Source organism: Alnus glutinosa, chromosome 8 (genome assembly GCF_958979055.1).
Source record: "Alnus glutinosa chromosome 8, dhAlnGlut1.1, whole genome shotgun sequence".
Lineage (NCBI taxonomy): Eukaryota > Viridiplantae > Streptophyta > Magnoliopsida > Fagales > Betulaceae > Alnus > Alnus glutinosa.
The window spans coordinates 28,605,764-28,675,392 of NC_084893.1; the positions used below are offsets into that span (position 1 = coordinate 28,605,764).

The following is a 69,629-nucleotide window of genomic DNA, read 5'->3' on the forward strand; positions in this document are numbered from 1 at the left end:
TATCCTAAAAAATAATTTAGAATAAGAACACATTAACCCAGGAAAAAAAAAAAAAAAAAAAAAAAAAGAAGAAAAAGAAGAAGAGGCTACAGAAATTGAAAAAGATTACCGCAGCATAGTAAAGTAGTGTAATAGTAAACAGAAGGCACATTAATTTTTTTTCTCTCTTTCTTTGATGGGTAGAAGGCACATCAATATGAGATTGCAGAAAGCCAAAAAATGTGGGATAGCATGTGTATTTCAAGCACAATACTTTTCTAAATGAGGCTCATGTATAGACATGAAATAGGGTAATGTGCTACATGGTCAACTTCAGTTCATGGAAAATTCGCCTATTCGAATTCATCTTAATTAAGCAAGCCTGCATCTGCCTCTTTTAGGATGCCAAAACATAAATCTTATTATGGGGGTAACACGGTCACATGGGTGTAACATTGTTTCCCACGCCTCTCCCAGCAGTTTGGGCAAGGGAAACCTCCCAAATTGTGTTCCTAAACACCTTCAAGATAGATTCCATCTATCTACACAAATTATAATGGAAGAATAAAATACTTGGTGATAGATGCATTACATGATCAATTTTCTTCACTCTTATCATTCAGAAACTGCAGCGCATACTGCATAGTCATTGAATTAAAAGAAAGAACATTAAAAGTAACAAATACACTCAACATAATCCTGCTCTATTACCTGTTCTTCCTCCTCTATTGCCCCACTCAATTCTGCCCCTCGCAACATCAGTTTCAACTCCTCTTCAGTTACAAATGGTTCACTAATACAATAAAATTTGACATACATCAAGTGATGACAAAAACTTTGTCAGAAAACATTCAATAAGAAACCCATTAATAACAATTTCAATAAAAATTGATTCACAACAAATGTGTCATTTCCTTTAAATTGAGCATCCATTGATATGCTACCGTCCCATACCTAACTTTGGTTTTGGGGGAGCAGAATAACAATGGAGCTATCCAAGAGATAAACCTTTCTAATAAACAAGCTACATGAACTGAGGTTCCTTTTGCTAACCATACATGGTCGGAATATGGCAGTAATGATTATTTTACTTGTTTACACTGATACTACTTGGGGAAAAAAAAAAGAAAAGAAGAAGCTGTAAAACTTGGTCCTGTTGCACCGTTGACCCTCTTAAAACATAGGCCTATTGTGCCAATTTATACCCAAACAACCACTATTTTAGATGAAAAATAAACATGCATTCAACCTACCCTAGAACCGCATTATGCACATTCTTATCCTACATTCTTTTATATCGTTAATATAAAGTATCTTGTATGAATTGTGATGCGAATTATCACAGGCATGTACAAATTCTACAGAAAAACGCTCCAAAAGTAGAAGGGAGCTTATGAACTTAGAATGCTCCGTTAACTAGGACAACACATCCTCTAGGCCTGGGAAAGGCAAAACCCACGTTTTTTAGCGTTGAGGCGTGGGTTTCAGGTTTGAGGGTTTTTGGGGTTTTATGGGTTCTTGGTGTTTTGTGAGTTTTTGTTGCTTTGTGGGTTTTTCTTTTTCTCGTTCAACTTAGGTGCTTTCCTTTGTATACTGCCGGTGTACTTAGGGGCACCTTACGCTTTTTATAAAAGTTTTCTATTACTTAAAAAAAAAAAACAAAAACAAAAACAAAAAACAAATTCAACAGAAAAATAACGACCATCAAAATAAAAAGTTATCATTGTCAAGCCACACCAGCAAAACACCAAATGAGTATTTGTCCTTATCTGATATTTATGATGTTCTTTTTTTTTCTTTTTCTTTTTGTAAACTTGGTTGGTTAACCTCATGGAAAAGAAAACCCAAAACATATATTTCTGCATATAAAGCATCACCACTAAAATAGAAAACCTAATAAACTTTTTGAAAGATGCATGAGGTAAAAGTACAATATGACAGGGAAGTTGCTGAGAGATCAAAATGTGGTTAATAAAGCACACCTTCTTCCTTTTAAACCAAGGATTTTTAGCATCCCCATAGATAAATATGTAACAACTCTTCCAACTGGGTATAATACCAAGGAAAGCCATGCCACTGGTCTGACCTAGAAGCATTGCAAATAAAACCTTGTCAAATAAAGCAGAAGTTGGCGGTATCCGCTAAGCACAAATAAGTGAACAGCTAAAACAAAAGTGAACATATTTAACTAGGCATTCACATGTGAATTTGGTTATTTTGAAAAAATTAAACTCCCAAACTTACCACAAACCTAGCAACCTCGGTGGCATTGTGAACAGCTATACTTTTCGGAGTGATCTCTGTGAGGAGCAAAATGGCTACCTAGTATCATTAAAAGGGGAAGGGGAGAAGATATTCAGTATCCAGTCTATGAGGAACATATAATGAAGCAAAATATAAATTTCCCTGCCTCTATGTATGCTTTGACCTGCTAGAATATTGTTAGGGTTAGGAAAACATAAACCATGTTAGCATTTTAACATCCCATTTTTGTACCTAAACAGTTCTTTTTTTCTTTTTTTATAAGAGTACCTAAACAATATTCAACATGTGAAAAAGCAACCGTTTGAATTAAGCTTGAAAAGACCAACATTCTTGCTTCATATGATACCGAAATAAAAGTTCCCAATTAATTTTTTTTTTTTTTAATAAGAGACCCCAAAATCATTACTAAGCATCTTTATGAATAGAGTACAAACTCCAATGCAAAGACTTGAGCTATCTGTTAATGTCGGGTAATAATGTTTAAACAGAGTCACAGTTGAACACAAGAAAATGCTAAGAATGTGATGAGTGCCAAATATTGCATATGTGGACCCCTTAATTTGCATTTACTAAACCTTTAGCTTTGTTATTTTCTAATGTTTTTTGTTAGTTTTGGTATTTTAGTATTTTGCAGGTCATTGAGAGAAAACAATAGCTTTATGGTGAAAGAAAGCACACTTTGAGAAGACCTAGATAATGTGGTTATGTTCAACCAAATCAAGGAGAGGACTAAATCGAAATTTCTCTAATTGGAGTCAAAATCGGATTAGAATTCAGATTCTGCACAGGTTATAGTATTTTGATCATAACTTTCAGCTCAATTATCCGATTAAGGTGAATCAAGTGGCGTTGGAAAGCTAACTCAATTTTCTACAAATCCTTGTGAAATAAGATTTTCCTAATTCGGACGTTTGCTATGCCAAAAGTGCCTCGCAATAAAATATCGCAAATTTGGACGGATTTGGAGTCCTTTTCCTTCTTGGATTGTGTTTTGAGTCTCCTACTCAAACTAGGAGATTAACCTCCGATTTTTCTAGGAATTCTAGGGCTTCTAGGATTTGTTTTCTCCCTATAAATAGACCTCTAAGGCTCAAGAAAGAGGGGAGAGAAGCTAGAGACCAAAATATTCTTTTCTTTTTAGTTTAGTTTTTCTTTAGGATAGGTTTTATTTTCAATAGTTATGTGTAGCTAATTTTTCAACTAAGGTTGAGGATGAAGCCTCATCATTGAAGAGCAACAATATTTTCATGTAAGTTTATACTATCCGATTTTATTTGGTTTAATTTTTCCTATGTTTTACTTCTTTTCAATTTGTGGAATGATTCTTGGATATCTTTTGTGATTCAAGGATACATTTGATGATTTGAGATAATTTCACATAATTGATTGCTTGGATTTTTATTTATCAAAATATTGGATATTCATTGTGTTTCGTTCTACGGATACATTTGATGATTTGGTTTAAACCGGATATCTTTTGTGATTTGTGTAAAGAACGGATTCATTGAATGATTTAATGATTTTTTGAAGCATAGTAGAACATACCTAAGATTTATGGTGAGAACTTCGGGTGTGTATTGATGAACATGAGAATATATTGCTATGATTTGGTAGGTGTGGATTCCAAAACCTTAGTATCTTTTCTTTTGTTTTATTTTACTTTATTTAGTTTATGTTGTCTTTCTTTTTATAAAAAATCAAACATTGTTTTGGAACTAGGTTAAGATTTAATTAGTTTAGAAACTAAATTGTTTTCCAAGAACACAATTCCCTGTGGGATCGACCTCGCACTTGCAAAACCCTTTATTGCAAACGATTCGTGCACTTGCGAGTACAATTAAAATTCACATCAGAATGGATAAAGGGGAAAACTTGAAAAAGGGTAGAAGACAAAATTTAAACAAAAATAATTCCTATCATCTAATAAATAAATATTACGGACTATCAACTAAATTCTTCTCTCCCTCTCTTCAAAATTTAGCTCCTGCCTTTTACCATTGCTAAGTTAGCAAGTCTACAGAATTGCAGGTACTGATACAATCAGGAAAAAAAAAAAACAATTGTCAACAACCTAATGGATTCGGATTTGTATGATATTGTATTATACAGTCTTACACACTCATTCTATGTTATAAGTTTAAGTCCTCTTTTTTTATAAGTAAACACAATTTATTAGAAAGCGCAAAACGTGCAGCCTAAGTGTTATAAGTTTAGGTCTTCTAGCCATTTACTCTAATCAAACCCCTAACCTTCATAATAAACTTCTATTTATCAGACAAGGATAACAGGACATACCGTCATTACTCCCGTCGCTGCACTCACACCAGCTTCACCAAATATTGCTGTCGCGGCTTCAGTGACTAAGGCAGTTGCTCCAATATTGACGACACTGAGTACATAAATGGGACCCAGAATGGTAAGAATTGTTCAAATTCAAGCTAAGAAAATCAAATCTTAATGCTGAGAATCACAAAAAGGTCAGTACGTTGTGCCAATAAGTATAGTAGTTAGGAACCGCGTGACATCACTATGAAGCTTTCTGAAGACGCCATTTTCAGGTTCCTTTTCAGCCAACTCACGAACCTGAAACAGACTGATGACCAATTACACTTCAAGATCATAATAGGCTATATTACTCACTGGAAAATCAAAAGAGAACATCCAATATATATACACATATAAGAACCCAGAATTAATTTTCATACAAAAATATCTGCCATATGGTTAATTAAACTTTAACTGGGTATCACATTCTAAAAGATTAGGTAGCTTGGAATCAAAGAATTTGTGTTTCATACACAGAAAAGAAGGCAACCATTAACTAGGTTAAGTCTCATGTGCAAAGTTGAGTTTCTTACTAAATGAAATAAGTAGTTTTAAGCAATGAAGTAGAAGGGCCACAATGCAGAATAAGTCTTAGAGTCGATATGCATACGTAACCATAGCAACCAGCATAATACAAAATAAAATGAATACTACAGTTTTTGCCTTACTAATGAGACAATATTCCTACTATAAATACCATGCTCGTTAACATCATAAGGAGGGCAATCTGAAACTTACATCAACTCAACATGTTGCTTATTTATTTATCTTAATTCTAAATCTAGGGGGAAATGCCTTGATTGTGACAATAGTCGTTATTAGAAGTCAGAACACATAGGACTACTCAGTACCAGGCAATAAAGTACGTACCTTCCAAGGCCAAAGCGTAGTAATTGAAGTCTCCGCCATGGAGAAAAACGCTGAAAGTCCCAAAAGCGCTGCCAAAATCAGACCCTGCTCCTTAAAAACCTGAAGAACCTGTAACGTCTTTGGCCATGCATTCCTCAACATCAACATGCTCCGCTCAATAACCCCATGACCAACATTCACCACACCTTCCATTGCAAAGACTCTCTTACACCCAAACACCAAAACCCCACAAACAATTGCCGCCAAAACAATCCCACGCTTCACCAACTCCCTAACAAAGTCTAAATTCACACAGTAAACCGCATTTTCATCACTCGAACTCTCACTATCTTCACCTACAAAATTCAAACCAGCTCTACCTGCAAAAGACGAGTCGTTTACTCGACATCTAGCACCGAAATAGCTCCTAAAACCACGAGGACCTTTGCAATTTAACACTAACTGAGACGGGTACCGATTACTTTTCTCCAAAATCTTCATCGGCATTCTCATTTGCCGATTGTAAGGCACTAAATACGATGATTTTGTGCCAGAAACTAACCTGGGTGCATTGAAAATCGACGATTCAAGTGCCATATCCATAAATTACACCCCAAAAACCAAAATTTGAATACGACCCAAAACCCAAAATTCAACACCTAAACGCTAATGCGTATCAAGGATAAACCTCAATACGACCCAAAAACCGAAATTCAGCGCCAAAAAAGTAATGGGTATCTTAGGATCATAAATTAACAAAGAATATTCCTGGTACTTTATAGCTGACAAATATAAAGTAAAGTAATAACACACAAAAAGAAAAAAAAAAAAAAGGAACGAAATTTTTATGCTTTATGTACAAGGACTATGATTTTCCATTTTTATTCTTTGGGTTGAGTTCGAATTTGAGGTTTGGTGTGAGTAAGGTTGGGAGGCTAGGGTTTTAGTCGGAATTTTGAATGGGTGAGATAGAGGAGAGGTGGGAGTGGAAGGGTCATGGTTGTAGAGAAATCCTAGAGGGGGATGTGGTGAGGTTGAGATTTGTTCAGCAACGTTATTATTCTTTTTTCTTTTTGGCAAGAAGAAAGGACGGCTTTGGTTGGCTTGAAAAGTGAAGCAGAGCTTTGGAAAAATTTGGCCGTTCTGCAAGTGGGGGAGAAACAAATTTGACTCGGATTGTTTTTGGAATTGTAATTGGGAGCTTGTTTGGCAGAACTTAACATAGTATTGGGTTGTTAGTTTTAAAAATAGTAAAAAGTGATAATGTGATATAAAATAAAATAAAAATTTATATAAAAAAGTGAAAAAATTTTGTATTTTAGTGAATTTTTTTATTTAAATAGTAATAAAAAATTATTGATGTGATATAAAAAGTGAAAAAAGTAGAAATATTTTGATGTGAATTGTTGTTGGAAAAAATAAAAAAGTAAAAAAAAAGTACAGTAAATAGTGCCAAGCACTATCCTGTTCTGTAACCATGCTTATCAAACAAGGCCTGTAATTGTATCATCCGGCTCTCGGCCCAACACAAACAAATCCAATGAGCCCAGCCCAGATAACACTTTCGTATTTTTTAAGAGTAATATTAAACACACCCTCACTTCTTTACGCTCTTAAGTGGGCCGGTGGCTTTGATATAAATCTTTGTTGAATTTTAATCCAATGATGATTTTAAAAAACACTTAAAGATGTGAAAAAATGAATGTAAAGAGCTGGGAGTGTGTATAGCATTACTCATTTTTAAAACTTTAATATTGGAGTTTTTGGGAGGGTCTCTTTGATGGGGTTCAGGTCCCTTGCAAATTTCAAGAAATTCTACGAGTCCACATTTTCAAACATTTAGACCCTTCATTCTTAATTTAACCATTTAAGTAATAAAATAATTTAGCCATTTAGCAGAAAAAGACTTTAAACAGACCAAGAGTTAAAGTCAAACTCTTGTATCTTTTTTGCATCTTGGAAAACTTTTTATTTTTCCCCTTTTATTTGTTAAGTAAAGACTTGATCAAAATCATCATCAAAAGGTGCGCAAACAAGTAAGTAGGAAACATACAAGAGAAATACCAAAGAGAAAATTTGAAGTCTAGATGGTGACAAAATCCAGAAAGCAATGTCTACATAACTAGCACATTTTGGTGTTTCATGTCAGGAACTTCATATTGGTTCAGAAACTAGCATCGACCTCTGTCTCTACTAGCTACTCATTTGCCATTTAGTTCCATGGGTTAATGTCAAACAGCAAGATTTGGTACCAATTTGTTGGATTCAGAGATGAAGGTGTGTACATACTCCCACAGTTCCACCATATTCGTTAAGAACAACAGCCATGTGAACCTTACTTTTTGTCTTCGTAAATTTTCTAGTAGTGCTGGATAAATTCTCCAGTTCAACCCAAGCATTGCATTGAGTAAATAATATGCATTATTGTTTTCATTAAAGGCCATTAGATGTAAAACAACAACTTGTGAGTGCACTTTGAAGTGCAAAAATGCCATCAATATAATTTTTGTCCATGGTCAATAAAAGTATATCAAATCAGATTCAGTTCTTTTCTGTCAACATCAAAAAGATCACTTTAAACTGACACCAAAGAGAAGAGGCATTCCAGTAGAATCAACTATTCCACACTTGTTTTAATCCCAACCTTTCAATTGCTCAACCGTTACATATAACCTACCATTCGACAACATTTTGTTAAACATGAGACATTCATGCACACTGAGAGAAAATTGAGAAGAGGAATAAGATGCCATTAATCAAGTCCAGATCACAAACATGCTTTCATTTCAAGCATAAGAGTTACGACTTAGTTACTCTAATCAAGATCTATTATTTATCTAAACATAACAAGGGTACACCGCCTGAAGGTAGAATATGCCTAAAACACTGAACAACCACTAACTAGATACCAAAATCCCAATAATTCTGATTCAGCATAGTTCCAACAAGATCATAAAGCCACTGAATTTTCGTCATTGTCAAGAAACCTGCCAGAATGTCAGCTGCTGAAGTTTTAAACTCTGGAATTTGACCTCACAGTATACTCTGCCACAAGTTGAGCAAAAGACGATGACTTGTTTTCTAGCAATCTTGTTGGAGAATCACATTCCTCAATAAGCCCTGCACCAAGAAGTGAAAGAAATCTGCTAAACTAAAACGATTATGATGAAATCATTCTAACCATGAAAACACTACGGGAGGACGAACTACAGGATTAAGATGAAATCGGATGGTCATACTAACCATTTCTTTTTCCTAAGAAAGTACAAGGGGAAAGGAGATTGAGACATACTAACCATTACTTAGAAGTAGAACCATATCACTACCAAGAACGGAAGTTATCCGATGTGCAATGGTGATGACCGTACAGTTGAAAAAATGTTGCCTCAACGTTTGCTGAATCAGATTATCCGTAGCTGTATCAACGGATGCAGTGGCTTCATCAAGCACCAATACCTTACTACTTCTCTTGAGTAGCACACGGCCAAGGCAGACCAGCTGCCTCTGACCCACACTCCAATTCTCTCCATTCTCACTAACTGCAGCACCCATATAAATATAAGCAATAAATTTCCACAAGATTTTGAGATATTCTACTTATCCCCTACACTAGAGAAGCTGAAAAGGCAAACCTGCAGAATCAAGTTTTCCTTCTTTCTTCCTAACTTCATCTCCAAGTTGACACTTATCCAGAGCCTAATCAATTAGAAGGGAAAAATTAAAACCAAAAATAAATAAAATAAAATAAGCAGGTGCCACCAATTGACTACAAATCCTAAAACCAGCATGTTTGATTTATGAGGAAAATATAGCAAAGAGAAAGTTCTTTCAATCACCATAGAAAAAACCCAACCCACCTCCCAAATTTGTTCATCTGTATACTCTTCAAGTGGATCCAGGTTGCTTCGTATGGTCCCTTCAAACATGGTTGGATCCTGAGGGATAATGCTTAGTCTAGACCGCAAATCATGCAGTCCAATCAAGGAGATGTTAATGCCATCTATCATTATTTGACCAGCAGCAGGTTCAACAATTCGGAAAAGTGCTTGTATAAGAGTTGTTTTACCACTTCCTGTTCTCCCTACAATGCCAGTTTTCATTCCTCCAGGGAAAGTGCACGTGAGACCTCGCAATACAAGTGGCATTTGTGGGGCATAGCGAACCTACATTGCATCCATTATCATTAATTACTATACACAGCATAAAAATTAGTCATCAACAACCCCATATGGTACAATGCCTATTTTTGGCAGTAGTTAACAACTAAGAACTAAAAGTACCTGCAGATCACAAATATCAACTTCTCCATGTGATGGCCAAGAAAGATCCGGCTGATTTTGTTCTATCACAAGAGGTGGCTCACTCGAGATACAAGTGTATTGAAATATTCTCTCTACTGATATAATTTTGTTCTCCAATTGGCAAATATTCCATATTACCCACATTTGTAACATGTTCAGATTAAGTCCATACGTCACAGCTAAGCCCGCAATCCCTTCAGAGAAAAAGGAAACCAAAAATAAATAAAAAAGAAAAAAAGGAAATTAGAAAGATATCAATCAAGTTCCTTTAACAATTTAAATCAAGCAAGAAAAATTGTTAGTATGATACGAGATGGGAAATATTTACCTGGTTCAATGACTCCCTCTGGAATAGAGATCACGAAAAGTAAAGAGACAGCAAATGTGATTGAAGACAACATATCCAAGCGGAAGCATAACCATTCCATTGCACCGGCAATATGAAACTTTGGCCTACAATACGCATCTGTCAGTTTCAAATTTGTGCCACTAAATCTCGACTGTTCATCAAAGCTCCGGATAGTTGTTGAGCCAGAAATTGTTTCAGAGAAATGTTGTAATACTGGAGCTTTGCACACTCCAACTAGTCTCGCTAGTTCTCGTGCTGAAGGTATGTAATATTGCTGCAGAATTATAAATTTGTGAGAACACCTCCCTCCACATGAGAAAATGATAATAATAGATTTTAATAATAGGAGTTAGGAGTTAGGAGTTAGGTTTGCGGGATGCTTATCATTCATTAGCAGGTCTTTACATAGTTCTAACCCAAAAAATTTATGAGGCAAAAGGCCACGGGAAAATACACTATATCATCTAGCAACTTCGCAAAAATCTATCATAAGAAAACACATTGTTAAACAAGTATTTATTTATCCAGCAATTTGGTGGGATTTTTGTATTAATAAGGTCTCAAAACTCTGCCTACAGGTTTCACATTTTCTCAATGATAGCTTGTAGCATGTGGACATCATAAAATGTAAAAGAATGTAGCATAAAGAATACATGGTGATATCATTTATGTCATTTGAGATGTCATCTGATTAAGCCATGTTTCAGCATAATATGAAAGAGAACATTCTGAAGAAGTCAAATGATATACCTGATACCAGATACAGGTTCCAATTACTGGGATAAAAATGATGAAAACCTGCCATGCAACCTGAGACATCACTGCTATAATTCCAAGGAGCTGGATCACCGAGGAGGCGACTCCCCCAACTTGAAATGGAATGTTCAAATCCACTGCACTTTGGTCCGTAGAAGCCTGCAAGGAAACACAGATAATTTAGCAAAAAAATTTGTACCCATTATGTTTATCTGAAAGGAAGAGTGTGTGTGTGTGTGGGCAAGGGCATGTCTGTACGTGTGAGAGAGACAGAGGAATTGCTTAATCTAAAGAAGAGAGCTATACAAAAATTGCAAACTACACATTTCTGAAGAACCCAATAAAGCAGCATCATACACATTTTTCCACTTACTCTATTTAGGATTCGTCCACTTGGAGTGGAATCAAAAAATGACATGGGAGCTCGGAAAATGCAAAAGTGCATTTTATTGAAGAGTAGTGTGGCTGTCTTGTACCCAGCTGTTACAAGAAGCGAGGACCTCACAAGGACGCAAAAAGAACTACCAATGGCCAAAGCGACATAGACAATTATCAGCATAGAGCTACCAACTGCAGGTTTCATGTCCTGCGAGACAGGACTTGCCCAGGCCATCCAATAATTGCTTCCAATCTGAAGGAGTTGAAAGAGAACCATTGCCAGCAATATAAAGGGCACAAGAGCTCCTCCGTATGCCATAGTGATATATTTCCAGTAGACTGAAAAACTAACTTTTCCTTTCTCTCTCTCTTCTTCTTGGATAATCTGTCCTTTTGACCCCACTATGTCATCTGCTTTACCATCTTTATTTTCTTGTTTTTGCACAACCCCATTAGCACTGGCCATACTCCCATCTTCCATGCTCATACTTGTACTTTCAGAAGCTGACCCGGCTTCTGCAGAATCAAGAGCTGACAAAGCATTCTTATGCGCTCCCACAAGTTCCATAAAATCAGTTCCTGAATTAAGGATATCATCGTACTTTCCAGCTTGAGTAATCCTTCCATCTTTCATGACCTAACAACAATTATAGCTTCAGTTCACAGATACAAAAGAGGGGAACAATCTCCATAAGTTGAGTAAACAAAGAAAAAAAAAAGGCTGGAAAGGAAGCAAAAACAAATGGCTTACCAAGATAAGATCAGCAGCAGGTAAGAACTCCACTTGATGAGTAATATAAACCACTGTTTTTGAACTCAAACGGCCCAGCAAACATTCCTGCCATATAGAAGTAAATACAGTTCAAAACCAGCTATGCAACAACCCCAGAAAACAAAACAGAACAAAGTGCAAAGGATTAGCAAGGATTTTTCAAGTACCTCAACTTAACCCATCTTCAAATATGTTCGTCAACAACTTTAGGTACATAATATACTATGAAAAAGAAAAGACCAATCATTCTATACTTATATAATGACATTAGAAAAGGGAAATAAATTACCTTAAAGAGGTGGGATCCTGTATGAGCATCCACAGCGCTAAAAGGATCATCAAATAGATAGATATCAGCATCTTGATACAGAGCACGTGCTATTTGGACTCTTTGCTTCTGCCCACCACTCAAATTGATTCCCCTCTCACCTATGACTGTCTGATCCCCAAATGAGAGAATTTCCAGGTCCTTCTTCAAGGAACATGCTTCAAGAATGCTCTCATACTTTTCTCTATCCATCTCCTTACCAAACAATATGTTCTCTTCTATCTTGCCACTTTGTATCCATGGTGTCTGTGCAACATAGGCCTTTGTCCCACACAACTTAATGGTCCCAGATATCTTGGGCATTTCTCCCAGTATACAGGAAAGCAAACTTGACTTGCCTGAGCCAACAGTCCCACAAACTGCCACCCTTATGCCATGTTGCACTTTCAAATTTATATCTTTCAATGTCGGATTAGGGGAAGATAATTCCCAAGAGAAATTCCCATCAATAATCTCTATTGCTGTATCAGAACTACCTCTTGGAAGCTTCTCTATAACATCAGATTGCAAGTCATCAAGACGAAGGAACGATGCAATTCGATCAAGAGACACTTTAGTTTGAACTATCATTGAGATTGTGTCTGGAAGATTATAGATGGGCTCCTGAAGAATCCTAAACGTTGCAAGTGCAGATAAAATCTTCCCCGATTCAAGTGGGATCCCCATTAGTATACAGGCACCAAAAGTGACCACAGACACAAACGTGGGAGCACCCCAGAAGACAAATGAGGTCATTGCAGAAGTGTAAACAAACTTTTTCAACCATCCTTCCTCGGTCTTCCTAAGCTCGTTAATCTTAGATAGAAACTTCATCTCCCATCCTTGGAGCTTGAGAATTCTCATGTTCCTTAAAATCTCAGATGTTGCCTTCATCCTTTTGTCTTTTGACTCCATTATCTTTTCCTGAAACTTCTCTTGTAATTTTCCCAAAGGAACATTTGCCAACATAACAACTATAGTTGCAATAAGAGTCGCTATCGAAGCAAGCCCAAGATTTTTATACAAAATTAACAATGCAATAGCAACTTGCAAGAGGACCATCCAGGGATCATGCATATACCAAGCAAAGTCACCTATCCTCTCAGCATCAACACTCATGAAATTGATGATCTCCCCACTAGTGTTGCCCTGCTTTGACTGGCATGAAAGGGTTAGACCTTTGTTGTAGATCATTGCGATCAATACTGATCGGACTTTAATTCCGGCATGTTGCACCCTAAAGAACCAGTGCCTCTGCGAGAGGCATTCCACAAGTTTTGCGGCAAAAAACACTGAAACGAGAGTATAGCCCTCATTCTTGAACTCCCGTCTTCCATTGAGGTATTGAACAAAAGTGTCAATAAGATATGGTCCAACATAGGAAGCCAATGCGTAAATAACCACGAGAAGGGCGGTGAAAAGAATCTCTTTCCATACCGAGGAGATTAATGCCTTCACCAGCTTGAGTGTGGTAATTCTGTTAATTGTACCAGACTCAACCTCAAGCTTATTTTTAAAGGTTGGAAAGCTCCCAACCACGCTATCACAGGGGTCGAGTTGAGGAACATCCTCAAGGTCTATTGTCTTCTTATTGCCAACAGCAATTAGAGGACCCATCCAGGAGAAAGTAAGAATGCTAAAAATTCCAGCATTAGAGAAAGGGGTTACGGTTTCACCCCCTTTACACTTATTTGACACTGCTTCATTACTTTCACTAGAATCACCATTCAAAAGAGGTTCTTCGAGAAAGGTATCTTCAGTACCCTCATTCTTACCGAAATACCCCACATAACAGAAGAACAAACCAGTGACAACAGAGACGATATCCGAAACAAAATACTGAACGGATACATTAACATGTTTTCTATAAAGAGCTATGTCTATAACAAGACAGTAACAAGACATCAAGAGGTAGAAACCCCACCAAACTCTCAATAAAAAGGGGTACTTTGGTTCACCCGAATTAAACAATTGGGTGCGGAAGTAAACACAAAGTGAACCCCAAGTGAGTGCTCTAAGCGCCAAATCCAAAAGGGTCACTAGCCTTTCATCAGACCATGCATTTCTATACCAATAAAAGTAATTCAGTAAACATAAGGCCAGACTAAACACAGAAACACCCAAACAACAAATTAGAGTCTGCTTATGGTACAAACCCCTGGTGTTTTTAAACCTTCCCTTTGGACCTTCACCACGACCCACCTTGAATTTCTTGCACACACACGAGATAAACAAGACAAATAACAAAACCAGGTGTAATGAACCAGAAACCCCACGTAGGAAAACGGGTTTGAGGAGAAAATCAGTAGCTGAGTGCATGGGTGAGGAGTAGTAGCGGGAAAACAAGATTGACATACCGTGCTTTGAGGATGCAAGAAGCTCCATTTCTCCTGTAGCTATTGTGAGGTTTCTTTCAAATGGGTGTGAAAGACTTGGGTGGTTGATTCTACGCTGGACTGATATTTTTATCCTTTATATAAGCCGAGCGAGCGAGAGAGACGATTTTTAGTCGAAGCTTTGCTTGGGCGTGGGATAACGTGGTGACCAAGATTCCAAGGTCGGAGATGCTCCCAATGGGCGTCAACACAAAAGGTTTGTATCTTTCCGAGAAACGCGTGTACTTGTGACAACGACACACAAACTTTACTTTTTACTTCCTTGTTTTGCTGAAATTTTGGAATCCTTCTTGGGAGTATGCATTTTTTAATAGAGGTTGTACTTGCAGATCAAATTGCTTATTATTAGATCAAATTGCTTGTATTGCGCGAGCATCAATTGATGACCTATGTAGGCATGCTGGTGTCATTATCGAAGATAGACGCTATAGTTTAATCTGGAAGGTTGCGTGTCAAAGAATCTAATCACACCGAGTTATATATTCCGGAATGTACGAATCAACCTTTAAGAACAATGCTCTTACATGATTCTATAGCGTTGTGAGATTTTTCCTTACTCTAATTTTATTCTATTTATTTTATTATTATTGTTTCGGATTGATATTATTTTATTTCAACAAGAATTTTGTGCACCATCCAATATTATTTCCAACATAGGCTAGATTAAAATGTATTGATGCTATGTATGAGCATAATGTTAAGTCATTGAATACTGATATGTGAATAGAGCCTCCAAAAGAGAAATTTTTACATCAGGTTAGTGTCAATATAGTGGGCCATCGTGAATGTCGACTGGGAGCGACTTATAAACTGAATTAAAATGTCTTGATACTATGTGTGTGCATAATGTTAAGTCATTGAATACTGATAGGTGAGTGGAGCCTCCCAAAAGAGAAATGGCTACCATCATATTAGTGTCAATAGAGTGAGTCGCCATAAACGTTAGTTGTGAAGCGTGGGTGTATATTAAGATATTTAAGGGTCCGTTTGGGTTTGCGATTTCAAAAAGTGCGATTTAAAATAACGATTTTAAAATGTGCGATTTGAAAAAAGTGATTTTTAAAAACGCAGTTAAGCGTTTGGCAAAATTGCAGTTTGGTCTTTAAAATCGCGAATTTACCTTTAAAATTCTGCGTTTTCAAAAAAGCACCATCTTATCTGCGATTTAAAAAAGCAGATTTTCTGCATTTTCAAATCGCAATTTTTAAAAACGCAGTTCCCAAACGATCTATGTTCTGCGATTTGGTTTAAAATCGCACTTATTGTTTACGAAATCACAATCTCAAATGCACCCTAAATGTATATATATAAGCTCTCTGACATCCTTATCTTGTAAGCGAGTTTTCAATAGTGTATGAGTTTTACCTGAAATTTGTATTAGAGGTAAATTATAGAGTTTGAGTTCGAATTTAAGACTTTCGCTCTAATACTAAATCATCAATTATTTTAAAAACTTAAATGAATTAAAAATAATTAATAATTTAATTAATATCTAACCTCCTATAAACCTTTACAGGTCTCATTTCGTAAGGGTCACTGGTCCACGTTAAACTTGTCCCTTTAGGATCAACAATCAACTTTAATTTGTTTGTCTCCATGTGTTTGACTAAGTTAGTGAATGTGGATCGATCAATTATTTATCAACTTCAAGTTGTTTAGGCATTCAATTGATAGCTCTCCTCTTCCGAAGCTTTGGTCATGAAATGGGTGTTAGGCCAGACTATAGGGTATGTTTGGCAAATGGGTAGAAGTTAAATTTTTTTGAGGTAATAGTAAGAAGTGATAAATATGATATAAAGTAAAAAAAAAATAATATTAATAATAAATAAATAAATTGTATAGAAAAGTGAAAAAAAAATTATATTTTAGTGAATTTTTTATTTAAACAATAATAATAATAAAAAATATTAATGTGATATAAAATTATAATATTTTAAAATTGATTATTTTTTTTAAAAAAAAAAAAAATAATAAAGTAGAAAAATTTTCTTTCACAGTTTCACTTGTCAAACAAGTCCTATTCAGGGAGTTGGGGTGCCTGAATGGAGAGCAAGCTGACAACAATAATTCAATCAATTTCTAAAGCACGTGTTTGACTAAAAGTTCGTGAATCCGGCGCCTTCATAGTTTTTGCCACGTATAGTTTTGGCTTGTGTGCTCAGCAAGCTAATGGATAGTCCAAGGGATTGGAACGTCAAGGTTTGAGACTAGAGAAAGAACGAGACAGATTAAAATCATTTCTAGGAGAATAAGAGGGATATATTAAAATTTGAAAATGTTAACTTAAGATCGAGAAATATTTAAAATAGAAATTATGAAGAACTGCAAATATATTTTTATAAATATCAATTATCAATATATGACTTCATCATGATCATGTGAGTCCATAATGATGGCGCTGATTGAAAACCATTTTTCTCTACCCCAATTTTCTCTCCACCCGATAGGGCTCACTCAGTAGGCTTTTTCATATTTCTTCTCAATTGTTACCCTTTCGGTTGACATTTTCCTGTTTCATGATTTGAAGGAGCATAGTGATAAAAGCCAACAAAAGAAAGGGTAAAAATAAAAAAGAAATATGGAAAAGCCTGCTGAGTGAGCCCTATCGGGTGGGGGAGAAATTAGAGGGTGGGAAAAAATAGTTTTCAAACAGGGCCGATAATTGGAGTATGTTAAATTGTCAAATGTGGTCAGATCACCCGTTAAGATGGCTGATCATTCCCCTCCCCGTTAAGATGGCTGATCATTCCCGACAATGGTAGTTGAAGTGTTCAACTACCATTTCACCCTTTAAATGGTTGGCTAACCACCCTTTAGAGGGTGCTGGGGTGGTCGGGTCACAACAACAATACCCATAGGGTGACCAACCATCCCCTTAAAGAGTGAGGTTGCTAAAATATGGCTGAAAATTTTTGACACTATCCGCAGACCCAACATGAACCAAACACAAAATTAGTGCGTGTAGGATTGAGTGGTCTAACCCGTTTAATTAAATGAGATCGGGTTAAAATTGACATGTATAGTCTTATACTTATACATTAACACGACCCAAACTTGACACTCGACATTTAAGGCGGTCAATTTTTAACACGACTCGCGAATCCAACATGAAATTAGTGTGTTAAAATTGAGGGGCCTAACCCGTTTTCGGACCACACCAACTACCCCATCAAAGGGTAAAATAGTAGTCGACTACGTCTCATGGGTATGGTTGACCACCTCAAAGGTGGTCTGTGTAACAACCCCGACCTTTTTACAAGGGCAAAATGGTCAATTACTATATATGAGAATGGATAACAAATCTAATATTTTAAATATTTAACACCTAAGTTCATATGATATTTTATTATTCATATTGAATACCCATTTTTCATACAAAATATTTTATATTAATATTTAATATCCATTTGTAGGGACGGAGCCAGAAACTTTTATGGGCAAGAGTCGGTGGCCAAAAAAATTTCTTGGCAAGGGCCAATAGGCTAAATTTTTAGTTTTTTACCTTATATTTTTATTTTTTTAAAAATAAAATATCCAACCTTCTAATTTATTTTTTTAAGAAATTGGAGGGGCATGGCCTGCTAACCCCCTCTCCCTCCATCATTGTCCAATTGTTAGTCTTAAATGTAAAATTCTCATCATCAAAACCCTAGTAGCCACCAAGTAAGAAAATCTGAACTTTTTTATAAATACATCTCTAGCCTTCCCTCTCCCCTCTCATCACAGAAAATTTTTCAAGCCGTCTCTCGTCTCTTTCTTTATTTCTACTTCCTTTAATGGAAAGCATGGTTGGCTCCTTTTGTCTTTTTTTGTTATTTTCTTCAAATGCTGTATCATCAAAGCTTGACAGCCCCTGTTGCTATTTGATTTTTGTTGACTTTTCTCTTCCTTTTGTACCACCTTTTGTTGGCTTCTCATTGTCCTTGTGTCTTTCTAGCCAATATTGCTTTGTCACCAGAATATTGTTTTATTTTCTTATATATATATATATTGCAAACTGTGGTCTTATCACTAACACACACAAAGAGCACAAACACAGCTACGTAAATTCCTTTAAGAAATCATTATTTTCATATGCAAGATGTCACTACAGGGACAAAATTCTTTCCCTAGAATTTTCATACTTTCTGGTTTATATATATATATATCTGAATCTCTTTTCTGCACGCCATGCACTACCTCAATGATTTTAATATGTGATTTCACGATTTCATCCAAATGTTTGAAATAACTAAGTTTCACAGTTTCAATGAATAACACATATTAATACCTTCTTGTAATATGTTTTAACACATGTACACAATTGTAAAAAGATTTATGTAAATATACCGAGTAAGTCCATTCTCACTAGGCTAGCAAGACGAACCATAGCGAGGTCAGAGTGTCGTCTAGTGACTAGTATATTGTACTAATTTATTTAAACATGTACCCGTGATTAGCTAGCTGTCGAGATAGTGCATTAGCTGGATATAGAGAGGTAGGAGAATCCTCTACCCCTTTTAAAATTATTTCGTGGTATATTATTTTATTCATTATTTTTAGCAGATTTGTGTATATATATATATATCCTCTCTATTTATTGCCAATTTTATTACTTGCATGAGTAATTTTTAATAGTTTTTTAAATGAAAATTATTGATGAAAACTGATATTCTTGAAATCAGTATTGTTATGAAAAGTCTTATTCATGAAGTACTTTCCAATTATAGTAAATTAGTGTTTGTTTAAAAGTTCCCAAAATAGGGAAGTCACTATCTTTAGAAATTGAAGAAAATAAGAATTGTATAAATGGAAAACCCTCTTATACTTGCCTTAAGGTGTGCCAAAAGAAGTGAAAAGAATGAGAATTTTTTTTTAATAAAAGAGGTATGTGTGTGGAAAAAGTTATTTTGGCCCAGAGTTATTTACAGAGATAAAGTTCGGTAGCGTTGCTTGGATGGAAGCGCAACTGCTGAAGGACTTGAGAAGGTGGTAATTCATCCCTAATGTCATGTTGAGTGCACTTTGATTAATTAGCTGACGAGACAGGCTACATTTCCTTGCCATGATCACAAGGACCACGCAACTATAGTACATAGGGCATAATAGTGTACATGGGGCCATAAAAGAGAAAATTTATTTATAAGCAAATATTTATGTGATTTATGTAAAATGATGGATTTGTACTTTATATTTCCCTGAGATTTGAATAGTACGAGTTTTACAAGCACAGTTTTAAAGAAAATGAATTTAAGCCAACTGTTTTACGGTTGTGGATTACCTTACTGAGTATTTCTCGCTCACCTTTACTTTGTTTTTGTTTTCAGATTATGAGCAGAGAAACTTAGGCGGCCGGAATGGAGATTTAGGCTAGCAATAGGAGCATTGCATAGTATTTATCCTAATAAGTGCAATAGCACAAGAACTTAAGTTTTACTTTGGATTTTAATTATTCTACCAAACATTAATGTTATTAATTAAAGATACTTGTTTCCGCATTTATTGAAGTTCTGAATTTAAAACTATTTTATAGTATTTTTATAATTTAACACATTGACTACATTATCTGGCAGATCTTATGATTATTTGCGGCTCTATATAAGAAAATTAACGAACTTAGCCCTAACGGTCTAGGGGCGTTATAGTCTGGCTACCCCTTTGCTTATTCTTTTTTTTCTTCGTACGGTTTTGCGGCTCAATCTAAGCCGTTAATTTTGAATGAACGTCTAAATTTTTAGAATTGTAACGGACTTTAATCCCTCTTTAATCCTCCAGGGTGATATATTATTTTGGGTTTGCTTTCTCTAAACTTTATTTCTAAAAATAAAAGAAAGTGCCCAATTATTAACATGTTTTTACCATGGAGTGTCTCAAATTCTAATCTCCTCTTAACTTTATATTTAATATACACTCATCTTTCTCTCTTTCCGGTTTTTTTTTTTTGAGGAATGCTAGGTATCCCAAATTTTTTTTCCAAAAGTTGGTTCCCAAATGATATGTCACAATCTCATATGATTTATCATTTTGGAAAATGTGCCACAATCTCATGGGATTGTGATACATCATTTAGGAACCAACTTTTAGAAAAAAAATTTTGGGATGTCTAGTATTTCTCCTTCTTTTTTTTTTGGTTGTATTTGTCGTATGCGCGCGCTTGTTCGTTTCTTTTTGTCTTTGTAATTTTTTCTGGTAGTGCTTGATAAATTCTCCAGTTCAACCCATGCATTGCATTGAGTAATAATATGCATTATTGTTTTCATTAAAGGCCATTAGAGGTAAAACATGAACATGTGAGTGCACTTAGAAGTGCAAAAATGCCATCAATATAATTTCTGTCCAAGCTCACTAAAGTATATCAAATCAGATTCAATTCTTTTCTGTCATCATCAAAAAGATCACTTTATGCTGACACCAAAGAGAAGAGGCATTCGAGTAGAATCAACTATTCACACTGGTTTTAATCCCAACCTTTCAATTGCTCAACTGTTCCATATAACCTTCCATTCGACAGCATTCTGTTAAACATGAGACATTCATGCACACTGAGAGAAAATTGAGAAGAGGAATAAGATGCCATTAATCAAGTCCAGATCACAAGCATGCTTCATTTCAAGCATAAAAGTTAGGACTTAGTTACTCTAATCAAGATATATTATTTATCTAAACATAACAAGGGTACACTGCCTGTGGGTAGAATATGCCTAAAACACTGAGCAAACACTAACTAGATACCAAAATCCCAGTGATTATGTTTCAGCATAGTTCCAACAAGATCATAAAGCCACTGAATTTTCGTCATTGTCAAGAAACCTGCCACAATGTCAGCTGCTGAAGTTTTAAACACTGGAATTTGACCTCACAGTATACTCTGCCACAAGTTGAGAGAAAGATGATGACTTGTTTTCTAGCAATCTTGTTGGAGAATCAAATTCCTCAATAAGCCCTGCACCAAGAAGTGAAAGAAATCTGCTAAACTAAAAGGATTATGATGAAATCATTCTAATCATGAAAATACGACTGGAGCAAGAACTACAGGATTAAAACGAAATCAAACGGTCATACTAACAATTTTTTTTTTTCTAAGCGAGTACAAGGGGAAAGGGGAATGGGACATACTAACCATTACTTAGAAGTAGAACCATATCACTATCAAGAACGGAAGTTATCCGATGTGCAATGGTGATAACCGTACAGTTGAAAAAATGTTGCCTCAACGTTTGCTGAATCAGATTATCCGTAGCTGTGTCAACGGATGCAGTAGCTTCATCAAGCACCAATACCTTACTACTTCTCTTGAGTAGCACACGGCCAAGGCAGACTAGTTGCCTCTGACCCACACTCCAATTCTCTCCATTCTCACTAACTGCAGCTCCCATATAAATATAAGCAATAAATTTCCACAAGATTTTGAGATATTCTACATAATCCCTACACTAGAGAAGCTGAAAAGACAAACCTGCATAATCAAGTTTTCCTTCTTTCTTCCTAACTTCATCTCCAAGTTGACACTTATCCAAAGCCTAATCAATTAGAAGGGAAAATTAAAACCAACAATAATTAACATAAAATAAGCAGGTGCCACCAATTGACTACAAATCCTTAAACCAGTGCATGTTCGATTTATGAGGAAAATATAGCAAAGAGAAATTTCTTTCAATCACCATAGAAAAAACCCAACCCACCTCCCAAATTTGTTCATCTGTATACTCTTCAAGTGGATCCAGGTTGCTTCGTATGGTCCCTTCAAACATGGTTGGATCCTGAGGGATAATGCTTAGTCTAGACCGCAAATCATGCAGTCCAATTAAGGAGATGTTAATGCCATCTATTATTATTTGACCAGCAGCAGGTTCAACAATTCGGAAAAGTGCTTGTATAAGAGTTGTTTTACCACTGCCTGTTCTCCCTACAATGCCAGTTTTCATTCCACCAGGGAAAGTGCACGTGAGACCTCGCAATACAAGTGGCATCTGTGGGGCATAGCGAACCTACATTGCATCCATTATCATTAATTACTATACGCAGCATAAAAATTACACATCCACAAACCGACATAGTACAATGTTCATTTTTGGCAGTAGTTAACAACTAAGAACTAAAAGTACCTGCAGATCACAAATATCAACTTCTCCATGTGATGGCCAAGAATGATCTGGCTGATTTTGTTCCATCACAAGAGGTGGCTCACTCGAGATACAAGTGTATTGAAATATTCTCTCTACTGATATAATTTTGTTCTCCAAGTGGCAAAAATTCCATATTGCCAAGGTTTGTAACATGTTTAGATTAAGTCCATACGTCACAGCTAAGCCCGCAATCCCTTCAGAGAAAAAGGAAACCAGAAAAAAAAGGAAATTAGAAAGATATAAATCATGTTCCTCTAAAAATTTAAATCGAGCAAGAAAAATTGTTAGTATGACACGAGATGGGAAATATTTACCTGGTTCAATGATTCCCTCTGGAATAGAGATTATGAAAAGTAAAGAGACGGCAAATGTGATTGAAGACAACATATCCAAGCGAAAGCATAACCATTCCATTGCACCGGCAATTTGAAACTTTGGTCTACAATACGCATCTGTCAGTTTCATATTTGTGCCACTAAATCTCGACTGTTCATCAAAGCCCCGGATAGTTGTTGAGCCTGACATTGTTTCAGCAAAATGCTGTATCAATGGAGCTTTGCACACTCCAACTAGTCTTGCTAGTTCTCGTGCTGTAGGTATATAATATCGCTGCAGAATTACAAATTTGTGAGAACACCTCTCTCCACATGAGAAAATGATAATAATAGATTTTAATTATAGGAGTTAGGTTTGAGGGATGCTTATCATTAGCAGCTCTTTACAAAGTTCTAACCCAGAAATTAATGAGGAAAACGGCCATGGAAAAATACACTACATCATCTAGCAACTTCGCAAAAATCTATCTTAAGAAAACACATTGTAAAACAAGTATTTATTTATCCAGTAACTTGGTGGGATTTTTATATTAATAAGGCAGCAAAACTCTGCCTACAGGTTTGACATTTTATCTATGAGAGCTTGTAGCATGTGGACATCATAAAATGTAAAAGAATGTAGTATAATGAACATATGGTGATATCATTTATGTCATTTGAGATGCCATCTGATTAAGCCATGTTTCAGCATAATATGAAAGACATCTTTCTGAAGAAGTCAGATGATATATACCTGATACCAGATACAGGTTCCAATAACTGGGATAAAAATGATGAAAACCTGCCATGCAACCTGAGACATCACTGCAACAATTCCAAGGAGCTGAATCATCGAGGAGGCAACTGACCCAAGTTTAAATGGCATGTTCAAATCCACTGCACTTTGGTCTGTAGAAGCCTGCAAGGAAACATACAGCTAAATTTAGCAAAAAAATTTGTACCCATTATGTCTATCCGAAAGGAAGTGTTTTTGTGTGTGTGCAAGTGCGTGCGTGCGTGTGTGTGTGTGTGAGAGAGAGAGAGAGAGAGAGGAATTGCTTAATCTAAAGAAGACAGCTATACAAAAATTGCAAACTACACCTTTCTTAAGAACCCAATAAAGAAGCATCATTCACATTTTTCCACTTACTCTATTTAGGATTCGTCCACTTGGAGTGGAATCAAAAAATGACATGGGAGCTCGGAAAATGCAAAAGTGCATTTTATTGAAGAGTAGTGTGGCTGTCTTGTACCCAGCTGTTACAAGAAGCGAGGACCTCACAAGGACACAAAAAGAACTACCAATGGCCAAAGCGACATAGACAATTATAAGCATAGATCTACCAACTGCAGGTTTCATGTCCTGTGAGACAGGACTTGCCCAGGCCATCCAATAATTGCTTCCAATCTGAAGGAATTGAAAGAGAAACCCTGCCAGCAATATAAAGGGCACAAGAGCTCCTCCGTATGCCATAGTGATATATTTCCAGTAGACTGAAAAACTAACTTTTCCTTTCTCTCTCTCTTCTTCTTGGATAATCTGTCCTTTTGACCCCACTATGTCATCTGCTTTACCATCTTGAACATCTTTATTTTCTTGCTTTTGCACAACCCCATTAGCACTGGCCATACTCCCATCTTCCATGCTGATACTTGTACTTTCAGAAGCTGACCCGGCTTCTGCAGAATCAAGAGCTGACAAAGCCTTCTTATGCGCTCCCACAAGCTCCATGAAATCAGTTCCTGAATTAAGGATATCACCGTACTTTCCAGTTTGAGTAATCCTTCCATCTTTCATGACCTAACAACAATTATAGCTTCAGTTCACAGATACAAAAGAGGGGAACAATCTCCTTAAGTTGAGTAAAACAAGAAAAAAAAAAGGCTGGAAAGGAAGTAAATACAAATGGCTTACCAAGATAAGATCAGCAGCAGGTAAGAACTCTACTTGATGAGTAACATAAACCACTGTTTTTGAACTCAAAACGCCCAGCAAACATTCCTGCCATATAGAAGTAAATATAGTTCAAAACCAGCAACGCAACAACCCCCCCCCCAAAAAAAAAAAAAACAAACAAACAAACAGAACAGAACAAACTGCAAAGGAATGGCAAGGATTTTCAAGTACCTCAACTTAACCCATCTTCAAATATGTTCATCAACAACTATCGGTGCATAATATACTAGGAAAAAGAAAAGAAAAATCTTTCTATACTTATATAATGGCATTAGAATAGGGAAATAAATTACCTTAAAGAGGTGGGATCCTGTATGAGCATCCACAGCGCTAAAAGGATCATCAAATAGATAGATATCAGCATCTTGATATAGAGCACGTGCTATTTGGATTCTTTGCTTCTGCCCACCACTCAAATTGATTCCCCTCTCACCTATGACTGTCTGATCTCCAAATGGGAGAATTTCCAGGTCCTTCTTCAAGGAACATGCTTCAAGAATGCTTTCATACTTTTCTCTATCCATCTCCTTACCAAACAATATGTTCTCTTCTATCTTGCCACTTTGTATCCATGGTGTCTGTGCAACATAGGCCTTTGTCCCACACAACTTAATGGTCCCAGATATCTTGGGCATTTCTCCCAGAATACAAGAAAGCAAACTTGACTTACCTGAGCCTACAGTCCCACAAACTGCCACCCTTATGCCATTTTGCACTTTCAAATTTATATCTTTCAATGTCGGATTAGGGGAAGATGATTCCCAAGAGAAATTCCCATCAATAATCTCTATTGCTGTATCAGAACTTCCTCTTGGAAGCTTCTCTATAACATCAGATTGCAAGTCATCAAGACGAAGGAACGATGCAATTCGATCAAGAGACACTTTAGTTTGAACTATCATTGAGATTGTGTCTGGAAGATTATAGATGGGCTCCTGAAGAATCCTAAACGTTGCAAGTGCAGATAAAATCTTCCCCGAGTCAAGTGGGATCCCCATTAGTATACAGGCACCAAAAGTGACCACAGACACAAACGTGGGAGCACCCCAGAAGATAAATGAGGTCATTGCAGAAGTGTAAACAAACTTTTTCAACCATCCTTCCTCGGTCTTCCTAAGCTCGTTAATCTTTGATAGAAACTTCATCTCCCATCCTTGGAGCTTGAGAATCCTCATGTTCCTTAAAATCTCAGATGTTGCCTTCATCCTTTTGTCTTTTGACTCCATTATCTTTTCCTGAAACTTCTCTTGTAATTTTCCCAAAGGAACATTTGCCAACATAACAATTATAGTTGCAATAAGAGTCGCTATCGAAGCAAGCCCAAGATTTTTATACAAAATTAACAATGCAATAGCAACTTGCAAGAGGACCATCCAGGGATCATGTATATACCCAGGAAAGTAACCTATCCTCTCAGCATCAACACTCATGAAATTGATGATCTCCCCACTAGTTTTGCCCTGCTTTGACTGGCTTGAAAGGGTTAGAGCTTTATTGTAGATCACTGCGATCAATACTGATCGGACCTTAATTTCGGCATATTGCACCCTAAAGAACCAATGCCTCTGTGAGAGGCATTCCACAAGTTTTGCAGCAAAAAACACTGAAACGAGAGTATAGCCCTCATTCTTGAACTCCCGTCTCCCACTGAGGTATTGAACAAAAGTGTCAATAAGATATGGTCCAACATAGGAAGCCAATGAGTAACTGACCGCCAGAATGGCCGTCAAGAGAATATCTTTCCATGCCGAGGAGATTAATGCCGTCGCCAGCTTGAGTGTGGTCATTCTGTTAATTGTACCACACTCTGCCTCAAGCTTATTTCTAAAGGTTGGAAAGCCCGTAACTACACTATCACCGGGTTCGAGTTGAGGAACATCCTCAATGTCTAATATCTTCTTATTGCCAGCAGCAATCAGAGGACCCATCCAGGAGAAAGTAAGAATGCTAAAAATTCCAGCAATTGAATAAGGGGTTACAGTTTCACTCCCTTTACACATACTTGACCATGCTTCATTACTTTCACTAGAATCACCATTCAAAAGAGGTTCTTCGAGAAGGGTATCTTCAGCACTCTCATTCTTACAGAAAAACCCCACAGAACAGAAGAACAAACCAGTGACAACAGAGACGATATCCGAAACAAAATACTGACCGGATACATTAACATGTTTTCTATAAAGAGTTGTGTCTATAATAAGACAGTAACAAGACATGAAGAGGTAGAAACCCCACCAGACTCTCAATAAAAAGGGGTACTTTGGTTCATCCGAATTAAACAATTGGGTGCGGAAGTAAACACAAAGTGAACCCCAAGTGAGAGTTCTAAGCGCCAAATCCAAAAGGGTCACTAGCCTTTCATCAGACCATGCATTTCTATACCAATAAAAGTAATTCAGTAAACATAAGGCCAGACTAAACACAGAAAAACCCAAACAACAAATTAGAGCCTGCTTATAGTACAAACCCCTGGTGTTTTTAAACCTTCCCTTTGGACCTTCACCACGACCCACCTTGAATTTCTTGCACAACCACGAAATAAACAAGACAAATAACAAAACCAGGTGTAATGAACCAGAAACCCCACGTAGGAAAACGGGTTTGAGGAGAAAATCAGTAGCTGAGTAAATGGATGAGGAGTAGTAGCGGGAAAACAAGATTGACATACCGTGCTTTGAGGATGCAAGAAGCTCCATTTCTCCTGTAGCTATTGTGAGGTTTCTGTCAGATGGGTGTGCAAGACTTGGGTGGTGGATTCTACTATACGCTGGACAGAAAGATTTTTATCCTTTATATAAGCGAATAGCGAAAGAGCAAAATGAGAGCGAGCGAGCGAGCGAGACGAGAGAGTCAAGAGGTAGCTTTGCTTGGGCGTGGGATAGCGTGGTGACCAAGACTCCCTGGTCGGAGATGCTACCAATTGATGGTCCCCAAAGCGTCAGCACAAAAGGTTTGTATCTTCCCAAGAGAAAGGCGCGTACTTGTAGTTGTAGACACGCGATTCACAAACAAACTTTTTTCTTCGTGTTTTGCTGAAATTTTGGAATCCTGCTTGGGAGTATGCATGAACCTTTGCTTATTATGGATCCCGCTTCCATGGCGGTAGTGTAAATTACCGTAAAGATGCCGTTAGTGCTAAAACTATGTCGTTTTAGACTAATAGCCAAAGGCAGGGCCAACGAATTTAAACGGTGGAATTTAAGGCATAAAAAAATAAATAAAAAATTTTTAAAAAAAAATAAGAAGAAGAAGAAGAAGAAGAAATACAACTCTTCTGATTTCTTTTTATCTTTTGTAACAAGTTTGACCGGTCAATTGCTAGTCATATTATGTTATTGGGACAAAATTTTCTTCCTAGTTGAATTGGAAGATTTAGCTTAATAAATTGCCATGTAAACTCGGTATCATGAGAATTAAACAATTTTTTTTAATATAATTTACGAAACTAATCTTCCGTTAATTCCAATACCAGAAAAATTGGAAAGGAAAGAGAAATGGCACCCACAAAGATATTGCTGGCCGGAAGAGAATCTCATAATTTTTAAAATGTCTTAATACTATATATGCATAATGTTAAGTCATTGAATACGGATATGTGAGTAGAGCCGTTCAAAAGAAAAATGGCTATCATCAAGTCAATGTCGATATAGTGAGCGGCCGTGGACGTCAGCTACGGAGCGTGGGCGTATATTAATATCTTAAATGTCCTATATGACTTAAGTACAATTTTAACTATATATATATAGCTCTCTGACATCCTTATCTTGTAACTTTAACTTGTAAGCGAGTATTCGAGAGTGCATAAATTTTACCTAAAATTCGTATTAGAGGTAAATTATGGAATTTGAGTTCGAATTTAAGACTTTCGCTTTAATACTAATTCATCAATTATTTTAAAAAATTAAATGAAAAAAAATTAATAATTTAATTAATATTCTAACATACTTTAAACCTTTATACGTTTCATTTCAAAAAATTCACCGGGAGTTAACTTGTTCTTTATGATCACATTTCAATCAACTTTTGTTTGGCTCCATGTGTTAGACTAAGTTTGTGAATGTGGATCCTTGATTTTTGGCATTGTTTGGTAAAGGGTTTTGTAGTAAAATTTTTGTTTAAATAGTGGAAAGAAGTGATTTATGTTATATAAAGTAAAAAAAAGTCTGATTTTTTTTTTTTTTTTTTTTAAAAAAAATTTTGTGAAAAAAGTGAAAAAGTTTTATTTTGCAATGGTTTATTTATTTAAATAGTAATAAAAATTTATTGATGTGATATATATATATATATAAAAAGATTAAAATATTTTAAAATTAACATTTTTTTTAAGAAGTGAAAACAAATGATGAAGGGGAAAGATGGTTATCAAACGGTACGAACACCATTTACCAAACGCCGTTACCTTTTCCCCCAATAATTCAATATATCATCAATTTCTTTGCTCGTGTTTGACTATGTTTGTGAATGTGGTGCATTCATTCATTGTCGATTGTCATGGTTTCAATGTTTTTGCCCATTTGTCTCTACCCTAATCATTTTGTTTCAATTGAAAAAAAAAAAAAAAAAAAAACTATATTTAATCCTCTCAATCAACCATTTTATTTGTAATGTTCTACAAATCTTTTAATTTGATTAATGTACCCTATCGATCTATCAAAGGGAATGCCATGTTTCATTTTGCTCCAAAGCCTCTAAAATCGTGGCCATGGGTCAGTACTTCAGTTTTTTTTTTTTTTTTTTTTGCCTTTTTATTATTAGTTTATTATTTTTAGGGGTATTTTTGTCTTTTACAAGGTAAATGAGGACATTGGAACCTTAATGGTAGATTGGCATGACACATTAACCAAATTAAAAGAATGAGAGTGAACATTACAAATTGAGACCTTGTACACATATATTCTTTGTATAACTGATGTTTATCTTTTTTGTAAATCAACCATTACAAAAGACAAAGAAAAATGTGCAGAGATGATGTACAACATATGGGAAAAAAAAAATAATAAAATAAAATTATTTCTCTTACAAATTGAGGAGAAGGATCTTCATATGAGTCCTGATAATCTTGAAATAATTGAGGATTTGAAGATATCACCGAGATAATTTCATTGGTACGGTGTTTTCTTCTTATTAATATTGTCTTCTATATTGTTATTTGGTTAGAATAAATTGAACCAAGATGCAACTTTGTGAAACTAAAATTCATTTAAGCATTGGAAAAATTACCTTTAACAATGCTTGTTGAAGTATATGTCACAATTGTAAAAGAGTATATATATTATGAATCTATGATTATATATCCAATTTAATGCTAAAACATTTGGAAAAAAAAGAAATTGAAAATACTATCCATAGTTGAATAATGTACCCAACATGCAGCATATGTGCACTCGTATTGCATTCTCATTACATGCATTGATGAACATTCAATTCCCTTATCATTTTTTAAGTAAAATGTTAACTTAAGATTGAGAAATATTTAAAATAGATATCGAGAGGAACTGCAAATATATTTTATAAATATCAATGACTTTATCAGAATGTGAGTCCATAATGATGATTGGAGTATGTTAAAAATCATCCCTAGTTTTAGAAGGTTAAAGTGAAGTTTTCAACCAGAATATTTAAATGAAATGAGATTATTACGATCTTAAGTATAATCTTATTTATGTGTACATAAAGTACTTGACATTCTTTCTTTGCAAGTTGATTTTTAAGAATAAGTTTTACTTAAAGTTTGTATCATTTAGTACCAAAGCCACCACCACATCGAGTATAAGATAAGATGCAACTTGTCAAAATATATATGAGATCGAATAAGTTGTAATTTTGTGTTTGAGTTATGGAGAGAGTGACCTATAGGCTAGATTTGTATGAGCATAGTATTAAGTTATTGAATACTGAAATGGGGAGTAGAGCTGCCAAAAGAAAAATAGTTACTATTAGGTCAGTATTGATAGAGTGAGCTGCTATGGATTTCGGTGCGAAGCGACTTATAAGTTGGATTAAAATGTCTTGGTACTATGTATGGATATAGTGTTAAATCATTGAATATGTACTGATAAGTGAATAGAGCAGCCAAAAGAGAAATGGCTACCATCAGGTTAGTGTTGATAGAGTGGGTTGCTGCGGACGTTAGCTGCGGAGCGTGGCTGTATATTACGATCTTAAGTGTCCCACATAGCTTAAATATAATCTTATTTATATGTATATAAGCTTTTAGGCACCATTCTCTTGTAAACCAATTTTGAATGGTGCATGAGTTATACCTGAGATTCTTAATAAAGGTAAACTTCAGAATTTGAGTTTGAATTTAGGACTTCCGCTTTAATACTAAATCATCAATTATTTCAAAACCATAAATTTAATAATTAAATTAATACTCTAACAACCTTTAAACCTTTATACATCTCATTTCGTCAGGGGTCACTGGTCCATGAACGTTAAACTTGTCCCTTTAGGATCACATTTCAATCAACTTTAGTTTGTCTCCCTGTGTTTGACTAAGTTTTTGAATGTGGATCCTTGATTTATCAACTTCAAGCTGTTTGAGAGCAAGCTGAAAATGATTGAGATAAATAATAATACTTTTTCCCCCCAATAATTCAATTAATTTCTTTGTTTTTGACTAAGTTTGTGAATGTGGTGCCTTCATTCATTGTCGATTGTCATGGTTTCAATGTTTTCGCCCATTTTTCTCTAACCTAATCATTTTGTTTCATGGAGGTGGAAAGTGGAAAATCAATTGAAAAAATAAAAATAAAAAAGGAAATTACATTTAATTCCCTCAATCTACCGTCATATTTGTAATGTTTTTTTAAATATTTTAATTTGATTATTGTACCCTATCTATCAAAGGGAATGCCATGTTTCATTTTTCTCCCAAGCCCCTAAAATCGTGGCCGTGGGTCATTTAGTTTTTTTGTTGTTGCCTTTTTATTATAAGTTTATTATTTTTAAGGGCATTTTTGTCTTTTATAGGGTAAATAAGGACATTGCAATCTCAATAGTAGATTGGTACGACACATTAACCAAATTGAAAGAATGAGAATAGACATTACAAATTGAGACCTAATACACATATATTCCTTGTACATTTGATGTCAATCTCTTTTGCAAATCAACAATTAGATTTGTGGGACCCACATCCCGTGTACATAGAATAATGTTTGTGAGATATATTAGCTGTACAATTATTTTGCACAACAATGCTGACGTATCCAATATTTTTTAAGAAAACAATAAAATTGCTGGACACATCAGCATTGTTGTGCAATTGTTGTGTAAGAGTTGTGCAGTTAACATATCTCAATGTTTGCTGTACAACATTTGTACACACTTTGTGCAACAAAGCTGACGTGAAAATTACTGCCCAACATTACACACTTTGTAAAAAAATTGAAAATGTATGATTTTCCTTTTTCTTTTTCTTTTTTGTAAATTAACCATTAAAAAAAAATTATACGAAGATAATGTACAACAGATGGAATATATATATATATATCTCTTAGAAATTGAGGAGAACTAAAAGTAAGTACTCTTTTTTTTTTTTTCTTTTTTTTTTTTTTTTTTTAAATTTTGTGACGTGTGGAGACTAATTAAAAAAATGGACTGTTCTAAAATTTTTAAACTTTTTTGGGTCACAGCTGCCACTTCATTCAATACTAACTTTTAATTTTCTGGGTATTTGTTAGACAAAAAAGTTTACATGTCTAATTTCTAACAATTAGGTTTTGATTTTTGAGTGCCAATTAGTTGCTTTCTTTCTTGGTGTTCCAAAACACATCACAAACTAGTGAAAAGCTATATATATTGATTAATTGACATATCAAAAGTCATGACCCGACCCCTCCTTAGTACAACATATATATATATATATTATGAAAGCAAGTTTGTTGTTTCCCACTATAGAAGACAAAACAGAAAGAAAAAGAGTTCACATAAAAACAAAAGATTTGCAAGGTCCATTAAGACTAACTCTTCACTCTTTCATTAATTTCTCGTGTTCATCCCCAGTATTTTAACTTGTTGGTTAGGTATATACACCTATAACATCATAAATCCAAGAGAAATTTTTTGAATCAAATACTAATTCAACATCAAATTTTCAAATTGGGCTCTTAATTAATGAGTGAAAAATATTCTTTTTAATGCTCCCTCCGTCCCAAATTTTTATATGACATTTTCCTTGGTCCGATATGATTAATTAATTACAAGAGATGTGTAGTTGGTGGTGCTTTTTTCTAATCCATGCAAATACACAGGAAGAATTATCTCAAAATATATGATAATGCTCTCTAGAACAATTTACATGAAGGGGTTCACACCAAATGATCAGAAAAAAAAAAAAATATATATATATATATATATATATAAAGAAAGAAAGAAATCAAGGTCTTTCCCTTAAAACACTGGTAGGTAGACAAAAGAGAAGACCTAAGACCCTATATATATGACTTATAAATATATAAATATATAAAACTAAAAACTAAAAAATTATTTTTTAGTTTTTTGCCTAACGAGGAACCTCTGAGTTTATTTTAATACCACATGAGAATTAATTGTAAATCATGTAAACCCGATGGACTGATTATATATATATATATAATATATATATATATATATTTTTTTTCCAAAAAACACAAATAAGTCCGTGCACCCAACTTCCGTCCAAAATTTTGATAGAAAATGTAACGCCCAACATAAAAGAATTGCGAATATAAATAATTAATAAAATGTAATAATTAAATTTAAGTAGTATTTATTCTGGTAATATTGAGATTAATTATTTTAATTAAGAAAAGTATTAGTTATTTAGTTTAAGGTTAGTAGTTAGTAGTTAGAACTAGTAATAGAAAATATTTTGAAATGATTTAGAAAATAATACTAGAAGTTTAAAAAAAAAAAAAAAAAAAAGGTGTAGAAAACATCTAGGAGACAAGGCTAAGGCCTAGCTTTTGTAGACATGAAAGTTTGAAAGAAAATAAGAAGAAGAGAGGTTATTACGTGGGTTAAGAAAGAGGTCTTGACTTTGTAGCTCTCTCCATTGAAGAGAAGTGACATATTTTAATAAATAAAAATAACTTATAGGTGGAAGACTGGAAGTCTTTCATAGCATTCATAAGAAACTCTATTATAACTCTATTTTTAAAGCTATCTTTTAGCCTTACTACGTGGCTTTCAAAGTTACATAAATTTTTACTTTATGAATAAAAATAAAAATGTTAGCAGCAAAGCTTTAACATAGAAGATAATGTATCTTGTATTTATTATGGAGAAACTCTGTCAGTAGAAAAATGAAAGATAAAGCACGCGCATCTCTTCATTTAATTCATCCCCATGTTTTGTTCGTAAAATGCACCTCTTTTGTCTATGTTTTGATAGATTCAAATTACGCATGTCACCTACAAACAAGATGAGAAATAAAAGGTAGGTTGCATTAAATGTTTGGCAACCAAATAAACCAAAGAAGATCAATTGTAAGAGAAGCAAATTTCAATAAAATTGTTCAATAGTTTCTAAGCCTTTGGCTATGAGAATAACTGTCGGCTCTTCCTATATTGGCTACCATTTGCTTGGTTTCTGAGAGTTATTTTTCAAGACACAAAACAAAAGTATATATTTTTTTTTCTTTCGTCCATTGCACATACAAATAAAGAAACTAAGAGCGACGATCAGGAAAAAGTAATGATTCTTTTAGCAAGAGGCAGTACGTAGTAATTATACAAAAGATCATTTAAGGAGATTGCGTGAAAGTGGTAAATATAAAACTTACTGACCCTTCACTTGATGTTTTATTGCATAAATTGTACAATGTTTTTAGTGTGATTATGAGCATGTATATTTTGAAATATGATTATGATAAATTATGTTAATATGATATATTTCATATGTTTAAAGAAAATGAATTTTTAAAGGAAAGTGAGTTTCAACGGAAAATTAGAAATGATTATATGTGACATGTGAAAAGTTTGTAAAAGATGGATACCTAGCGGTTAAGTGGGGTTATACACTTAGCACCCCAATGATAGTAGGGGAGAAATAAAAATGACTAGCTCACCTAGTGGTTAAGTGGGGTTATACACTTAGCACCTCGAAGCTATAAAAAAGATAAATTGGTAGCAACCCAGCGGTTAAGTTGGGGTATACACTTAGCAAAGTCCAGCAGCCAAGTAGGAGTATACACTTGACTTACAAGAAAGATAAAATGAAAAATAAAAATAAAAATGAATTTCTAAATGTGTGAAATGTGATAAATGAACTTGTTAATGCATTTATTATGTGAATCAAGCATGTGATATGATATGTACTGTTTTATATTTTTAATTATCATTTGTCATTAACTTGCTATAAATTGTTTTAATACTCCATGGTATGAGATATGAGTTTTATATGTAAGGGTGAGCAAAAACCTGCTCACCCGCCCCACTCTGAATTTCTCAGTTTTAAAGGGTTTTTATGCGGTTACTCCAACCCGTGCGGTGCGGATCGCGGGTTTGGGTTTTGAAAAATACTGGGGACCCGCCCCGCCTCGCCCAGCAATAACAACAAAAAAACCCTAACCACCCCCCTCCCCCACGCCGCTCTTCCAGATTCTTCTAGGTTCCATTCTTCTTTTCGTCTATCTTCTTCATTTTCTTGTTTTTTCCTTTGTCTCTCTTTTTCCCTTCTCTTCTTCTCTCTCCCTCTCTGGTTTTATTTCTGCTGGCTTTCAACTTGTACCTGCGATTGCTCTCCACCACCAGCGATGGATTCTCACGGCAATCTTATGGCCAAGCTCGCACACCCACGAGGGCCACGACACATGGACATCGATAGCACAACCCTAGGAGGTACATATTTTTCGTTTCTCTCAAATCTCGATCTTTCTTTCGATTTGTTGTTTTCCTTTCATTTGAAACACACAGATCTCAAATCTAAGAAGGTCGAGAATTTTGGCTTGAATCGGGGATACCCGCACAACCCACATACCCGCCCCCGCACATACCGCAACCATGCTGATACACTCTTTACCCCTGCGGCCACGGGTCCAATTTGCCCAACCCGCAGGGGTGCGGGGTGGGGCCAAAAAGGGCGGAAAACTGCCTCCCTGGTGCTCACCTCTATTTATATGTATTAAATGCAAAGAAAAATATTTGGGGTGTTTATTAAGTATGTATTAACAAAACTCTAAGCTTAATTTACAAAACGGCTATGAAATTTTAAAAAGTAAACACTTTTGTGAAAACCTTACAAAGATAACCATTTAATAAATTTAAGATAAAGATTTTTCAAAGAAAAAAGAGGGGCTCACATCACACATATATGGTCAGGATATTTTATATTTACTGAGTGGTGGACTCACACATTTCCTCTATAAAATTGTTTACAATTTTACAGATACTGCTGAGGAAGAGATAAATGATGACCCTTATGCTTGTCTAGGATTTTGTTCATTAAGCTTGCAGGAGGCTTCTCACATTTTGAAGAATTGACTCATGTTGAGTCGATATTTAAAATTATGAGTAGAAATGCCGTTATGGCATCTTTGATATTTTTATCTCAAGACAATAGTAGTTCCAGATTGTTGTAAAAATATTATGTTTTATATATAATATGTTATTTCAAATAGAAACTCTGGTATTATGTGATGAAAGTGAGATGTGATCCCTTATAAAAAGAAAAGAAAAAAATTATACATGTTTTCTTCCGTTGCAAGTGTTTGAAGGATGAGATTGATTACAGTGATACTTTTAGTCCAATGGTGAAGTCATCTAACATTCGAGCTATACTTGCTCTTTCTGTCCATTTCCAATGGCCCACAAGACAACTCGATGTCTCTAATGCTTTCCTCTATGGAACACTAGACAAAGAGGTCTTTATGGAGCAACCTCAAGGCTTTGTTGATAGCAAATTTCCTAAGGATGTTTGCAGGTTACACAAATCAATATATGGCCCCAAGCAAGCTCCTAGATCTTGGTTCAACAAGCTGGCCAGTACTCTCCTCAATCTTCGATTCACTGAGTCCAAAGTAGATTATTTACTCTTCATCTTCCATGTGCAGCACCTACCTCTTGGCCTTCAGTTATCTCAATCCAAATACATCTCTAATGTACTTGATCATGCTAAAATGAGTGGTGCAAAGCTTGCCAAGACACCTCTCCCAGCCGGCTCTAAATTGTCTCAACATGATGGAGATCCACTTGAAAATGCTTCTAAATATAGACACTTGGTCGGAGCCTTACAATATTGCACTTTGACCATACCTGATATCTCCTTTGCGGTGAATCAACTATGTCAATTCTTGCACTCTTCAACAACTACACACTAGACTGCAGCCAAAAGAGTACTCAAATATCTCAAGGGATCCATCAATCATGGTCTCTATTTCAAAAAAAAGGGGATCTCTTCACTTGAATGCCTACAGTGACTCAAATTGGCAAGGCAATCCCAATGATGGACGATCCACAACAGGTTATGCTCTCTTTCTTGGTCCATGCTTGATTAGCTGGAATGCCAAGAAGCAGCTCGTAGCGTCTAAATCTAGTGCCGAGGCTGAGTATCAGTCGTTAGCATTGGCCATAACAGAATTATTTTGGCTCCAAATGTTGTTTCAAGAACTCCTACTATATCTCCCTAATCCTCCTACACTTTGGTGTGGCAACTTAGGTGCTTTATCTTTGGCTTCTAATCTTGTATACCACACTCGCACTAAGCATATTGAAGTAGACTATCACTTCATTAGGGAGAAGGTGGTTAACAAGAATATCAGCACTCGGTATATCTCCACTCCTAATCAGATTGCGGACATCTTCACTAAAGGGCTTACTGCTTCTCGATTTATTTTTCTGCGTGACAAGCTAAATGTGTGTTCCCCACCCATTAGCTTGCAGAAGGATGTTAGCACATATGATCCAAGCGAGCAATTACCTTTTAGGATAAATAATTAACAATGTCTAGCTCCAAATTGTAAGGGTTTAATTTCAACTTAATTTAGAAATTCAAATTTTTGGGAGAATTGAATATACTAAGAATCAAATTGTAAGGGAGACATAACTAACTTCTCAAAATGCATATTCAAGCTAACAATCATTGATATTTTTATTTAAGAATATTTTAGTATCGTATAAGAAAATGAATTCTGAAAGCTGCAAATTTAATTACTAGGTAACAGAAACTATATATCATATGCAACATGTTTAAAGATATACATCTCAGAATTAATGCAGATGCAAGCTAAACAAATAAATGACAGATAATAAAATATATCCAGCGGCCAGTGCTATATATAGAGAATCACGTCACATCAGTTTTGAGGTGATACTGGCCGAGATGATTTATAGATCGATTTACTTGTATCCGGCTGGCCGACCAGCCGTCAAATGATGGTGCAAGTTGGCTGGTAGAGATCACGATCATAAAACACTAGCTGATGTTGGTAACATGGTGGCGGACATGCACATAGAGGTGTTGGACATGAACATTTGTTTTCAGTTCCACCTTTCTTGTCCTTGTCTCCTTCCTTCTTCTTACTGGTGTCTTGTTTTTTCTTATCATCAGGGTTGGGTTTTGGCTTGAGTTCCTCCACACTTACAATGGTCGCATGGCCGACCTTCTTCCTAAGAGAAGTGGTCAAGCAACATACATCAACGTCATTTCCAGTCACCACCACTTGATCTTTGTCTTGCCCTTCTAATGCCACTGATGAAATCCCTATAACATATATATATATATATATTAAAATGCATTAAAATATACAAAGCACTTTGGGAGATAATATTTAAACTCTTGAACATTTTTAATTACCATCTGCTCCAGCAGCTATCTTCAAGGCTTTGGTCCGGCATTTGTCACAGACCATTTGCACCTTAATGACTATCTTTTGCTGCAATACAACGTTAAGTAGATCATATACCATGCCATATATAGTCATCTAATTGGCTTAGAGATAGTGTGTGTGTGTGTGTATATATATATATATATATCTTACTGTTTTTTTTCCTCCAAGTCCTAATTTAACACAAACAATAATCTTACAATCATTCTTAAGTCAAAAGAAGCTAATTAATGGAAGGGTTTTAATTTGCAAGTTCTTTCTGTTGGGTGAATGAAGAGGTTGTGCATGCGCTAGCTTTCTTTAAGCTACAAGGAACATTAATATGCATCACAATAAATGTAGCAGTAAACCGGCTGACAGAATTAGGATTTCTCGTTAAGAGGCCAAAACATGAATGAGGGATGGAATTAGAATTTCTTGTGGGGGAAAAGCATGAATGAAGGGAGGCCATAACCCCCTTCTCCCTGATTCCGTCCCTGATAATAAAAAAACATTTTTTTCTCTTTTTCTTTTTAGAAAAGAGAACCTTTTAGGAACTCATTGTCAATGCAACATAAAGTTGTTTGGACTACAGTATAGATGGCTTTTACCTTCATATTTCGGAAAGGCTTGACAGAAGCTGGAATTTTCAAGAAGGTGCAAATATTATAATTCTACAACAATCCCATGAACTAATTAGCTATATATTTATAGACAGTCAGCAACTCTAACCTGCCAGTAAACGTTACTGAAACTAGGTTTTGATTATGGGTTTTTCTGAAAAATAATTTCGCTGAAAATATTCTACGTCGAAACAAACAGAACATTAAAATACAGTTTTCTATGTTTTGGAGGTCAAGATTTCTTAAAAATAACCATTGGAGATTATGGCTCTCTCAAAGTAGCCGATTTATCTTTTCTTATGTTTTGTTACTAGTGGGTTCACATCAAGCAGTATTAGAGCAATCATCGATCCATGACTACACAAAAAAAAAACGTAATGATAGGCTCTTGTGCTTATGTACGAGGTATGCTCTATCATGAAGAATAGCAGTGACATGTGCCCTATCATGAAGAGTGACGTGTGCCCTATCATGGAGCAAGCTGAAAATGATTGAGATAAATAATAACACTTTTCCCCCAATAATTCAATCAATTTCTTTCCACAAGTTTGACTAAGTTTGTGAATGCAGTGTCTTCATTCAATGTTTTTACCCATTTGTCCCTAACCTAATCATTTTGGCATTTTGTTTCACGGAGGTGGAAAGTGGAAAATCAATTGAAAAAATAAAAATAAAGAAGGAAACTACATTTAATCCCCCCCAATCTACTGTCTTATTTGTAATGTCCTTCAAATCTTTTAATTTGATTAATCTACCCTATTTATCAAAGGGAATGCCATGTTTCACTTTGCTCCCAATTAAGCCCCTAAAATCGTGACTGTGGATCAGTTAGTGTTTTTTTTTTTTTTTTTTTTTTTGCCTTTTTATTATTATTATTTTAATGAGAGTGGACATTACAAATTGAGACCTGATACACATCTATTCCTTGTACATCTGATGTCCATCTCTTTTGCAAATCAACAATTGGATTTGTGAGACCCACATTTTTTGTACATCTGATGTTCATCTTTTTTGTAAATTAACCATTAGAAGAAAAAGAAAAAAAAAATGTTCGAAGATAATGTACAACAAATGGGGAAAAAAAAATCATTTCTCTTATAAATTGAAGAGAATGATCTTTTTAGTCTCTCGAAAAGATGTTGGTAAAAATGACCATCAAATAGCTCATATTTGCTTCATAATTATATTTTAACCGTATAGATTCCTTTTAGAGCACTTATAAAACTTCCTTTTGATTTTTCTTGCATTTAAGAAATCAAACTAGCTTCCCTATATTTAGAGAAGCTGGTGCTAAGTGATTTTTGTAAGATTTTATCTTCATAAATGGCCTAAATGCCCCATATATATATATATACACTATTTATTATATAATAAATAGTATATATGATATATGGTGAGGTAATTTAATTTTAAATTAATTAAATTACCGCATGGAATCGTTAAATTGATATTAAATCAATTTAATAATTAATTATTGTTCTTTGATAGGAGGAATAATTACGATGTATACTATATTTGAAGGTCACTGACCTAGCCTATAAATAAACGGCCTGTGTACTCTATCAGTAAGGCATAGGTTAGAAGATCCCTCAAATAATAATTTTGTTCTTCAAATATAATCTTCGTGGAAACGCTTGAGCAAAGATGTCAAGAGGTAAACCTAAATCTTATCTTTTATTTTTGGTTACGAAATATCAGTTTAGCGTAATGTATTTCTTTGTGCTAACAATTTTTTGTAATTTTTTTTTAAATTTTTCCTATATTTAAGGAAGAGAAGCAGCTATTAGGTAACTGTTATAAATGCCCTGACAACTGTTTAAATTTACGAGATAATCCTTTTATTTCAACACCACAACAATTATTGTCTATCTTAACATGTTGAACAGTAAAGATTCTAACATTGTTCATAAGTTCTGAAAAGCAAAATAGATTTCTTTCATAATTACTGTCGGTAATTGCTTTTGGACTATATTTGTTTTTCATTCCTTCCAAATCTTTTATAGGGTGATAATCTTTTAAAGATAGTCATAATTGAAGATCCAAATCTTCATATGAGTCCTAATAATCTTGAAATAATTGAGAGAATTTGGAGATATTACTGAGGTAAATTCATTGGTGTCTTCTCCGGATTGTCTTCTATATTGTTCTTTGGTTAGAATAAATTGAACCAAGATGTAACTTTGTGAAAATTCCTTTAAGCATTGGAAAAATTACCTTTAACAATGCTTAAAATATTTGTCACAGATGTAAAAGAGTATACATTATCATTATATATCCAATTTTATTTTGTGATTTGGTCTAGGGATAATAATTATTTCCTTGGTATCTAGTTAGTGGTTGCTCATACAAGGTATCAGAGTAGAGCATATACTTTTCGAACACAGATTCAGAACATAGTTCGAACTCAAGACTTTTGGTATCCTATCCTTCGTAATTACTTTTCATGCATTTTAGCTTATAGCATAAACTTTTCCACAGTTGTTTTAACCCCAACATTTCAATTGCTCAGCTGTTACATATAACCTACCATTCGACAGCATACTCTTAAACATGAGACATCCATGCACACTAAGAAAAAAATTGTAAATTGTGAAGAGGCATAAGTTGCCATTAATCAAGTCCAGATCACAAGCATGCTTCATTTTTTTTTTACTCTAATCAAGATATATTATTTATCTAAACATAACTAGGGTACACCGCCTGTAGGTAGAATATGCCTAAAACACAGAGCAAACACTAGCTAGATACCAAAATCCCACTTATTATGTTCCAGCATAGTTCTATCAAACAAGATCATAAAGCCACTGAATTTTCATCATTGTCAAGAAACGTGGGACGATTGACTGGTACCTAGTTACGGTCATCTACTTAAGTTTTCAACACTGGAATTTGACCTCACACTATACTCTGCCACAAGTTGAGAAAACGCGGATGACTTGTTATCTAGCAATCTTGTTGGAGAATCACATTCCTCGATAAGCCCTGCAACAAGAATTGAAAGAAATCTGCTAAACTAAGGATTATGATGAAATCATTCTACGCATGAAAATACTATCAAATCAGATGGTCATACTAACCATCACTTAGAAGCAGAACTGTATCACTATCAAGAACAGACGTTATCCGATGTGCAATGGTGATGACCGTACAGTTGGAAAAATGTTGCCTCAGCGTTTGTTGAATCAGATTATCCGTAGCTGTATCAACGGATGCAGTGGCTTCATCAAGCACCAATACCTTACTTTTCTTGAGTAGCACACGGCCAAGGCAGACCAGCTGCCTCTGACCCACACTCCAATTCTCTCCATTCTCACTAACTGCAGCACCCATATAAATATAAGCAATAAATTTCCACAAGATTTTGAGATATTCTACATAACCTCCACACTAGAGAAGCTGAAAAGACAAACCTGCAGAATCAAGTTTCCCTCCTTTCTTCCTAACCTCATCTCCAAGTTGACACTTATCCAAAGCCTAATCAATAGAGGGGAAAAATTAAAACCAAAAATAAATAAATTAAATAAGCAGGTGCCACCAATTGACTACAAATCCTAAAAACAGTGCATGATTTATGAGGAAAATACAGCAAAGAGAAAATTTTCTCAATCACAAAAGAGAGAAACCAACCCACCTCCCAAATTTGTTCATCCGTATACTCTTCAAGGGGATCCAGGTTGCTTCGGACAGTCCCCTCAAACATGGTTGGATCTTGAGGGATAATGCTTAGTCTAGACCGCAAATCATGCAGTCCAATCAAGGAGATGTTAATGCCATCTATCATTATTTGACCAGCAGCAGGTTCAACAATTCAGAAAAGTGCTTGTATAAGAGTTGATTTACCACTGCCCGTTCTCCCTACAATGCCCGTTTTCATTCCTCCAGGGAAAGTGCAGGTGAGACCTTGTAATACAAGTGGCATCTGTGGGGCATAGCGAACCTACATGGCACCCATTATCATTAATTATTATACAATGCATAAAATTCAGTCATCAACAACGCCATATAGAACATTGCGCCTTTATGCCTGCAGTTAACAACTAAGAACTGAAAGTACCTGCAGATCACGAATATCAACTTCTCCAAGTGAGGGCCAAGAATAATCTGGCTGGTTTTCTTCTATCACAAGAGGTGACTCGCTCGGGATACAAGTGTATTGAAATATTCTCTCTACTGATATAATTTTGTTCTCCAATTCGCAAATATTCCATATTACCCACATTTGTAACGTGTTTAGATTAAGTCCATACGTCACAGCTAAGCCCGCAATGCCTTTGGAGAAAAAGGAAACCAAAAAAAAAAAAAAGGCAATGAAAAAGATATAAATCATGTTCCTTTAAGAATTTAAATCAAGCAAGAAAAATTGTTAGTATACGCTAGATGGGAAATATTTACCTGGATTAATGACTCCTTCTGGAAGAGAGATCAAGAAAAATAAGGAGAAGGCAAATGTGATTGAAGATAATATATCCAAGCGGAAGCATAACCATTCCATTGCACCAGCAATATGGAACTTTGGCTGACAATACGCATCGGTCAGTTTCATATTTGTGTCACTAAATCTAGACTCTTCATCAAAGCTCCGGATAGTTGTTGAGCCTGAAATTGTTTCAGCAAAATGTTGTATCACTGGAGCATTGCACACTCCAACTAGTCTTGCTAGTTCTCGTGCTGAAGATATGTAATATTGCTGCAGAATTATAAATTTGTGAGAACGCCTCCTTCCACATGAGAAAATGATAATAATAGATTGTAATAATGGGAGTTAGGTTCAATGGATGCATATCATTAGCAGCTCTTTACATAGTTCTAACCCAGAAATTTCTGAGGCAAAAAGCCATGGCAAAATACACTACATCATCAAGCAACTTCTCAAAAATCTCTCTTAAGAAAACACATTGTTAACCAAGTATTTATTTACCCAGCAATTTGGTGGGATTTTTATATTAATAAGGCAGCAAAACTCTGCATACGGGTTTGACATTTTATCAATGAGAGTTTGTGGCATGTGGACATCATAAAATGTAAAAGAATGTAGTATAATGAACATATGGTGATATCATTTATGTCATTTGAGATGTCATCTGATTAAGCCATGTTTCAGCTTAATGTCACCTGATTAAGCAATGTTTCAGCATAATATGAAACACAACATTCTGAAGAAGTTAGATGATATACCTGATACCAGATACAGGTTGCAATTACTGGGATAAAAATGATGAAAACCTGCCATGCAACCTGAGACATCACTGCAATAATTCCAAGGAGCTGAATCATCGAGAAGGCAACTGCCCCAACTTGAGATGCAATGTTCAAATCCACTGCACTTTGGTCCGTAGAAGCCTGCAAGGAAACATACAGCTAATTTAGTAAAAGTTTGTGTACTCATTATGTTTATCTGAAAGGATGTGTTTGTGTGTGCATGTGTCCATTAGTGTGTGTGTGTGAGAGAAAGCGAGAGGAATTGCATAATCTAAAGAACAAAGCTATGCAAAAATTGCAAACAACGCCTTTCTTAAAAACCTAATGAAGGAGCATTGAGCATATTTTTCCCACTTACTCTATTTAGGATTCGTCCACTTGGAGTGGAATCAAAAAATGACATGGGAGCTCGGAAAATGCAAAAGTGCATTTTATTGAAGAGTATAGTGGCTGTCCTGTACCCAGCTGTTACAAGAAGTGTCGATCTCACAAGGATGCAAATGGAACTACCAATGGCCAAAGCAACATAGACAATTATCAGCCTAGAGCTACTAACTGCAGGTTTAATGTCCTGTGAGACAGGACTTGCCCAGGCCATCCAATAATTGCTTCCAATCTGAAGGAGCTGAAAGAGAACCTGTGCCAGCAATATAAAGGGCACAAGAGCTCCTCCGTATGCCATAGTGATATATTTCCAGTAGACTGAAAAACTAACTTTTCCTTTCTCTCTCTCCTCTTCTTGGATAATCTGTCCTTTTGAACACATTATGTCATCTGCTTTACCATCTTTAACATATTTATTTTCTTGGTTTTGCACAACCCCATTAGCACTGGCCATACTCCCATCTTCCATGCTCATACTTGTACTTTCAGAAGCTGACCATGCCTCTGCAGAATCAAGAGCTGACAAAGCCTTCTTATGCGCTCCCACAAGTTCCATAAAATCAGTTCCTGCATTGAGGATATCGCTGTACTTTCCAGCTTGAGTAATCCTTCCATCTTTCATGACCTTACAAAAATTATAGGTTCAGTTCACAGATAGAAAAAGAGGGGAACAATCTCCATAAGTTGAGTTCACCCAAAATAAGAAAAAGAAAAAAGAGGCTGGAAATAAAGTAAATAGAAATGTCTTACCAAGATAAGATCAGCAGCAGGTAAGAACTCTACTTGATGAGTAACATAAACCACTGTTTTTGAGCTCAAAAGGCCAAGTAAACATTCCTGCAATATATAAGTAATATAGTTCAAAACCAGCTACGCAACAACCACAGAAAACAAAACAGAACAAAGTGCAATGGAATCGCAAAGATTTTCAAGTACCTCAACTGAACCCATCTTCGAAAATGTTCATCAACAACTTTAGGTACATAATATACAAGAAAAAGAAAATAAAAGAAAAGAAAAATCATTCTATACTTATACAATGGCATTAGAATAGGGAAATAAATTACCTTAAAGAGGTGGGATCCCGTATGAGCATCCACAGCGCTAAAAGGATCATCAAATAGATAGATATCAGCATCTTGATACAGAGCACGTGCTATTTGGATTCTTTGCTTCTGCCCGCCACTCAAATTGATTCCTCTCTCACCTATGACTGTCTGATCCCCAAATGAGAGAATTTCCAGGTCCTTCTTCAAGGAACATGCTTCAAGGATGCTCTCATACTTTTCTCTATCCATCTCCTTACCAAACAATACGTTCTCTTCTATCTTGCCACTTTGTATCCATGGTGACTGTGCAACATAGGCCTTTGTCCCACACAACTTAATTGTCCCAGATATCTTGGGCACTTCTCCCAGTATACAGGAAAGCAAACTTGACTTGCCTGAGCCTACAGTCCCACAAACTGCCACCCTCATTCCATTTTGCACTTTCAAATTTATATCTTTCAATGTCGGATTAGGGGAAGATAATTCCCAAGAGAAACTCCCGTCAATAATTTCTATTGCTGTATCAGAACTACCTGTTGGAAGCTTCTCTACAATATCAGACTGCAAGTCATCAAGACGAATGAACAATGCAATTCGATCTAGAGACACTTTAGTTTGAGCTATCATTGAGATTGTTTCGGGAAGATTATAAATGGGCTCCTGAAGAATCCTAAACGTTGCAAGTGCAGATAAAATCTTCCCCGATTCAAGTGGGATCCCCATTAGTATACAGGCACCAAAAGTGACCACAGACACAAATGTGGGAGCACCCCAGAAGACAAATGAGGTCATTGCAAAAGTGTAAACAAACTTTTTCAACCATCCTTCCTCGATCTTCCTAATCTCGTTAATCTTAGATAGAAACTTCATCTCCCATCCTTGAAGTTTGAGAATCCTCATGTTCCTTAAAATCTCAGATGTTGCCTTCATCCTTTTGTCTTTTGACTCCATTATCTTTTCCTGAAACTTCTCTTGTAATTTTCCCAAAGGAACATTTGCTAACATAACAATTATAGTTGCAATAAGAGTCGCAATCGAAGCAAGCCCAAGATTTTTATACAAAATTAACAATGCAATAGCAACTTGCACAAGGACCATCCAGGGCTCATGCATATACCAACCAAAGTCACCTATCCTCTCAGCGTCAACACTCATTAAATTGATTATCTCCCCGCTAGAGTGGCCCTGCTTTGATTGGCATGAAAGTGTTAGACCTTTATTGTAGATCATTGCGATCAATACTGATCGGACCTTAATTCCGGCCTGTTGCACCCTAAAGAACCAGTGCCTCTGCGAGAGGCATTCCACGAGTTTTGCAGCAAAAAACACTGAAACGAGAGTATAGCCCTCATTCTTGAACTCCCTTCTACCATTGAGGTATTGAACAAAAGTGTCAATAAGATATGGTCCAACATAGGAAGCCAATGCGTAAATAACTACGAGGAGGGCTGTCAAAAGAATCTCTATCCATACCGAGGAGATTAATGCCTTCACCAGTTTGAGTGTGGTCATTCTGTTATATGTACCACACTCAACCTCAAGCTTATTTCTAAAGGTTGGAAAGCTCCTAACCACGCTATCACCGGGGTCAAGTTGAGGAACATCCTCAAGGTCTAATGTCTTCTTATTGCCAGCAGCAATCAGAGGACCCATCCAGGAGAAAGTAAGAATGCTAAAAATTCCAGCATTTGAATAAGGGGTTACAGTGTCACCCCCCTTGCACTTATTTGACTCTGCTTTATCACTTGCAGTAGAATCACCATTCAAAAGAGATTCTTTGAGAAGGGTATCTTCACCCTCATTGTTACGGAAAAACCCCAAATAACAGAAGAACAGACCAGTGACAACGGAGACGATATCCGAAACAAAATACTGAACGGATACGTTAACATGCTTTCGATGAAGAACAATGTCTATAACAAGGCAGTAACAAGAAATGAAGAGGTAGAAACCCCACCAAACTCTCAATAAAAACGGGTAGTCTGGTGAACCCGAATTAAACAATTGGGTACGGAAGTAGACACAATGTGCACCCCAAGCGAGTGCTCTAACTGCTAAATCCAAAAGGGCCACTAGCCCTTCGTCAGACCAACCATTTCTATACCAATAAAAGTAATTCAATAAACATAAGACAAGACTAAACACAGAAACACCCAAAGAACATATTAGAGGCAGCTTATAGTACAAACCCCTTGTGGTTTTAAACCTTCCCTTTGGACCTTCACCACGACCCACCTTCAATTTCTTGCACACCCATGAGATAAACAAGACAAATAACAAAACAAGGTGTAATGAACCAGAAACCCCACGCAGGAAAACGGGTTTGAGGAGAAAATCAGTACCTGAGTACATGGGTGAGGAGTAGTAGCGAGAAAACAAGATTGACAAACCGTGTTTTGAGGATGCAAGAAGCTCCATTTCTCCTGTAGCTTTTGTGGGGTTTCTGTTAGATGGGTGTGCAAGACTTGTGACTTGGGTGGTGGATTCTACGTTGGACAGAAAGGTTTTCTCCTTTATATAAGCGAAAGCGTTCGCGGGCACATAGGCTATAGTCCAAAATGAGAGCGAACGTGATGAGAGAGTCAAAAGTAGCTTTGCTTGGGCGTAGGATAACGTGGCGACCAAGAGTCCGAGCTCGGAGATGCAATCAGTGGACCGCAAAGCGACAACACAGGATTTTTTAAAGTATTTTTCCAAGAAAAGAGTGTCCTTATAGACAGAGTAACGGACGAGTTTAAACAACTCCTGTTTTGCTGAAATTAACAGGATATCTTCTGTAATTTAAACGACGGCCAAGATTGCAGAATCTAAAAAAATTAATTTACTTTTAGCTTTAACAGGTCACCCTTTTTATCCATGGCTCAAAATGAGAGACGCAAAAACCAAAAGAAAAACGGAGAGAGAGAGAGAGGGAGAGAACGTGCGTTAGAGAAAGATGAGGAAAACAGAAGAAGGAAGAAAGAAAGAGGGAGAGCCGAGATAGAGAGAAGAGAAGAGAGGATGGATGAGAGAGAGAGTTGGATAAAGAGAGAGGAGAGACAGGCAGATAAAACTGGGGGAGAGAGAGAGAGGGAATTGGAGTGAGAGAACACAGTAGAACAGTAGCTCTTGGTAAAGGAATAATTTGTAGGGTAAAATAAACTTCTTGTCTTGAGTTTTGAAAATTTTATTTTTTAATTTTTAAGTTTTAATTCGATTATACATGGTATCTTAATTTTGAGAAAAGACTGAATTAATACCTCAATTAAATTTTTTGTCTAAAATTTAACAGTCCGCCACGTGTCAACCCCCGGGAGTTGACACGTGTTGTAGTGTTAAAAAATAAAAAATCTTTACAAATTAATTAAAATATTAAAAAGGGAAAAGTATACATAACCCCCTCAAACTACCATCTCATTGTCAATGTACCTCCAAACTACCAATTGTGTCAATGTTCCTCCTTAAACTACCAAACAATGTCAATGTCCCTCTAATGACAAAAATGTCCTTCATAAAATTATTAAAAAAAAATAAAAAATAAAAAATTATTAAAAAAATATAAAATATAAAATTTTATTCCAAAAAAATAATAAAAAATTAAAACTGTTTTTTATTTATTTTATTTTTTTAAAAAAAATTAATTTTCAGTTTTTTTTTTTCGTTTTTTTAATTTAATAAAAACTGGTTTTTTTTTCATTTGTTTTAAAAAAAAAAAAATTAGTTATTTTTTGTTTTTTCGTTTTTTTTTTCTTTAAAAAAAATTGTTCGTTTTTGTTTTTTAATTTAATAAAAACTGGTTTTTCTTTTTTTCATTTTTTTATTTTTATTTTTTAAAAAAATGAATTTCTATTATTTTTTGTTTGCTTTTTTTTTTAAAGAATAAAAAAATTGTTCTTTTTTTATTATTATTTTATTTTTCGTTTTTTATTTAATTTTTTTTTTAGTTTTTTATTATTTTTTTGGATAAATATCCCATTGGTACCTGAGTTTTACGTGTTTTTAAATTTAGTACCTCAGTTTTGTTTAGTATCATAGGTGGTACCTGAATTAAGGGTAAAAACCCATTTGGTACCTCTGTTAGATTTTTCGTCCAAATTTTAACGTCTCGCCACATGTCAACCGCTGAGGTTGACACGTGGCACTACATAAAAAAAAATTAAAAATTAAAAATTAAAATATTTAGAAAATGATTAAAAATAATAAAATTTTAAAAAAAAAATTAAAAAAAGAAAAAAGAAGAGGGGTGGCTGAGCCACCCCCTTGGCCGGTCTGTCCGGTCTGGGATGGCCGAACCACCCCATAGTTGAAAAAAAAATATATATATATATTTTTGAAGGGTTTTGGCCCACGGGGGTGGCCGAACCACCCCCTAGGGCCACGGGGGGTGGTTCGGCCACCCCCAGACCGGCCGGACTGGGGGTGGCCGAACCACCCCTGTGGCCCTAGGGGGTGGTTCGGCCACCCCCATGGGCAAACCCTCAATTTTTTTTTGAAGGGTTTTGGCCCTAGGGACTGGGGGTGGCTGAACCACCCCCGTGGCCCTAGGGAGTGGTTCGGCCACCCCCTAGGGCCAAAACCCTTCAAAAAATTTTTTTTTTTTTTTTTTTTTCAACTGTGGGGTGGCCGAACCACCCCCCGGCCACCCCCATGGTGGCCAAAGGGGGTGGCTCAGCCACCCCTCTTCTTTTTTCTTTTTTTAATTTTCTTTTTTAAAATTTTATTATTTTTAATCATTTTTTAAAGATTTTAATTTTTAATTTTTAATTTTTTTTTATGTAGTGCCACGTGTCAACCTCAGCGGTTGACACGTGGCGAGGCGTTAAAATTTGGACGGAAAATCTAACAGAGGTACCAAATGGGTTTTTACCCTTAATTCAGGTACCACCTATGATACTAAACAAAACTGAGGTACTAAATTTAAAAACACGTAAAACTCAGGTACCAATGGGGTATTTATCCCTATTTTTTTTTGTAAGTTTTTTAGTTTTAGTTTTAATTTTTTGAATTTATGAGGACATTTTTGTCTTATTCAAAAAAAATTAGGGTTATTTTTGTCTTTTTGTTAGTCTTAGGAGGGACATTGACATTTTTTGGTAGTTTAGGGGGGGACATTAACACAATTGGTAGTTTATGGGGTACATTGACAATTGAGTGGTAGTTTGAGGGGGTTATGTGTACTTTTCCCTATTAAAAACTTAAAAAAATTGAAAAAAGAAAAAGAAGAGGGGTGGCTCTCTTGACCGGTCTGGGGTGGTCGACCCCATTACAGAAAAAAAAAAAAAAAAAAAAAAAAAAAAAAAAAAAAATCAAAGATTTTAGCCCTTGGTGGTGGCCGAATCACTCTCATGGGCCACAAGTGTGGTTCAGGCACCTCTAGGCTGGCTGGTCTAGGGGTGGTCGAGCCACAGCCGACCTGGGGTGGCTGAACCACCCTTCTGGCCCTTAGGGTGTGGTTCGATCACTCCATGACAAAAAAAAATTAAAAATAAAAAAGTTTAAGGGTTTTAGCCCTTGGGGTGACCGGGCCAAAACCTTCTAAAAAAGATTTAGATGGTTGCCCATGGGGGTGGCCGAACCACCCCTATGGACCACGAGGGGTGATTCGGCGACCCCCAAAGGCCAAAACGCTTCAATTTTTTTTTTTTTCTATCATGAGGTGGCCACCCCATGGATGGTTTAGCCACCCCATACCGGTCATGAGGGTGGCTAAGCCACCCCTTTGGCCACCATGATTTTGTTCTTTTTCTTTTTTTAAGTTTTTAATAATTTTTTTTAGTTTTATTATTTTTTAAATTTTATAATTAATTTTTAAAGATTTTTATTTTTTATTTTTGTAATTTTTTATATTGTAACATTTAGGGGTTGACACGTAGCGGATAGTTACTTTTTGGACAGAAAACTTGACAGAAGTATTAATTTGGTCTTTTTCCAAAACTGAAGTATCATCTATGATGCGAATTGAAACTCAAGGTTTTAAAAAATAAAGTTTTCAAAATTCAGGGATCAGAAATGTATTTAACCCTAATTAAAATTGAAAATAGAAAACTTTGAATAAAATACTCTTGGAATAATCATTTTCATTGTCCATAAGAAAATATACTAGATGCTATTTTATTCCACCTTCTTCAATTATTGATAAAAACTATTTATTTTTTCTAATGGAATAAACGTAACCTTAGTGGAAGCTGTAGCCTTCCAAAGTTTTTTTAAAGCACAACTGGAAGGCATGGGTCCCCAGCATTTGCACTACGCAGCAAATGGAAGCAGACAAAGAAGGCTTTAAAAATTTGGAATCATTACCACTACGAGAAAATTCAAGCTAATTTGGGTTCTGGGCTTCCTGAGTTGGAAGAGCTGACTCAGTGAGTTTTGACATGGATTGTGGATTTTGGCAGTTGCAGCACTGACCCAGTTAACATTCTGCTCATCGATGTTGGTAAAAGAAGCCGGGGGATTGAGGTTGGTATAAGGAGTTGCAAAAGGATTTTCTTGGATGCTGGAAAACATGATTTCTGTTCAGGATGATGTGGGGGTGTTTGCTTTTAGTTGGGGACCGAATTGCATTTGGGACGTGGGGGAGAGGATTGATGGGGCAGTAAGATTGCATGTGTCCAAGCAGGTGGGTGGTTTGATGTAGGAACAAAAGAGGTAGGTTAAGGACAGGAAAAAACAGAGAGTTTTAGTGATGAGAGAGAGAATCAGAGTGCTCAACTGTCACATATAACCTACCATTCGATAGCATAGTGCTTAAACATGAGACAACATCTATCATTAACTGAAACATACCAAGAGCACATCATCTGTTGGTAGAATATGCCATAACACAGCAGCAGCAACCACTAACTGGATACCAAAATCCCAATAATTATGTTTCAGCATAGTTCAATCAAACAAGATCATAAAGCCGCTGGATTTTCTTCATTGTTAAGAAACGTGGGACAATTGAATGGTACCTAACTAAGGTCGTCTACTTAAGTTTTCAACACTGGAATTTGACCTCACACTATACTCTGCCACAAGTTGAGCAAAAGCGGATGACTTGTTATCTAACAATCTTTTTGGAGAATCACATTCCTCGATAAGCCCTGCAACGAGAATTGAAAGAAATCTGCTAAACTAAAGGATTAAGATGAAAGCATTCTATGCATGAAAATACTATCGGAACAGAAACAACAGGATTATGATGAAATCAGATGGTCATACTAACCATTACTTAGAAGTACAACTGTATCGCTATCAAGAACAGACGTTATCCGATGTGCAATGGTGATGACCGTACAGTTGGAAAAATGTTGCCTCAACGTTTGCTGAATCAGATTATCCGTAGCTGTATCGACGGATGCAGTGGCTTCATCAAGCACCAATATCTTACTTTTCTTGAGTAGCACACGGCCAAGGCAGACCATCTGCCTCTGACCCACACTCCAATTCTCTCCATTCTCACTAACTGCAGCTCCCATACAAATATGAGCAATAAATTTCCACAAGATTTTGAGATATTCTACATAACCTCTATACTAGAGAAGCTGAAAAGACAAACCTGCAGAATCAAGTTTTCCTTCTTTCTTCCTAACTTCATCTCCAAGTTGACACTTATCCAGAGCCTAAGCAATTAGGGGTAACAAATAAAACCCAACAGATAAATAACTAGAATAAGCAGGTACAACAATTGATTACAAATCCTAAAAGCAGTGCATGTCTGATTATGAGGAATATATGTTTTTTTGTTTGAAAAAGTATTTTGATGTGATATAAAGATAAAAATTGTTTTTTTGTGTTTTTAGAAGTGTTTTGTGTTGTTTGGTAATGTAGTTGCGTTAGAGAACAGAAAACAAAAGCACAATCCAAACATTCTTCAACTACCAAAGAAAGAAACCAACCCACCTCCCAAATTAGTTCGTCTGTATACTCTTCAAGTGGATCCAGGTTGGTTCGTACAGTCCCTTCAAACATGGTTGGATCCTGAGGGATAATGCTTAGTCTAGACCGCAAATCATGCAGTCCAATGAAGGAGATGTTAATGCCATCTATAATTATCTGTCCAGCCGTAGGTTCAACAATTCGGAAAAGTGCTTGTACTAGAGTTGTTTTACCACTGCCTGTTCTCCCTACAATGCCAGTTTTCCTTCCTCCGAGGAAAGTGCACGTTAGACCTCGCAATACAAGCGGCATGTGTGGTGCATACCGTACCTACATTCAACACATTATCATTTGTTATTATACATTGCATAAAATTCATAACCCAACATCATGAATATAAAAAACTAAGAACTGAAAGTACCTGCAAATCACGAATATCAACTTCTCCATGTGACGGCCAAGAACAATCTGGCTGGTTTTCTTCTATCAAAAGCGGAGACTCACTTGGAATAACAGTGTATTGAAGTATTCTCTCTACTGATATCATTGTGTTCTCCATTTGGCAAAGATTCCGTATTACCCAGGCTTGTAACATGTTCAAATTAAGTCCATATATCACACCTAAGCCCGCAATGCCTTCAGGGAAAAAGGAAATCCCCCCAAAAAAAAAATCAAAAAAGACAAGTCAAATGTAATAAAGAGCAAGAAAAATCGTTAGTAAGACACCAGATGGGAATTACTTACTTGGATCAATGACCCCCTCTGGAACAGAGATCAAGAAAACCAAGGAGAAAAGGAATGTGATAGAAGATAACATATCCAAGCGAAAACTCAGCCATTGCATTGCACCGGCAGTATGGAACCTTGGCCGAGAATACGCATCTATGAGTTTCATATTTGTGTCACTAAATCTTGATTCTTCATCAAAACTCCTAATGGTTGTTGAGCCTGAAATTGTTTCAGAAAAATGTTGTATCACTGGAGCTTTGCACACTCCAACTAATCTTGATAGTTCTCGGGCTGAAGGAATATAATATTGCTGCATGATTATAAGTTTTGTGAGAACACATCTCTCTAGATGAAAACCTTATAATACATTATCATATTATTATTACAATTGGAGTTAGGTCTGATGGACGTGTTTTGAACTCTTCATACGATTGGTGGAGAGGAGGGAATGTACACAGATTTTGTTTATATACATGGGTTGAGTTTCTAAATATATGTTGCTTATTAGTCTACATATTCTGTTGTGTTTGTTTTTACGTACTGTCAAAGTAGATAGTCATGAGTTTGGAATCTTGTCTCCACTTCATCATCCATTTAACATTGAAATTCCATGTGTTTTGATATACCAGGTATCCACCTGACCAATCCCGAGCAAAGAATGCATACCTAGGCCTACCAAGAGATAGGGAATTCGATGCTCATTACTTACCCAGGACCGTACCTCACCTGTGAGTGACACTTGGCAAAGAACATACCTCAATAGAGGATACAAATTAAATGCCACGCCTAGTTAGGGCCGCGCCCTATCAAAGGATGACACCTGGGTAAGGCCGTAAGGGAAAGAAAAAAAAAGCCCCGCATAAAAAAGAGAAGGCAACCATTCCAAGTGCCCACATTACCACACTCCACTACTCTTTCATTCTCCTTTTCTCCTAGTTAGTAGTTACCTCTCGCTCAAAGAAATTAAGAAATCCTTTGCTAACTTCAGCATTGAAGGTATCCCCCGCCGACACTCCCAACAAGCCGTTGATCTCATTCTCTACCTCTTTTGCAGGTATTTGTGGTTTGAGATTGGTTATGCGATCAATTGCATCATCATGTTGGGCCCACTCGACATTGACAAAGAGTTTGGATGCGCATGAAAAAGTGTTAAAATATTAATAAAGCGATTAAATTAATTTTTATTTTTTTTTTATCATTTTAAACTATAAAGAGTTCTTGGCATGTTGAAAGTATGAAACAGAAAGAATGCAATACAATGAACATATGGTGATATCATTTAATTTGTCTGAAATGTCATAAGCCATGTTTCAACGTAATATATAAGACAGCATAACATTCTAACCAAGTGAGATGGTATACCTGATACCAGATACACGTTCCAATCACTGGGATAAAAATGATGAGAACCTGCAATGTTGCAACTCGAGACATTACTGCAATAATTCCAAGGAGATGGATCATCGAGAGGGCAAATGAGTCAAGTTGGTATGGAATGCTCCACTCCACTGCACTCTGGTCAGAGGAAGCCTGCAAGGAAACATAAGAGTTAGTTTTGTAATATTTTTTGTCACCAATATATTATTTTTATCTGAAAGGATGAGTGTGTGTGTGTGTGTGAGAGAGAGAGAGGGAGAGGAATTGCTTAATCTAAAGAAGAGAGCACTTGGAATGGTTAAGCACCTAATAAAGGAGCACCATTTTTCCACTTACTCTGTTTAGGATTCGGCCACTTGGAGTGGAATCAAAAAATGACACGGGAGCACGGAAAATGCATAAGTGCATTTTATTGAAGAATAAAGTGGCTGTCTTGTACCCAGCCGTTACAAGAAGCGCGGTTTTCACAAGGACGCAAAAAGAACCTCCAATGGCCAAAGCTACATAGACAATTATTAGGGTAGAGGTACCAACCACAGGTTTCTCGTTTTGCGAGACAGGGCTTGCCCAGGCCATCCAGTAGCTGCTTCCAATTTCAAGGAGTTGAATGAGAATATGTGCCAGCAATATAAAGGGCACAAGAGCTCCTCCGTAGGCCATGGTGATATATTTCCAATAGACCCAAAACCCAACTTTACCTTTATTTCTCTCTTCTTCTTGGATAATCTGTCCTTTTGACCCAACTATGTCATCTGTTTTACCATCTTGAACATCTTTATTTTCTTGTTTGAGCACAACCCCATTAGCAATGGCCATATTCCCATCTTCCTTGCTCATACTTGTACTTTCAAGAGCCGATAAAGCTTTCTCGTGCGCTCCCACAAGTTCCATAATATCTGTTCCTGAATTAAGAATGTCATTGTACTTTCCAGCTTGAGTAATCCTTCCATCTTTCATTACCTGACAGTAATTGATAAGTTGAGTTCACAGATAAAGAGCTGGGGAAGAATCCATCCATAAGTTGACTTCATAAATTAAAAGCTGGAAAGAAACTACATTTAAATGGCTTACCAAGATAAGGTCAGCAGCAGGTAAGAACTCTACTTGATGAGTAACATAAATCACTGTCTTTGAACTCAAAAGACCCAGCATACATTCCTGCCATATACAAGAAGATATACTTAAAAACATATTATCCAACAACCGCAGAAAACAAAACTGAACAAAATGTGTTGAATATGTCCTTAATTTTCAGTTATGTACATTAGTATCAAGGGTTTGGTGACTTCAATCCAAATACGGGCTTTGGTCAAAATAGGAGCTTCAACCCATTTGGGTGCTTTAGTCCATTTGGAGACTTTGGTCTAATTGGAGACTTCAATCCCATTCAGTTTTTGAGCAAGGTGGGGACTTTTTCTTAATAGGTAATCACAAATTTATTAAAACAAAGCACAAAGCCGCAATCCAAGTAAAGAGATACACTTAACTAGAAGAAGAAAAAAGGTCAAGAAAAACATGAAAGATGGAAACTTTAAAATCAAAGGCAGTTGTCCGGTAGTAAAGTGTCTTGAAAAAAAAAAAAAAGCTTTTAATTTTACCACCGTCCGCTTACGGTCTTTGAAACTCTAACAATTTCTTTCCCTTCCAAAGAAAACCATCCTCCACACTGCAGCATTCTAAAGCCTACCAAGTTGCCCTCTCCAGCAAGCAAATAGGTCTACTACTCGTTTAGGCATAACCCAAGCTAGCCTTACACGACTGAGGATAGTATTCCATAAAGCATTAGCAATCTCACAATGAAGTAAAAGGTGATCCACTAACTCCTCACTCTTCTTACACATACAACACCAATCAATCACAATGACATGCCACTTCTTTTGGTTATCCATTGTGAGGATCTTTCCTAAAAAAGCCGACCAAGCAAAGAACGTCACTCTCAAGGAAAACTTACTCCTCCAAGAAAAAGGAGTGCCTCGTGTGAGGAATAGCCTAGTATCTTAAGGTGCATTAGGACCTAAAATTTTGAGTGTCTTATACATTCTTAAACTCCCATCTTTTGTTAGTAAAATGTATTCCTAATTATCTCAGCCTGTAAACATACGACATTGTGCTAAATCAAGTAAATATTGTGTCCTAACATGCGTAGTTTATTTATTTCATTTATTTATTTTTCTCTACTTGCTTGCTTAATTTATTATGACAAAAAACTATGTTCAAGTACGCTGAACATAAGGGCATTAGAATATGTAGGAAATAAATTACCTTAAAAAGGTGGGATCCTGTATGAGCATCAACAGCACTAAAAGGATCATCAAACAGATAAATATCAGCATCTTGGTATAAAGCACGAGCAATTTGGATTCTTTGCTTCTGCCCACCACTCAAATTGATTCCCCTCTCACCAATGATTGTCTGATCCCCAAACGAGAGAATTTCCAGGTCCTTCTTCAAGGAACACGCTTCAAGGACCCTATTATACCTTTCTATTTCCATCTCCTTGCCAAACAATATGTTCTCTTCTATCTTGCCACTTTGTATCCATGGGGACTGAGGAACATAGGTCTTTGTCCCACACAACTTAATGGTTCCAGATATCTTGGGTACTTCTCCTAGGATACAGGAGAGCAAACTTGACTTGCCTGAGCCAACAGTCCCACAAACAGCAATCCTCATGCCATGTTGCACTTTGAAATTTATATCTTTTAATGTTGGATTAGGGGAAGATAATTCCCAAGAGAAATTCCCATCAATAATCTCTATAACTGTATTAGAACTACCTCGTGGAAGCTTCTCTATAACATCAGACTGCAAGTCATCAAGACAAAGGAAAGATGCAATTCGATTGAGGGACACTTTAGTTTGAACAATCATTGAGATTGTTTCAGGAAGATTAAAGATGGCCTGCTGAAGAATTCCAAAGGTTGCAAGTGCAGATAAGATCTTCCCCGACTCAAGTGGGATCTCCATCACCATACAAGCACCAAAAGTAGCCACAGACACGAATGTGGATGCACCACAGAAGACAAATGTGGTCAACGCCGAAGTATAGACAAACTTTTTCAACCATCCTATCTCTGTCTCCCTGAGACCCATAATTTTAGATAGAAACTTCATCTCCCATCCTTGAAGCTTAAGAAGTCTCATGTTCCTTAAAATCTCCGACGTTGCCTTCATCCTTCTATCTTTTGATTCCATTATCTTGTCCTGAAACTTCTCTTCTAATTTTGCCAAGGGAATATTTGCCAACATAAAAAGTACAGTTGCAATAAAAGCCACGATTGAAGCAAGTCCAAGATTTTTATACAAAATTAACAGCACAATGGGAACTTCCACAAAGACCATCCATGCACTGTTCACGTACCAACTGAAGGCACCTACCCTCTCTGCATCAATAGCCATGAAATTGATCATCTCCCCAGTGGTGTGGCACTGCTTCGACTGCCATGAAAGGGTCAGACTTTTGTCATAGATCATGGTGACCAACACTGATCGGACTCTTATTCCAATCTGTTGCAGCCTAAAGGATAACTGACTCTGCGACAGGCACTGCACAATTTTTGCTACAAAAAACACTGAAACCAGAACATAGCCCTCATTCTTGAACTCCCTCCGCCCGTTGAGGTACTGGACAAAAGTGTCAATAAGATATGGCCCGACATAGGAAGCCAATGTGGACATGATCTCAAGAAGGCCTGTCAAAAGAATCTCTTTCCATACCAAGGAGATCAATACCTTCACCAGCTTCCGTGTGGTCACCGCATTAATTTTACCGCACTCTGCCTCAAGCTTATTTCGAAAAGTTGAAAAGACCCCAACTACCCTATCACCGGGGGCGAGTTGAGGAACATCCTCAAGGTCTAACGTCATCTTATTGCCAATAGCAATCAGAGGACCCATCCAAGAGAAAGTGAGAATGCTGAAAATTCCAGCATTCGAATAAGGGGTTACAGTTTCACCCCCTTTACACTTACTTGACTCTGCTTCATTACTTTCACTAGAATCACCATTCAAAAGAGGTTCTTCGAGAAGGGTATCTTCAGTACCCTCATTCTTACCGGAAAACCCCACATAACAGAAGAACAAACCCGTGACAACAGAGAAGACATCAGAAACAAAATACTGAACGGATACTAATTTAACATGCTTTCTATAAAGAACAATGTCTATAACAAGGCAGTAACAAGAAATGGAGAGGTAGAAACCCCACCAAACTCTCAATAAAAACGGGTACTTTGGTTCACCCGAATTAAACAATTGGGTACGGAAGTAGACACAAAGTGCCCCCCAAGCGAGTGTTCTTAGCGCCAAATCCAAAAGGGTCACTAGCACTTCATCGGACCAACTATTTCTATACCAAAAAAAGTAATTCAACAAACATAAGACAAGACTAAACACAGAAACACATAAACAACAAATTAGAGTCTGTTTATGGTAAAAAAACCTGGTGTTTTTAAACCTTCCCTCTGGACATTCACCACGACCCAGCTTGAATTTCTTGGACACCCATGAGATAAACAAGAAAAATAACAAAACCAGGTGTAGTGAACCAGAAATCCCACGTGGGAAAACGGGTTTGAGGAGAAACTCGGCACCTGAGTACATGAGTGACGAGTGTTAGCGTGAGAGCAAGATGGACGTACCGTCCTTTTGAGCAATATCCAAGAACTTCTGAAAGGTCTTCTCGACTTCTCGTATACATAGAAGTGAAAGAGTCACTGGACGTACAGGATTATTGTCCAATATATATATATATATGTTTGCGCTTTCGGAGGGCGTAGGATAACGTAGTGAGCAAGTCTCTGATGTCATTGACTGCAGCCAATGGGCAGCAAAGTGAGCAATAAAAGTAAGCCTCTTTCTGGGGAAGGCGTGAACAGGGGAGTTCTACAGAGAGAAACAGAGACTTGACGCTGGTTGGTTTGCTCGGTCAGTGTGCGTATGGGTTTGGACGTTTTTCCCCCTCTTTTATTTTATTTTATTTTTTTTAAAAAAAAAAAACAAAATTACAATTTCCCTCGTGATGTTTACACTAATTTGCAATCCTGATATCAATGTTTAAATTGCTTCAATTGCATCCAAAAACATTGTGAAAATTTACAATCCACCACCTTTCGTCCAAAATCGCCGTTTCAAGTGACGGAAGTCCAACTACGTGCTATTTTTGGACGAAACACACAGCGTTTTTAAACCCTTGAACTCGTCATCTTCTTCCTTTTTCTTTTCACGCAAATCCTCGGTCTTTCTCCTGACGCCTCCAACTGAACCAGCTTACACGAAAGCAGTTAGCGGGCGTTGGCCTGGACGAGAAGGCGGCTTCCCTGCGTGATGTTTTGGCGCGCTTCTTATGTTTGCTGAAAAAACATGCAAGGATCGGGTCCTCCATTCCATGTATATTGAGGTGTGTATTAGTTACGAGGAAATAAAATAAGAGGAACAACTAAAAGGTACAGAAAGTAGTACAAGTTACAGAAAGAAAAAGATACAAGACCAATAAATCTGAAAATGAGAGAAGATGGAAGACTTGTAGGCTTGTCTGAACTTGGATGTTTCGTGTGGCTAGCTTGGCATTGTGTCCGAGGCTGGTTTTGTAGCCTTGTCAACGTCCAAATTGTTTTTTAATTTAATAAACAGAGTCATGAAAATGGAAGGTGCGGCATTTTCACGTATAATCATTACGGGGCAAGAAAATGCCCTCACGTTTCTGCCAGAGCATTCATGGCTGCTTTAAACCAATGAAACAGTGAAGACCCAGAAAACCAAGATAACACAGTTGAAGAAACCTAGCTATGAATGCTATGGGAAAGGCCAAATATGAGGGACAGATATCAAGAAACATCAGCTTAATTATTTAGAAATTTATATATGGGGAAAAAGTGGACTTTGAGACATTGACACGAAGAAGTCCCCAACTCTTTTTATGTGTGTACGTTTCATATACTAGGAATCTACGACCAAAGATTTGGGTAATGCTTAGGGACATTAGCTTTGGTCGCGGCTATAGTTTTGAAGTGTTCTACATGCATGCATGAATGGCAGGCTGGTGGCTGTTGAAACATCTACTAGCCCACGCGGCAAGCATCAGGTAGTGAGGTAATTCTGTGCAGAGCAATGGCAATGCCCACGTGGTTTCAAAACTTTATTTTTTACTCTATGAATTTTTTTTTTTTTCACAGGAGATTCATGTATTATGGGATAAGACAGAAATAGTACTTTCGTCCATTTTTTCGCCTAAAACTAACAAATTGCCACGTTATCCAACACATATTGATGTAATATTGCGACACTTGTCCCCTAGCACCACGTCAGCGCTAACTTGTAGTTTGACATATGTATGTGAATTGTATAACTTTAAACCCCATGTGCTTTTATTAATTTCATGTTTTGCCTCATGTCATTAAGTATCACAAATGGTACCTCGATTTTCAATTGTATACTTCTTGTAGTTTTATAAATTTCATGATGTACCCCTGTGATTTCACTAAGTATCATAAATGGTGCACTATTTTTTATTTTAAGGCTTTTTATAAAATAAAATAAAATTGTAGGGTTGGCTAAGCCACCCCCTTGGCCAAAATGGGGTGGCTTCGGGTTGGCTAAGCCACCCCTTTGAGCCATATGGGGGTGGCCGAAGCCACCCCATTTTGGCCAAGGGGGTGGCTGAATTATTTTATATATATATATATATATATATATATATATATATATATATAACCACGTCAGCGCTGACATGGTGTTGACATTGCATTTGGGAACAAATGTCGAATAGGTCATCGACACGTATCCGATGACATGGCCAGACGTTAGTTTTAGATAGAAAAGTTGACGGAAGTATTATTTATGTCTTTTCCCATAGCATATATATCTCTTATGAAAAAAATAAAAAATTCAGGGGCAAAAAATAAAGTTTTGAAACTACATGGGTGTGTAAGGTATTTAATTCTCTTTTTCTTTTTTCTTTTTTTTCTTTTTATAAAAAAAAATAGAAATAAAAAAATAATAATTCGAAAGTCAACAAACTTCCACTCATAGACAAACGCCAACGGTTGGGCTGCCAACTGATGGGCGCCCACCCCATTTTGATCTCATGGGCCGGCAATCCCAACTAACATCCCCTTATTTATTTATTATTTTTTAATTTTTTATAAGATATCATATTGAATACATTTTGATTGGGCAAGTCACAATCCAAATGAGGATGAGGATGGGCGTTGAAAGGGCTATTTGGACATATTTTGGCTGCTTTAGTGGACCATATATTCTCCTGGATATTTAGATTACATGATGTATTGAGCAAATGTTTGGACAGATTTATGTTGTGTTTTATTTCTCTGTTTAATTGTGTTTTTTTATTGTTTGCATAAATTTATGCACCACCTTATATTGACAATTAATATATATATATATACACGAAAGTAGTTGAAGAGTTTTATGTCTCTGTTTAATAGTGTGTTGCTAAATAAATGAATGACTGGTTGGATTTTGATCTACACAATAACATTAAATGTATTCTTTCTAATTAAAAAAAAAAATGATATTTAGCACACACAATGCGAAATAAGATTATTTCGAATAAGGTCTTCTCAGATTATTTATCCGAATTTGAAAGATAATTTATGGAACCCACCTGACCAAATAAAAATTAAGTTGTCCGACTATTTATCCAGTCAGATGGATCTTATAAATAGTCTCTTACAATCATTTAAAATAATACAAATAACAATAAATTTTGTGTTCGAAATAACATACTCTTCTAACAACAACAAAAAAAAAACTACTTAAGGAACTATTTTGGTAAGACTGGATATGTGTATTTTATTTTCCTGGGACATGTAGAATTTATGATCCTGGGAGAAGATGAAATATTTTGATAATCATTGTAATGATTTCGATTAGTAGATTTCATTTATAGGCTTTAATTTTTAATTATTAGGGATTATGAGATAATTGGTCCAAGTAAATTAATGATGAAGGGTTTCATTTTAGGCTCTCAATTTCATGATGAAAGATTAAATGGCGTTAAATGAATCTAATCGGATTGAGAGGATGATTTTTGGGAGATGTCTTGAGTTTAGAAATTAATTCCCTCAATTGAACCAATTCTTGTTCAATTTTTCCAGTCAATCAATTTCTTCAAACATGTTTTGATTTTAATAAGTTCTGTGAATGTGGAATACACTTTCCCAGAAAATTGTTCATTGCTTCACGGAATTAAGTTGAGTTTTTTTTTTTTTTTTTCCCAATAAATAAGTTAATTCCACATGGTCTGCGGATTAAACCCATTGAAAGGAATAACTATTCCTACTGAATAGCTATTCCTTTGTTTGGTTGTATATTATTTAAGGGAATAGTTATTCCTATGGAATAGCTATTCCCGTACGAAGAGGAATAGGTATTCCACTCAAAAAGGAGTGAAATACCTATTCCTTTCCTGTGAGAATAAATAAAATTCGTCTTTTGCCCAAAAACCCCAACCCTCTCAACATCCAAGTCTCTTATTCCTCTCTCTCTCTGTTTCTCAACTCATGGTGTATTTGGATACGAAATTTTGAAAATAAAATATAATTCTGATTCTACTTTTTTCAAAAATAAATCATATTTTATTCAACTTTTTCAAAAACAAATCATATTTTATTTAACTTTTTATAAACAAATCATATTTTATTCAATTTTTTTTTTCTAAAATGTCAAATCTCAAAATTCGCAAACAGAATAAGAATTTAATTCTGATTTCAAAAATTCATTACTCAAATGCACCATCAGTATCTCTCTCCATCTCTGCAATTATATTCTCATCCCCCTCTCTCTGTTTCTCAACCCAACTTAATTTGTTGTGGGTTAGTTTTTTTTTTTTTTTTTTTTTTTTTTTTTTTTTTTTCTCTCCTATGATTTAGCCTACAGAATGCACTTAGACGTAGCAAAACGAGTACCTCTTAATATCGGGAGGACTCCAATTGCCTGGCAGAAGTTTGAGAAAAACTTTGTAAGCAAAGAACGAATGTTTGTTGCTGAAAAACAAATAAAAAATAATAAAATAAAAAGGGCTTTGCAGATGATTTATTTTTTTATGATGATTATGTTTTTTTTTTTTTTTTTCTTATAAATCATTTTACTTTATAAGCAAAGAATGAATGTTTGTTGTTGGAAAACAAATAAAAAAGAATAAAATAAAAAGGGCTTTGCAGATGATCTATTTTTTTTCTTTTTATTTTTTTATGATGGTGATATGATGATTATATGTGTGTGTGTGTGTGTGTGTTTTTTTTTTTTTCCTTACAAATCATTTTGCAGCGTAATTGTATATGAAAAAAAAAAAAAAAAAAAAAAAAAGCCATGACCTCTATGAAATTAAAAAAAAAAAAAAAAAACAAACAAACAAAAAAAAAGGTCATAGTATGATTGTTTATGTTTCTAAAATAAAGAAAAAAAATGTCCTTAAGAATATAAATTATATTTTTATTATAAGGGTGTTTTAGAAAATTTGATTATAATATGATTCCATTCACCAATGTATTGCACTATACCAAACAAAAGAATACATATGCAATGTTCTATTCCACCGTTACAACCAAACAAAAGAATATGAATAGTTATTCCATTCCACCTTCATCTATTCCCAGGAATAGTTATTCCTTTTCCTAATGGAATAGACATTCCACAAACCAAACGAGGCCTAAGTTTTCATTCACGCTTTTTTTTAAAAAATTTTAAAATTTTATTTTAATGTGGGTATTTTAATAATCTTGTTTATTGAGCATATGTGTTGTCATCGAACTGATAAATATGAATAACTAATATATTTCTAGTAATAACTATAATTTTTTTAATAGAAGGGTCCTTCTACGTATTAAGCGTTTTCAAGTTTAATTAAGAGAGTTTTAAGTCTTGATTATAAAATAATTAGTCTTAAGGACTTGATGATGAAAGATACATAAACAAAGGATTAGATCGAAATTCAGTTTATTTTATGCATTAATTATATGATAATAATGAAAGTGATGAGAACCAACTAGTAACAATATATAATTTATTCTCTAAATTAAGGAAGTATTAGTTTGAGGATAAGGTGAATTTGTGATATTTTATGGGACCAAACAATAATTTAAGAGAAAACTTAAGGATTAATTATTTCGGTCTGGCCGAATATGTATATCTATTATGGTGTGTTTGGTTCGTATAAAAAGTTGAATAATATTCAATTTTTTTAAAAAATAAATTATATTTTATTTAACTTTTTCAAATTTTTTTAAATTTTATCTCACAAAGTCAAACCTCGTAATTCGCACAATGTATTCGAATAATATTCGTATTCAACACCCAAAAAACAATTATGGGCTTTAATTTTTAATATACTTTAGTCTCATCAAAAAACAATTATTTTTCATAAAATTTCACGAAGTGACAGGTGTAATACTTAAATTATTAATTTGCTTTAATTAATTATCTTAGTCAACCGAAAAGATTCCAAATTTTCCAATGCTTGATCGCGACGTGGCTTGGTTGATTGAGACTTAAGCTCAGTCAACCAAGAATGGCTCAAAGAGATGCTATAGCACTAATCTGATTCAACAACCCCAATAAATGCTCATCGCGTCTCACTTAATGGTGTGTTTGGAAATAGAGAAGAATCTCTATTCTTCTCTAATTTTTTTCAAAAATAAATTATATTTTATTTAATTTTTTCAAATTTTATCTCACAAAGTCAAACTTTGAAATTCGTGCAGTAAAATAAAATTCAATTCTAATTTCTAAAAATTTAATTTCCAAACGAACTATAACTTCTCCCCCTCAAATTCAACACGTGGAAATGCCCAATTGCTCGGTCGATCGATCGAGATTTTCACATTTTTATCTGAACCGTTGATCTTTTTCCCGCCCGAATTTAGGCCTTTCAAACTCGATCGGTCAAGCTTATATATCTCTCAATCGATCGAGATATGTGCGAAAACCCAGATTTCCGTCGCTTTTGTCCCGTTTTTCTATTATTTTCAACCGAATGCTCACGGGCCTCATCTTGCTCAACAAAATACTACTCACAAGTCACAACGCATCTTAAGTCTGCAATTTATTTTTATTTTCCTCAGCTTTTATATTTTTCATAAAATGTTAAAGTTTTTCCCATGCATGGCGTTACATAAGATAATTATTTCAAAATTTCATTTGTTTGGAGAACTTTCTTTATGGTATTGGTTATTTGAAATGGACATGTAACAAGATACTTATGCTCTGTTTGTTTCGGTGTAAAATGATTTCTGTCGTAAAATAGTTTCAAGGAAGTCATTTTTCAGAAAAATATTTTCCGTCGAAATCATTTTTCGATGTTTGGCGCGTACGGAAAATTACAAATATTTTTTATATTTTAATTTAATCATATTAAATTTAAAAAAATTAAATTTTATTCACAAAATAAAAAATATTTTTTAATATTTGGAAGATAGAAATTCTGGCAAAGTTGCCGGAATCTGGCCATTTTTGCCAGATTCCGGCGATCTTTACCGAAATCCGGCACAAAACGGCGGGATCCTGGCCAGTTGACCGGAAACCGGCCGTCCTGGCCAGTTTTCGGCCAGCTGGCCGGGATCCCGCCGTTCTGGGAGAATCCAGGCCGGACTAGCCGGAGATTCGGCCAGAACAGCCGAATTTGGCCAGTATCCTGGCCGGACTACCGGATATTCGGCCAGAACGGTCGGATCCGTCAAGGATCCTGGCCAGATGGCCGGTGATTCGTCCAGATAGCCAGAGATCCGGCCGCTCCGGCCAGATTCCTGCCAGTCTGGCCGAAATCTGGCACGTTATCCCCAGAATCTGGCGACGTCTGCTGGACGTCGCCAGATTCCAGCCTAATTTGTCGAATTCCAGCATCGACCGGAGTCGGAATCTTGCTTGTTGAAATCCGGCAATAGTCAACTACTTGAACGTAAAAGTTGACTGTGTTGTTTAAAAAAGAGTCGACTGCATCTACCATCTACGGAAATGAAATCATTTTCTAAAATTTATTAAGCATTTTTAGTCAAACGGAAATCATTTTTCGGTTGGCCATTATTTTCGCCCCTACTAAACACCAGAAAATATCAAAATTATTTTATAAAAATTATTTTACACCGAAACAAACAGAACATTAATTTATTATGGCTTTATCAGAACATTAATTTATTATGGCTTTATCTATGAAGTGAATGTTGAAACGAATTGGGTATTTTCAGTGACGATGAATTGTGATTATTAGTTGCTCTAGCATGTATTAATGTAGCTTCTTTCTTTCTTTTCTTTTTTTTTTTTTTTTTTTTTTTGCAATTTTTTTGGAATATTAGAGACCGGTATGCTCGTTTGGAGTTTGGGTCGTAATAGGTTATAGGTACCGACAACTCATTGCGTCATGTCTATATTGTTCCATTTCTCTAGCCAATCAATTTCTTCAAACATCCATGTTAGATCGTAAGTAACAATTTCTATCAATTCTTGCTCCATTTGTCCTGATAAATTAAATTTATTGCTATTAATTTTATAAAAATAAAAGAGATTTGTAACATTTAAATTATTTCTTTATACACAATCAAATAAATTAAGAAAAAATTGTAGTTAAAAGACTTTAACATGTGCATGTAGGTCATAAATCGAACCACCTTAATTCTATATTTTTTTTTTCATGTCTCATCTCTTTCCTAAATTATGTGTTCTTACATGGTGTCAAAGCCTTCTAAAAGCACCACTGTTGTTTTTCTACGATCCCTTATTTTGTTTTCTTCTCAATGGCCGGTTAGCTATCCCACTATTTTCTCTTAATTTATTTAATTTTATACAATATTTTATTTATAGAGAAAGAATATGGTACCTTGACTCATTGCGTGAAGGAATATTTAAGCTGATTAGTTTTTTTTTTGGTTCCCCAATAAATTCGCAGATATAATAAATTGACTCATATTTGTGGTCCTTAATCTTTTCTTTTGTTCAACGGTTTCCACTTTCCACGCCGTCGGCGGTCGGACCCCACAGCTTAATGTTTGGAAAGTTAGGGGAAAGGCGGCCATGCCCCTTACCAGCCCCCTACGCTTCCGGCCGTCTAAATTCAAGCTAGAAATCGTACAAGGAATTTAAGCACTTCTTCTTCTTCTTCATTCGATCTTTTCCATTCAATCAGTTTCTTCGAAGCACATTGTTTGACTAAGCAGTCTTTTTCAATGCTCTACCTTCATTCTTTTCCATTCAGTCAGTCTTTTTGAATGGTGTACCTTCATTCATTTTGTCTTTTAACCTTTTTTTTTTCTTTGGAAATATAAATTTTTTACAAATAATTGAGTCGTAGAAGTTCTTACAACACAAGTGATTCAAAAAAGTAGTACATTTTTTTTTATTAATATTATTAAAAAAAAAATGTGAAGAAACACACGTTATACATATTTCTGTTAGAAACAGCCCAATTTATAAGCCTTTACTTTAAAATAAGTTCTTCTATCAACGTATCGTCTAATTTATGGACAGTATGTTTAATTAATTAATGCATGGTATGTACCAATTAATGAATGTCTAGTAGCTCTCGTTTGACACATCATGTGCCAATTGTACGTGTCACGTGGTACAATTACATTAAAT

General features: G+C 35.7%; 5 protein-coding genes across 7 annotated transcripts in view; all 5 read right to left on the reverse strand.

Annotated features, from left to right (window-relative positions):
- LOC133875270 (DUF21 domain-containing protein At1g55930, chloroplastic-like) overlaps positions 1-6,570 on the reverse strand; it is an 11,610-nt gene extending 5,040 nt beyond the window's left edge. Inside the window, exons 1-7 of the mRNA XM_062313343.1 lie at positions 5,440-6,570; positions 4,730-4,827; positions 4,540-4,633; positions 2,224-2,301; positions 1,962-2,065; positions 691-772; positions 1-4 (exon numbers count right to left, since the gene is read on the reverse strand). The exon at positions 1-4 is cut by the window's left edge and continues 136 nt beyond it. Coding sequence (XP_062169327.1) covers positions 1-4; positions 691-772; positions 1,962-2,065; positions 2,224-2,301; positions 4,540-4,633; positions 4,730-4,827; positions 5,440-6,021 — 1,042 coding nt within the window. The 5' untranslated portion in view covers positions 6,022-6,570. The remainder of the gene's footprint in view (positions 5-690; positions 773-1,961; positions 2,066-2,223; positions 2,302-4,539; positions 4,634-4,729; positions 4,828-5,439) is intronic.
- Positions 6,571-8,147: 1,577 nt separating this feature from the next.
- Positions 8,148-14,835, reverse strand: LOC133876006 (ABC transporter C family member 3-like). The gene is made up of 10 exons (XM_062314303.1): positions 12,264-14,835; positions 11,954-12,040; positions 11,198-11,839; positions 10,819-10,983; positions 10,048-10,342; positions 9,699-9,913; positions 9,276-9,581; positions 9,051-9,114; positions 8,715-8,957; positions 8,148-8,538 (listed from the first exon to the last, which is right to left on the reverse strand). Exons 1-10 carry the CDS (start codon positions 14,664-14,666, stop codon positions 8,432-8,434), a joined length of 4,527 nt encoding a protein of 1,508 aa, XP_062170287.1. The 5' UTR covers positions 14,667-14,835; the 3' UTR covers positions 8,148-8,431.
- A 6,292-nt stretch (positions 14,836-21,127) lies between these two features.
- LOC133875281 (ABC transporter C family member 3-like) lies at positions 21,128-28,089 on the reverse strand. Of its 2 annotated transcripts, none has more exons than XM_062313360.1 (10): positions 25,347-28,089; positions 25,012-25,098; positions 24,247-24,897; positions 23,851-24,015; positions 23,097-23,391; positions 22,762-22,976; positions 22,318-22,644; positions 22,113-22,176; positions 21,777-22,019; positions 21,128-21,599 (listed from the first exon to the last, which is right to left on the reverse strand). In XM_062313360.1, exons 1-10 carry the CDS (start codon positions 27,747-27,749, stop codon positions 21,493-21,495), a joined length of 4,557 nt encoding a protein of 1,518 aa, XP_062169344.1. In that variant the 5' UTR covers positions 27,750-28,089; the 3' UTR covers positions 21,128-21,492. The 2 variants fall into 2 exon arrangements, with proteins under 2 accessions (XP_062169344.1, XP_062169345.1); XM_062313361.1 differs by having other exon boundaries at positions 21,130-21,599; positions 22,339-22,644; positions 25,347-28,088.
- A 13,945-nt stretch (positions 28,090-42,034) lies between these two features.
- Positions 42,035-48,675, reverse strand: LOC133875187 (ABC transporter C family member 3-like). Its single transcript, XM_062313222.1, has 10 exons — positions 46,116-48,675; positions 45,799-45,885; positions 45,023-45,673; positions 44,641-44,805; positions 43,858-44,152; positions 43,520-43,734; positions 43,097-43,402; positions 42,876-42,939; positions 42,543-42,782; positions 42,035-42,447 (listed from the first exon to the last, which is right to left on the reverse strand). The coding sequence occupies exons 1-7, from the start codon at positions 48,513-48,515 to the stop codon at positions 43,274-43,276; spliced, it is 3,942 nt and encodes a 1,313-aa protein (XP_062169206.1). The 5' UTR covers positions 48,516-48,675; the 3' UTR covers positions 42,035-42,447; positions 42,543-42,782; positions 42,876-42,939; positions 43,097-43,273.
- A 4,142-nt stretch (positions 48,676-52,817) lies between these two features.
- Positions 52,818-60,746, reverse strand: LOC133875118 (ABC transporter C family member 3-like). 2 transcript variants are annotated; one of them, XM_062313124.1, is made up of 11 exons: positions 60,484-60,746; positions 58,305-60,390; positions 57,114-57,200; positions 56,379-57,002; positions 56,028-56,195; positions 54,681-54,975; positions 54,358-54,572; positions 53,961-54,266; positions 53,617-53,680; positions 53,284-53,523; positions 52,818-53,161 (listed from the first exon to the last, which is right to left on the reverse strand). In XM_062313124.1, exons 1-11 carry the CDS (start codon positions 60,642-60,644, stop codon positions 53,034-53,036), a joined length of 4,374 nt encoding a protein of 1,457 aa, XP_062169108.1. In that variant the 5' UTR covers positions 60,645-60,746; the 3' UTR covers positions 52,818-53,033. The 2 variants fall into 2 exon arrangements, with proteins under 2 accessions (XP_062169108.1, XP_062169107.1); XM_062313123.1 differs by having other exon boundaries at positions 58,305-60,746.
- Between the last annotated feature and the right edge of the window lie 8,883 nt (positions 60,747-69,629).

Bases quoted from the DNA above. Each gene is read 5' to 3' on its own strand.
- LOC133875281 (XM_062313360.1), bottom strand. From the start codon at position 27,749: ATGGAGCTTCTTGCATCCTCAAAGCACGGTATGTCAATCTTGTTTTCC. The intron at 22,645-22,761 runs GTACTTTTAGTT...GATGCAATGTAG, and splicing joins TTGATATTTGTGATCTGCAG to GTTCGCTATGCCCCACAGAT. The intron at 21,600-21,776 runs GTTAGTATGTCC...TTCTTGGTGCAG, and splicing joins GGTTCTACTTCTAAGTAATG to GGCTTATTGAGGAATTTGAT.
- LOC133875187 (XM_062313222.1), bottom strand. From the start codon at position 48,515: ATGGAGCTTCTTGCATCCTCAAAACACGGTTTGTCAATCTTGTTTTCT. The intron at 44,806-45,022 runs GTAAGTGGGAAA...GTTTCCTTGCAG, and splicing joins GTGGACGAATCCTAAATAGA to GCTTCTACGGACCAAAGTGC. The intron at 43,403-43,519 runs GTACTTTCAGTT...GGTGCCATGTAG, and splicing joins TTGATATTCGTGATCTGCAG to GTTCGCTATGCCCCACAGAT.
- LOC133875118 (XM_062313123.1), bottom strand. From the start codon at position 60,644: ATGTACTCAGGTGCCGAGTTTCTCCTCAAACCCGTTTTCCCACGTGGG. The intron at 54,976-56,027 runs GTATACCATCTC...ATAATCATGCAG, and splicing joins GAACGTGTATCTGGTATCAG to CAATATTATATTCCTTCAGC. The intron at 53,524-53,616 runs GTTTGTCTTTTC...TGGGAGCTGCAG, and splicing joins AGGAAAACTTGATTCTGCAG to TTAGTGAGAATGGAGAGAAT.
- LOC133876006 (XM_062314303.1), bottom strand. From the start codon at position 14,666: ATGGAGCTTCTTGCATCCTCAAAGCACGGTATGTCAATCTTGTTTTCC. The intron at 9,582-9,698 runs GTACTTTTAGTT...GATGCAATGTAG, and splicing joins TTGATATTTGTGATCTGCAG to GTTCGCTATGCCCCACAAAT. The intron at 8,539-8,714 runs GTTAGTATGTCT...TTCTTGGTGCAG, and splicing joins GGTTCTACTTCTAAGTAATG to GGCTTATTGAGGAATGTGAT.